This window comes from Chenopodium album, chromosome 3 (genome assembly GCF_948465745.1).
Source record: "Chenopodium album chromosome 3, dcCheAlbu1.1, whole genome shotgun sequence".
Taxonomy (NCBI): Eukaryota; Viridiplantae; Streptophyta; class Magnoliopsida; order Caryophyllales; family Amaranthaceae; genus Chenopodium; species Chenopodium album.
In genome coordinates, this window is record NC_137836.1 from 64,776,677 (window position 1) to 64,848,765 (window position 72,089).

General features: G+C 39.8%; 2 protein-coding genes, 1 non-coding gene and 1 pseudogene across 5 annotated transcripts; 3 read left to right on the top strand and 1 right to left on the bottom strand.

Moving 5' to 3' along the window:
* Positions 1-1,710: 1,710 nt before the first annotated feature.
* Positions 1,711-24,356, top strand: LOC145624043 (protein pleiotropic regulatory locus 1-like). The gene is made up of 17 exons (XM_081676973.1): positions 1,711-2,046; positions 6,934-7,260; positions 7,347-7,371; positions 7,489-7,585; positions 7,701-7,770; positions 8,062-8,121; positions 15,292-15,373; positions 16,930-17,022; positions 18,231-18,294; positions 18,392-18,477; positions 19,196-19,297; positions 19,431-19,514; positions 21,439-21,569; positions 21,724-21,801; positions 22,257-22,321; positions 23,636-23,713; positions 23,805-24,356. Exons 1-17 carry the CDS (start codon positions 2,009-2,011, stop codon positions 23,975-23,977), a joined length of 1,653 nt encoding a protein of 550 aa, XP_081533099.1. The 5' UTR covers positions 1,711-2,008; the 3' UTR covers positions 23,978-24,356.
* Positions 2,159-5,783, bottom strand: LOC145624044 (uncharacterized). 2 transcript variants are annotated; one of them, XM_081676975.1, is made up of 4 exons: positions 5,632-5,783; positions 3,901-5,173; positions 3,662-3,810; positions 2,159-3,538 (listed from the first exon to the last, which is right to left on the bottom strand). In XM_081676975.1, the coding sequence occupies exons 2-3, from the start codon at positions 4,330-4,332 to the stop codon at positions 3,691-3,693; spliced, it is 552 nt and encodes a 183-aa protein (XP_081533101.1). In that variant the 5' UTR covers positions 4,333-5,173; positions 5,632-5,783; the 3' UTR covers positions 2,159-3,538; positions 3,662-3,690. The 2 variants fall into 2 exon arrangements, with proteins under 2 accessions (XP_081533101.1, XP_081533100.1); XM_081676974.1 differs by having other exon boundaries at positions 2,159-3,810.
* A 7,666-nt stretch (positions 24,357-32,022) lies between the features above and the next one.
* On the top strand, positions 32,023-35,133 carry LOC145614769 (putative purine permease 5 pseudogene; annotated as a pseudogene). The gene is made up of 2 exons (XR_014107148.1): positions 32,023-32,159; positions 33,615-35,133. The product of XR_014107148.1 is annotated as a putative purine permease 5 pseudogene (transcript).
* A 32,684-nt stretch (positions 35,134-67,817) lies between these two features.
* Positions 67,818-67,924, top strand: LOC145625748 (small nucleolar RNA R71). The gene has a single exon (XR_014110654.1). It is a non-coding gene; the product is annotated as a small nucleolar RNA R71 (small nucleolar RNA).
* Positions 67,925-72,089: the final 4,165 nt, after the last annotated feature.

Here is a 72,089-nt window from a genome sequence, read left to right on the forward strand (position 1 = left end):
TTTGTGCGCTTTCTGACAGGGCTGCGCGGCCGTAAATTGGCTGCTCTGTTAGAGGTGATTGAGAACAGTGGCGCGGCTGGTGGTTTGGGTTGCTGTGAGTTGCGTGGATGATTGGAGGTGGTGCGAGCAGGTGTTGTTGATGTCGCAGCTGCTCGGACTTTGTGGTGGCTGCAATTGTTGTTGTGGTTTTGGTGGCTGACGGAGGTGGTTTTGGTGGCTGACGGAGGTAGATTGGAGGTGAGTTCGGGTGGTTGTTGCTGTTGCGTGAGGGTGAGAAGAGGAGAGGGAAATCAGGGGAGTGAAATTGGTGGAGTTGTGGGCTAGTGAGGAGGAGATGGTGGCAGCGGTGGTGTGCTGTGAGGATGCGGTGGCTGGTGGAGTCGGATTGCTGGGTGGTTGTTGACGGTGGTTTTCTGCTGTCAGTTGAGGGGTTTAATTGGTGAGTGGTTTGGTGGTGACTGATGGCTGGAGTACGTGAGGGAGCAGGGGATTGTGGTGGTGATTGCTGGCGGTTTTGGCGGTGGCTGGAAGGTGGGTTGACGCTGCTGGAGTTTGTGGTTGTGATGTGTGTTGTGGGGAGGATGACGACTGGTGGCTGATGGTGGTTGAGGAGAGGAATGAAGTTGGGTAGTTGCAGGAATTGGTGAGTGTGAATTGGAGCAGGGGAGCAGTAAAGTAGAGGGAGCAGGGGATTTTGGTGTTTTGGTGCGGTAGAGGTTAAGGTGAGGTGTGGTGAAGGGTAAGAGGGCAGCAAAAGGGGCAGCAGGTTGTTTGTGCAAGGAGTATTGTGCAATTGCCTCAAACCTCGGACCCCGAACACGAATATGACTTTGAAACCCGGAACACCTACAACCAAAATCACGAGGGTATTACCACGAGATAAAATAAAATAAGATAAAGATAAAATAAAATAAAATAACTTAAAAATAAAATCAAAAGAAATTAAATAAAATAAAATAAAGAAAACAAATATGAAAATAAAATAAAATAAGAAAATGAGAGAAACTAGGAATTATTAACTAAAAATACGAAAATAAACTAAAAACTATTAAAAACTACTAAAATACTCAAAATAAAGATAAAAGACGAGAATAAGCAAATAAAATAAATAAAGAACAAAATGGGCTAAATTATTGTAAAATAAGTCGGAAAGCGACTCAATAAACACCCTAAAAGTGACATAAAAGTCACTTATCATATAGCCCTTAGGGCTACATCTAACATTACCCCCATCTACTCTTGGAAATAGAAAAAAAATTAGGAATTCATGAACAAAACACTCGTAAATCAGTGTTATTAGTATTTATATTTTGATGATTTCTTAACTTTTTACTAGGTTAGGTCCCGTGCAATGCACGAAATATTTTAATTTTCATTATTAAATTAGCATTATTTTTAATAAAAAAAGAAAAATTTGCGAGAAACAACCTTTTAAGTTTAACATTTTGCGAGAAACTACCTTTTAAATTATTTTTTGTCGGAAACTACCAATTATAATTTTTTTTTGTGAAAGACTACCACTCAATATTTTCCGGCCATTGACTATCTATTCCGGCGTTGACTTGCACGTGCAAGTCACGTGACTAATAAAATCCCTATTTTACCCAATTTTATTAACGAATTCCCTCCCTTTTGTCACCCTTCATCAGCTCCAATTCCCCCAATTTTATTTTCCCCCACCCCCACTTGCTGCTTCTCTCCTCTCACTCCACTAAGCAACCTTCGTATGCGAGGATACCCCAAGCTCCAATTCCCCCAATTTTATTTTCCCCAACCGATTCAATTCAAGTAGATCGGGTTTTTTTCCCCCAAATTCTGAAATTTTACAGTTTTTTACCAAATATTCAGCTATCATGTCTCATGGGAACAAAATTAGATGCGGATGTGGAATTCCCGTTGCGAATAGGACACCATGTAGAAGATTTTTATCATGTAAATTATGCAATTTTGATGATGGTTTGGTGAGGAAACAATTGACAATTTTGAAGAAGATGCTCAGATAGAGAAGATGAGGTTGAAGATTCTAAATAAGAAATTGGTGCCAAGGTAAATGGACAAAACAATCTGAACTTGGAAGGGTTTTTTGTTAGTGTTGTTATATTAGTTGTTATTAGTGCTACTGTTATTAAAATCATGGCTTAGTGTGATGCTATCTTAGCTTAGCTATTGTAGTTGGTAGGAAAACAATTACCATGTGCTGTGATGAATTGGTATGTAATATCTATCAATTATTTGGGATAAATATATAAGTTAAGTTTATGTTTATGCTATGATTTTGGATGGTGTTCCTAATTTTTTTTTTTACTATTTTTTTTTCTTTCGGTTGGGCATAAGTATGTATAAAATGCAACAAATGAGAATATGCTCTGTAAGAAATACCAAAATATCTAAAATACATAACTTGTTTCATCAAAATAAATTCTACCAAGAAACATAGTGTTGGTTCCTTGAATAGTTTATTCAAAACCACAAAATTCAACACATATATGACTAATAATCTAAACTTGGCTATTGATGTCTGGAATGGCTTGGGAAATGCTAGATGGTTGAGAGGAATTAGCTTGTGAGGGATTTTGTTGATGCTGCAACTGGGTATGCTGAGAAGTTGATCTTGTAGGCTGATGAAAATTGGACGCCATAGGTTGTTGAGAATTAGATGCAGTAGACCTTGTCTTCCCTTTTTTTTAGCAGCAGGCCTTGTGTGACTTGTTGAAATATCTGGTGCTGATTTTGGCCTCCCACCCTTGTTTATAGGAGCTTCGGTTGGTGGCAACCTGCATTTTGTCTTGTTATGTCCTAGCCCTCCACAATTGCTACATCTATTCTGTTTCTTGGCCCTTTTCACCAATTGTTTTTCTTTGTTCTCACCAGGTTCTTTTACTCTCTTTTTTTTTTATGGCCTACCAGGCATGTTTTTGTGTGGGGGTGGCAAAGGTTGAGGCAAATGTACACTCTCCCACTTGTTTTGGCCAGGCATAGCATAGAAGTGAGGAGCATATGTTGCTGCATAAGTGGATACATGATAGGCCTGATGCACAAAGTCCTCATAATTAAGCCTTCTTTTAGCTATGCAAGCCAAAGCATGCCAACAAGGTATCCCCATGAGATTCCATCTGAAGCATCCACACGTCATTTGCTCTAAATTCACCACAAATGTATCACCATCCTGATCAACCTCAAACTCATGCAAGTCAGCTTGAGTAATTCTCATACTTCCTACTTTTTCCATGCCATTGTTGATCATTTTCACTACAGAGGGAATTATTAGCCCGTCAAAGTCTTTCAACCCTTCTCTTTTAGCACAAGACCTTTTCATTACATACCTCCTAATCCACTCCATTAGGGACAAAATAGGCTTAGCTCTTGCCTCTTTAAGGACATTGTTAAAACTTTCACAACAATTATTCAAAAGCATACCAGATTTAGATCTTGTGCTGAACCCATGTCTTGACCAATGACACACAGGGATATCAATAAGGTATTTATATGCATCTTCATTCAGTTTCCTAATCTCATGCATGAATTGTTCAAAATGATGCTGAGAAAAAAATAACATTCAATTAACAATTGCATCAACATTTAATTTTGTACTTCTTAGTAGGACAAAAGTAATAGAATAAAGTTACCTTTTCCTAAAATAAAAAAGAAAAAAAAATGTTACCTTAGTTGAAGCCCTAGCAGCCTTCCAATTCAAAAGCTTTCTCTATATACTTCACCGGGAAATTGCTTCTTGAAATTAGCCCATATGTGTCTGCAACAAAACCTGGTTTCTGCATTGGGAACCACTATCCTAAATGCATCCATCAAGCCCTTCAACAAAAATATGAACAAGACAATTTGTTATAATACAACAATTTGTGTTTGAAAGTAAAGCATTAAAGATTAAGTTAAGATATTTACTTTTTGCCTGTCACTCATGAAAGTTACATCAACCTCCTTCTCATGGAACCAGGTTACTGCTTGTGCCACAGATCCAATATCTTTCACCAAAAGCTCTAAGAACCATACCCATGTCTCTGAATTCTCTGTCTCCACCACAGCCCAAGCAACTGGAAAGATGTTATTATTGCCATCTTTTCCTACTGCAGTGAGTAATATACCAGGATATGGCCCCCTTAGATGGCACCCATCCACTCCTAAAATTGGTCTACACCCTGCCATGAAGCCTTCCGTACATGCTTGGAGACATATGTACATTCTCTGAAAATATGGTGGAGGATTCTCAATGCCATCTACCTTTACTACTGCTGTACTACCAGGGTTATACTTTCTGATTGTCTTTGCATAATCCCAAACCCTTTGGTACTCCAATGCTGCATCACCATGAATCATTCTTAATGCCCTTTGCCTAGCATACTAACACTTATAATATCCTACTTCTGATTGTACCTCCTTTCTTACTCTCTTCATAAAAGTACTAAGCTTGGTTGTTGGATCATCTCTCCAGTATTCTTAATATCTCTCAGCTAAATATTGAGAAGTTACCTTAGAGTTATTATGTTGATGTCCACACACATGATCTAAGCTAAGAGACTTCAGCTGAAAAGTTTCCTCGTCCTTCAGTTTCTTACAGTGCACCCTAAACCTACACTTTCTTCTTTGGTTGCAATGACACTTTAGAATCCTAGCTTTCTTCCATGGACATTCGCACCTTTTAGCACAATATGCAGTTACTCTCCTACTCCCATTATGGAGGAAGTAATAATCATAGCCATTCTCAATGGCATGGTGCCTTAAAGCCTTCCTAAATACCTTGTTCGAAGGGAATTTCAAACTTACAACAAGCTTGATGTTTTGCTTAAAGTCTACCTCTGGATTGAAAACAGGGTATTTATCACTTTCTTCATCATCAGATCCATCCATACTAATTAATTCTGCATCACTGTCATTCAAATCTTCATCACTATTCAAATGAATTTAATTGCACTCTTCCTCATGATTTTCTCTTATATCTCCTATGTCATCAACATTTCCTCCAACATTAAGCCCTCCTAAGATCCTAGTTACTCTCTCACTAATGTCATGATCTACATTTAAAGCAAATAGATCATCATCACTGTCATCTTCAAAATCACCCTCACTTAAGTAAACATCACTATCACCACTGTCAGAGTTCAAATTCATATTAATGGCCTCCTCCACCATTTTATACACTGGAAAGTCAATGTTTATCCTACAAATTAATACAAAAATATAAACCATTTTCAATTTCAATCAACCAATTAAACATGCCTTTTCCAATTAAAAAAATCAACAGGTTGCACAAGCAATTTTCAATACCTTTAATATAAAGTTCAACCATAAATTAAGGTAAAGCTAAAAGTAATGACTATAGTACAATAACATACTTAGTTTTTTAATTAGTTATAATTAATCTATTTTTCAATACAAATTAAAGTATTCAACTATAACCCTAACCCAATTATACAAAATTAGCGTGTGGTTCAAGATGTTTGTTATTACATGGTTTTTTGTATATAATAGTCCAATTGGTCCCCTTGATTAGATTACTAATTGTTGATGCTCTTTTTTTATTCTTCACCATGACAGAGAGAGAACGAGTGAATTTAAAGGGAAATTGGTATTTTTTTTGTAAATTAAATCATTCAAAGAAAAAGAGTATATATTTACCTCTCTGGATGATTATTAAAATCCATGCAATGCCTTCAATGCTTTAACCTGGAAGATTTGATTAATACTTTGCAGTTTCTTAATGGAGAGAGGGGTTGCGAGTGGGGGGTGGGGGACATCTGATGAAGGGTGACCACTGACAAAAGGGGGCAAATTCGTTAATAGAATTGGGGAAAATAGGGATTTTATTAGTCACGTAACTTGCACGTGCAAGTCAACGTCGGAATAGATAGTCAATGGCCGGAAAATATTGAGTGGTAGTCTTTCACAAAAAAAAAAAATTATAATTGGTAGTTTCTAACAAAAAATAATTTAAAAGGTAGTTTCTCGCAAAATGTTAAACTTAAAAGGTTGTTTCTCGCAAATTTTCCTAAAAAAAAAGTCTAAAATTATTGTGAATAAATTTTTACCAAAACATAGTTATTTTCTTATTGTCTCATGTCTTTACAAAAATTTAAATATTGAATATCTCGTGAAAGAGTTGTTTAGTACTTAAATCAAATGATTATTTTAAAATTATGTCGAATGATTGCTTTTTAAAACAATCGATAATTAGCGATTGATTATCATCTTAACGGTCGGTAAGTAGCGAATGTTTTCAAAATTATTTGCTAATATTTCATTTTACCGATTGATTTGACGCCCATCGTTAATATTGGTCGCTAAAAACGCGTTTTCTTGTAGTGATCTTTGATCGTATGGGTAATTTTAATTTTTCAAAGACAAATCGATGTATTCTTTTTATTTTTTACTATTAATCAAAGAATATTTTTTTTCCTAATTTAGTAATTATTATTGTCAAGTACATGAAGATTATATATTCTTACAAAATGATTCTTAAAGATTGCATATTTTAAAGTAATTATATGTTGCCAAAACGTCAAAACACATACTTATAGACTTATAGTAGTTGCATATACGTCCATTTATAGAATGTAAAAGATCTTTACTTATTTTATATAGTTATCGATGACAATTATTTTTGTACATAATGTAATTTTCTAAAATATTAAAGTTTTTTTTTTTTAAAAAAAAAAACTAAGGACACACCAGAAATTGACATGTGTCATAGCTGGTGTGTCTTTTAGTATATAGTTATTGAGTTATTGATATGTAGTCCTAAGGGCTATGTATAATATTTTCTATAAAGTGGAAGAGTATTTAAAAACAGAGGGAGTACAAAGGTAGTGTTAGACAGTTAGTCACTTAGTGATCAAAATTGTGCATTGACCTCCAATTAAATATATCGTTATATTATGATAAAGAGGGAGTATAAAGTAATACGGTGTACAATTGGTGCAGTGTCCTGACCTCATTCTCATTGCCCTTACCACCTCCGCATCCGCAGGCGCAACCCCTTTCGCGCGCCACTGACGCTGCATTCCAAGCACTCACTGCTGCTACTGCTACTGCTACTCATCCAATCCCTGTTAATCATCATCTCCTACAATTCCAAACCCTAATTCTCCTGCTTTGCTTTACAAATCCGCCATTAATGCCGGGTGTAATGGCATCCATGGAACCAGTCGAACGACAGTCATTGAAGAAGCTCACTTTCAAATCCCTTAAACGCGCTTTTGATGTCTTCGCTCCTCTTCATTCTCAATTCCCTCCTCCCGATTCCGAAAGGTTTGTTTTTTTTTTTTTTCTTTCTTTTTCTTGCTCAATACCCTAATTAATTTTTGATGGTTTTGTATATTGTTCTTCAATTGCAGTAAAAAAATGCGGTTGAACTATAAGGTTAGTCAATCATTGCCTGCTTGAATTTTATTTTATTTTATTTTTTTTAATTTTAATTGGTGGGTTTTGGTGATTATGTTGATTCTGATAATGGGTGATTTTCGAAAATGTTTGTAGATTAGTTTAGAATATGGAGGAATTAAACCTACATTAGCTCCGCCTCAGCCTGCTAAGCAAAAGTCGTCTGCTCCATCTGATCCCCTTGCTCTTCCTGGTAATTTTTGTGCCATAAAATGTACTTTATTATTTTGGTGATTTATTTATCTATTTTTTGAAGTTTTTTGATTTGTATATGAGTACCCATTTGACTTGTTTTTATGGTTAATTAGCTCCGGAAGATGGACAAAGAGGAGGTGCTCATAATGCTCTAGTAGTAGCTCCAGCTGCTCAGTCGAGACAGTACGTTCTCTTATTGGTTTTCTTTGAAATTAATTGTTGGGTTGGAATTGTAAGTGTTGGCAAATCCATTTCGGTGTCACAGGCCTCAAAGCAAACTTTTTAGCTGCAGTATTTTGAGTAGCAGATTGTTGATTCAATTCTAAGTATCATAAAACTATAATAAGATAACTTCTAGGTGTTTTTATCTGAATTAGAAAGATTGGAATTGCAATGTTTTCATCTACTTCATAGTTGTCAGTCTTGTTATAGTTCTGATGTATACTGTGTTTGGCTTCATTTTCTTGTTTCCAGGACTGAAGTTGGTCCTAGTAAAAGCAATGCACTTATCTCGACTCCCAGTTCTTCTGAAAGGTACGTAACTCTACCTTTTTCTATGTTGTTTTTTTATGTTATCTATCTTCTGTCTCTGAGTCTATGTTAGTTTAATTACTTTTTATTACTGAATTTTTGCTGTTTGGCTTTGCTTATAGTTCAAAGATTGAGGATGTGGTTTTTGTAGCGTTAGTGTTAGAATCCACACTCGGACTGTGAAACTTAAACCTTCAGCTAATGTAAGATGTTGCATGACAACAGATTTGGTTATAATGGTTATTTCTATCTATTTTGAGCATATAGGTTTAAGATATTTCTTGTATGGGTCATTAATTTTTTTTTTTTTTTTTTTTTTTTTTTTTTTTTTTTTTTTTTTTGGGGTAAGTAAGAGAGTATATTACTAACAAAAAACTGTACAAAATGTACAAATAATACAAGCCTGACAAGCAGGCATCTCCAAAACTACACAAGACCAAAAATGGTCACCCCCACCTCAAGCTTTAATCTCCTCAGTTGCCACCTTCTAGGAAGGGTTCAACTGATGGAGAAAAAAGCAACCTGAACAGAAGCAGCCTGCTGCCTTCTAGGAAGGACACAAACCACAATTGTAAAGGACTAACAAAACTGAAAAAAACAAAAACAACACAGCATCAAACCAAAAAAAAAAACTAATTTGGAATGCTGCTGCATAGTATCCATTTGCACTGCAATCTGCTCCAATTCTTGTTGACAAGCTGCTTGACTCTATCCATGCTCACCCTACCAATAGCCTTAGAGGACTTGGAAGGGTGAATACAGCTTTCTGCCAAAACGCTGTATTCCTAGCAAACCAAATGTGGTAAACAACAGCTGCCAGAACTCCAGAACAACCTTCTGCTACACAGTATCTTTTATTTCTCTGAGCCATTTCTTCCAAACTTCATCAATGCAAAAATTCTGAACTGGAATTTGGAGCCAATGAGCAACTCTCAGCACACACTCCTGGCTGTATCTGCAACTAAAAAACACTTATCTTCCGCACAAGCATTATATTTCCAAAGCTTTTCCCTTGTTCTGAGCCTATCATGCATAGCAAGCCAGAGAATAAAGGAATGCTTGGGAATATTGAACTTATTCCATACCCATTTACACCAATCCACCTTTGTGCCAGCACCCTGCGGCCATTTATAACAATCAGAGATTTTATAAGTGTCACTCAGCCAGCTATTTTGCTCAAAACCTTCTTTTAATTGGTCCTTAACTGCACACAGTCTCCTCCAAGCCCATCCTGCAGATCTCTTAGGACTATAAGCCCACCAGTCTTGTCCTTTAATGTACACATCATGAACCCATTTCACCCAAAGTGAATCCTCTTTTTTAGCTATTTTCCACACATACTTCCCCAATGCTCCCTGTTCCACATGCCACAGTCCCTAATCCCTAAACCACCATCAACTTTGCTCTTGCAAACCCAATCCCAAGCAAGGGGGGGTGCCTTGGACAAAACAACATCTCCACACCAAAGGAAAGCTCTGCAAAGCTGATTAATCCTCAAGATAACTGATTTAGGCAACAGCACACTGAGCCCATTAGTGTGCAAACTAATCAAAACAGGGTTCAGCACTACAGCATATGACAAATTTCTGCTAGACTAACAAGTTATTCTAGCCAGCATTTTATCTACAATAGCATCAAAGTCAGAAACTCTCAAATACTTAGCATTTAAAGGGATGCCAAGATATTTAAAAGGGGTTTCTCCTATTACAAACCCAAAATCAGTCACAATTCCTTGCTGCACTTCAGGCTGCACACTACCAAAATAGATAGCACCTGTAATCCACAACAACCCTCAAACGCTTTAAGAGCCCTTACTAAAAGGGAGACAGATTTCTTATCAGCATAGGAGAACAACATCAAATCATCAGCAAATATTAAGTGATTGATGAAATCTAAAACCTCTCTTTGCACCCACCTTTTTGAGCAACCTTGACAAATATTCCATCACAATTACAAACACCAAAGGTGACATAGGATCACCTTGTCTGATCCCTCTCTTACCCTTGAAAAAACCATTCAAACCACCATTAATCATAAGAGAGAAAGAAGGAGAAGTAACACACTCCATGACCCAAGAAATGAATCTATTTGGGAAATTCAAAGCCTGCAACATATCATGAATAAAAGACCAATACACAGAATCATAAGCTTTCCTCAAATCCACCTTGATAGTGCATCTAGGAGATCTTCTCTTATTATTGTACTCTTTTAACATATCCTGGCACACTAAAATGTTGTCTAAAATCGATCTTCCAGCAATAAATGCACTTTGATTCTCACTAATCAAACCAGGCAACACCTCTTTGAATCTCTCACATAACATCTTAGAAATAATCTTGTAGAGCACATTACAACAAGCAATTGGCCTAAACTGAGTAACCCTAGTAGCATTATCCAATTTAGGCACAGGATTTAGAGACCATGCTCAACGAACCCCACAACTGCCTTACACACCTCTTTTTTCACAACTCCCCAAGCATTCTCGAAGAACTTACTGGAAAATCCATCATGACCAGGAGCCTTATCATCCTCAATACTCCAAACAGCACTTCTCACATCCTCTTCTGTAAAGCCTCTGCAAAGACTCATATGTTGTTCATCATCCAAAACAGGACTTGCAGCTATAACAGCATGATGGATTTGTCTAGAAGGGGTCCCACCAGTGCCTAATAAGTCTTTATAGAATCCAATAAAAGCTTCTGCAATCTTGTCACCATTCTCAAGCTGGATTCTGTACACATTATTATGCATTCTTCTCTTCCTAATACAGGCATGAAAATAGGAAGAATTTACATTACCTTCTTTCATCCAATGCAGCTTAGCTTTCTGCTTCAGAAATTGCAATTTTGCAGTATGAGCAGGCATCACTTTCCATTTGAAACAAAGTCAAATTCTGAGGGTCATTATTCAGCTTACACTGCACCTTTGCTAACTCAACAGCAGCAATGACATCTGCACTCTCAACTGAGGAGAAGTTAGTTAGATTCAAATGCTTAAGAGCTTCCTTCACCTTTTGCAGCTTTTTCACCACAATAAACATATCAGTTCCTTTCACATCACAATTCCAAGCCTGTTTTACAGCTTCTTGGTAGCGTGGAGCATCAATCCACATATTAAAAAACCTAAAAGGTTTCTTAACATTCCCAGTACACCCAAATAATCTCATAATGCAAGGACAATGGTCCATTAGCCCCTCAGGTAAGAAATCAGCTCTAAACTCCTTACATTTTTCAGTCCAAAGATCATTTACCAAAATCCTATCAATCTTTGTGCACACTCTATCACTCCCTTGCTGCTTATTATTCCAAGTGTAAAATAAGCACCTCTCTCTCATCTGCAGTATTCAACCCATAGACTACAGTATACCAAAACACAAACCTAGAAGCCTTATGAACAACTTTCACATGAACTAATTAAGCTTCTACTCTATCAATCTCTACCTGAAAGACATCAGGCAGCCACACGATCCAAATTCTTCCTCCATGATGCTTACTATAATTCGCACTCACAGACCACTTGCCACCAAAACCAGTGAAGACCTTACCAAAATTACCAGCCTTCACTTTTGTCTCCAGGAGCCCGAACAAACCAATTCCTTGATTCTTCATAAACCAAAGAACATCACAAATTTTATTTAATTTGTTCAGGCCCCCTGACATTCCAAAAACCCCACTTATCCATGGAGAGTGTATGAACACTCCCCTGTCTCCCAATCACCAAACAGAACTCTCCCATTTGTTGTCCTGCACACTGAGCCCATATCACACTTACCACCACCCGCTATTTCAGAAACAATATCTGGATCAACTTCAACATCAAACTTATTCTTATCCACTCTAATGCCTTGGTTGCTCTATCTGTTGACTCTTTTGCTGCGCCTTTGGCTTCCAAACCTTCCTCACCTCAGGCTTCTTCTGCTGCTTTTGTTGCTGGTTCCGAACTGGTGGCTTCTGGTTCTTGACCCTATGATTAGGACAATCACTATCTCCATGCCCCATACCTCTACAGACATTACAAATGATAGGATTCCTTTTATATATCACTTTCTGCTTAACATCAACACCACACTCATCCTGGAACTCAATCTCATTTGGTAGCTCACCATTGATTTTCTCCTTGACCATTATCCTAGCATATTCAAGCATTTCCTTGGTAGCTGTGCATCTATCAGTCTTAACTGGCTCCCCAATTAACCAACCAGCTATCTTCATTAGAGAGGATTGACCCCAGATGGCACTCTAACCCAAGTGGGAACTTCAAACACCTTCTCATTCCCTAAATCCAAACCTGGTTCCCACCTCTTCATCATTATAGGTCTACCATCTAACATAATATGACCAAAACTCATCACATTTTCCCTCCCTACCATTGTCTTAAATCGAACAAGGAAAACCCCATTATTTATAGCAGAAATCCTATCAATTCCATATTTTCCCCAAATTCTTCGCACAAAACCACTCATTATGGACAATGAAGGTTTACCACAAAGAACATAACATACAATTGCAGATTTCCAAAAATCAATTTCAGGAAGTTAACTTTACTTTCACCTTTTGTCCTATTACCCACTGTGGATTACATTCAACTCCAACCTTACCAGCAAGATTTAGACCCTCATCAATCGTATTCTTGAACATACTACACCAGCTAATACCCCTCGATTCATTAGGAATGGCAGAAACAGGGGTTTCAAAAACTGGGTTTCGAAATTGGGGGTTCAAAAAATTGTTCTCCAAATTCACATGAAAATCATTCCCTAACCTATCAGACTCATTAATCATCAACAATGGAGTCGGATTAATAGACCCAGTACTAACATCAGAATCTACCGTTCCATAGAAATTCACAGGATTAGGGATTCGAATTACCTGCAACCATCGATTGAACTCTTCACTATGCAAAGCTTTATCCTCCTCCGTCACCACTTTCACCGGAATCTCCTCAATCGCCTCCCCATCAAGCCAGCTTTCAACCGAAACATCATCCATGGTCATACTCTGTTTTTGCTCTTCAAGGTTCCTCGTTCTTGGCTTTGTTTTGTTCTTCACTTTCGATTTAGAGCCCGAGGATTTCTTCCCCTTCCCTTTCCTCCTTTTTGCCATGGAAATCGGCTTGAGAAAAGCTGAAAAATCAAGATGAAAATGGCGGGTTACTTTCTCTCTCTAGAGTTTCTCTCTCCTACTTTCTCTCTCTAGAGTTTTAATTTTATTGTGTTTGTCATTAAAATTTAGAGTCTTGATAATGAATGAGTTAGTAGGGAAATATTTTTTAAATTTTAGGGAAGAGAAATTAGGTGAGAATATAGTGGGATTAAGGAAAGAGAAATTGTAGGGTGTGAAAGAAAGGTTTATTCAAGATATCTAGGAGATTTGATTGGCAAATTAAGGTTTTCTTCACTCTTGGTGGGAAGATAACTTTGATTCATTCATGTTCAATATGTCTATTTATTATCTCTCTGGCTCCTGCTTGGTGATGGAAAGTTTTGTGGTTAAGCTCTATCAGCTATAGGAAAGATCATCATTTGAGTTGGGACTTGGGAGGTAGGAAAATGACTATGTGCTATGCTTTGGGTTTAGTTGTGGTGTTTTTGTGTGATTTCAAGTCCCTTAACTCCCTTGGCATTAAGTCATCAGGAGCATAAATGGGTTGCCACAAATTGGGTGCATTCACAAGGGGTTCTTGGCTATACCTACTCTAGGTAAAATGGTTCATATTCATGTGATACCGACACAGGTGTGCCTTGGTTGGATCCTACTTGGTGACATTATGGGCTAAGACAGCAGGGATTATAAGCATCATCCATTTGTCCTCGTTTGCATGTATATTAGTTTCTCAGCTAACAACAATAGTACTGTTTTCTTTTGAAAAAATAAGTAGGTAAGGGCCTATTTATTTTAGGGATATCTCCTGAGGTACCCTTCAAGTTTGTCATAATTCTCCGAGGTAAGGGCATATTCATTTTAGGGATATCTCCTGAGGTACCCTTCAAGCTTGGGGGTTTGACGCATTGATCAAAATACTCTTACTATGGATGGAAAGTGAACGGTGTATATTTTTATTTTATATAAAAGTTCATGGAAATTCATTTTCCTTTGCTCTTCCTCCATCAAACCTTCTTCTCTCAGTCTCTCTCCTTAATTTTCACAGAAATGAAATGCTACACTCATTACTTTGCAAAGGCTATAGGTGATGATGATGATAATGAAAGATGAGAAAAATTTGAGTATTTGACTAATAATATAGGAAGAATTAGGGAAGTTGAGAGGTCAAATGTCAATCATGGATGATGATGATATTTTTAATTATATCATATGTTATATTTGTATAAAAATTTGTGAGTTTTGAATCATAATAGGATAATAAGAATGAGGAGGATTGAGAAGCGGATTATGAATTTTATTTGTCTAGGGGGTGGGGGGAGAGTTGAATCCATTAATCCAAGAAGCAATGTTCTAATGAGGAGAAAGAGAATAAGGTTTGATGGAGGAGAAAGAAGGAAACTAGATATTAAAAAACATTCAAAAAAAGTTAACGGTGACTTAAAAAAAAAAAATCAAAAAAACTAGATTTAAAAAAAAAAAAACATTCAAAAAAAACTTTAAGGGGTATTTGAGAAATTTTAAACAAAAGAGGAATTTTTATAATTATGCAAAATCTGAGGGGTCAGGATATTTTCCTATATTTTATAACTGCCCATACCAAAGAAGAAGTGGGGACTGGGGAGTCTATTTTGGATAGGCCATAATGGAAAAATCGGAAGACTATTAAGGCGCTGAGGGAGTGACTGATATTTGAAGTATACCAAAAAGGAAGTGCGGTCTGTTTACTTTAAAATTTATTCATATTAACCAGTAATCATGGTTAGTATCATGGTTAATGAATTTTGACTATTGTACAAGTGCTACATGTACAACTCGATGCATAATCTTTAGTTGATGAAGTAGTTAATGTGACAGACTTAATATGGACAAATACTTGTGTGTAACTGGACCTTATAAGTTATAACCCAGTCAACCTTGACATTTCCTGGCTGGTTAGCTCTTATATAATGCAAATATAAATTGCACTTAATGGAGGGGGGAATTGTTTCGTTATTGATTCTCAATGCAGGTCTTTTTAGATAATTCCTCTGCTTACCTATTTTGGATTTTACCATGTGTGCGGCAATTTAAGGTTTTCAACGTCTGCGCTTATGGAGAGAATTCCAAGTAGATGGCCAAGGCCTAAGTGGCGTGCTCCATGGAAGAACTACAGGGTGAGAAAAAATTTATTTTTGTGTTCTCTTTTATCTAGATTTGCAATATGCTGTAAGTTTCACAAGTTGATTTCAATTGCAGTCGCTATGAGTAAGGTCTGTTTAGCTTTGCCTTGTTCCTTTTTTTTTTTTTTTTTTTTTTTTTTTTTTGGTAGAAAGAGCTTTGCCTTGTTCATATCTTGGATTTATTCATTTAATTATTTTCTTGATCTGATTGCATTTGTTCAAATTGATGTATTATCTGCATCTTTCATTCACGTGTTTACTTCTCTGCTTTTAATTCCTTGCCTGTTTAAAAAAACAATACAGAACAAAAAAACACTAGTGCAGTATTTGGAGCTTCAAATACCTGATACTAGTATTTTCTGATTTCTTGCACATAGATTTTTAATATAAAGGTTACAACCAGAATTGCCTTTTACATTAAATAGAGGATTGTAAGTCAAGACTTAGAAAGTACAATGTAAAAGAGAGAAGAGGGGGGGGGGGGGGGGGTTCTGTGACCAGTTACCAGTATACAAGAGTCTTGTATATATTGCAAAGGAGAGGGCACACTTTCTTTCGAATTCATGGGGAACCATATTAGAAGCAAGGATGGGCTAAAGGGAGGGGGAAAGTACTGAAATTAGTATCACATATCAGTAGGGTATATTGGAGTAGGGTAAAGAGTTGTACAGATGATGGTTTGTTGACTAAGAACTATGGAGAAAAGGATAACTGGCGACGATAGTGCTGGTTGGTGGTGACAAAAGAAGTGGGTTAAAAGGTCGTCAATGGTTATATTTATGAACAAGCTCCCTATATTTTCTTCCATCAACCACAGTTATAAAGAAATCTAAGGCAGAGCAGATGCACAGAAGAAGAAATGTTTAATTAGTCTTAGTTTATTGGAGGTCAGACTTGGACCCTTGTTGATCGAATCCAACCATTAAAATGCCCCAGATTTTGGCCTTTATTAATTCATTTCTCTCTTTACATAAGTTATGAAGAGACAATCTGACGGAGGCATGCATGGTTTAGGAAGATTTAGGGGAGATAACTCCAGTGGAAAGGAAGAGTGGTGGGGTGAGGTTAATAGTGGTTAGGTTGGATAAGGAGGTGTGGTGGTGGGGGTTTTGGGGAGGGAGGGGGAGGCCCTACAGTTTTTGAGAAATTGGTAATAGGACTATGGAAGTGGTCTTGGGAGAGAGGGGCATGGTCAGGTAGGGAAGAGAAGGGTTGAGCTTTGGTATTTCGTATATGTATTTTAGTTCTTAGTGTTTTACTCCATGGAAAGGGTGGGGGTGTTTGATTGGTTGGTTATGTCAAGCCCATACATGTAATTGGGCTCCAGCGTCTTAAATTTTAAATCCTCACTTGTTACTCCTCTAGGACTTCAAACATAAGTACATGAGTAATTCCGTGGATGTATTTAAAATTTTTTTTATAAAAAAAACCTAGTATAATACTATAATCTTCTAAATTAGTGGCTCATTATCAAGGTGTAATAGTATAATTCAGCTTTCTATGTTATTTTTTGTAGCAACTAATAACGTATTCTCTTCTCATCTGTGCAGGTGATTAGTGGCCACTTGGGATGGGTGAGATCGGTTGCCTTTGATCCAAGTAACAGTTGGTTTTGCACGGGTTCAGCTGATCGTACTATTAAGGTTTAGTAAATTTTCTTCTGTCAAAAATATATTCTCTTATCATTTTGGAAAGGAATTCTATTATCTGGATGTGTTTTGAACTTTTGACTGATGTGGACTTTATGTTGTCTGCGAAACTCGGAAGAAAATAGTTTATAAATCCTGAAGCCATGTATTATTGCGAAACAAATATTGTCACAAGTTGTAATCTAATGGGGTGGTTAAATCTGAAAGATAAGTGTTAGCCATTCTATTAAAGAAAATTATGTGTAAAGAAATTGTGAGGATTGTGGTTTGGCTATTTCCGTTGTAGGCTGTCAAATTAAAATTTTTAAATGGGCGCTGAATGAGCAGTGCAAGGTGTACTATGTTGACCCTTAGAAGTGAAAAATTGGACTATGCTGGTTTAGATATACTCTAACATACATTAAACAGGATTAATAGTTTCGAGCGAACTAAGATTTGATTGCATAAAAGCTGTTGCTGTTCTATAATTGATTATTAATGTCAATGCACTTTCATCCCTAACTTTTCTGTTAAATTTTTTCTTTTGCAATATAAGTGATTTGTCACCTCAAACTAGGAGGATACACACACGCCACACACACACACACACACACACACACACACACACACAGAGGAAGTACACACCCCAACACTACATTCTGTATGATTACTGTGATGTAACAGAATGCCTTTAGTAAAGCGATTAAAAGATATATATTAGTGTATTACACATCATTATATGGGGTACAAGATTTTATGCTATTGTACTGAATTGTCTGAATATAATGAGTAAATATGAGTGCAAGCTGCTTATCCTTCTTACTAAAATGCTTATGTGCAAACTATCAGGATTAAGTACTCTGTAGCAGTTTGTGTTAAAATAAGAACAGTTGAATTATATATTGAATTGATGTGTGTATGTGTCTGTCGGGTGGACTAGTATCCAAGAGGGCTTGGCTGGTTCTGAATTACTGTGAGTGGTTTAAACACCCTCGACGTCCAAAGAAGGCTTGACTAAAGAAATAAGTCTCAAACAGCATGTATATCTTTGATACCAAAATTATCTTATAATCTTATATAGTCATACTGTGTGTTTCAAAACTGAAAGGATGGTCAAACTTATTGAAAACTGTGATAGATGGCAATTGGTGGTAGAATTGTGAGTATTCATTTGTAAACTAAAGTATAAGGTCATTGCTGACAAGCTTTCTTTATTGATTTAGATTTGGGATGTAGCAAGTGGGCGATTGAAACTTACTCTTACTGGACATATTGAACAAGTTAGAGGTTAGTATCATAGGAGTTAGATGGTAGAATTGAATTGCTACTGCATTTAATGTCTGTTATATAATTAATACATTTAATTATATACCTTTTCTTCCAGGGCTTGCTGTTAGCCAGAGGCATACCTATATGTTCTCTGCTGGTGATGATAAAATGGTGAAGTGCTGGGATCTTGAGCAGAATAAGGTAAAGCTGATATCTGATCCAATAGTTGGATCTGGTTTAGCCTCTATATGCTGTATATTTAGCTGTATATTAACCTCATTTCTTGTTTTCATGGGTTTCCCCCTTCTTTTTTCTAGTTTGATGTTAAATTTACATCTTCTACTGTTATGTTACTTATCACGGATGAAACCTATCTGATTCTTTTTAAAATAATAATAATTATAAAAAAAACTGCATGGTTTTGAGAGTAATGAATTTTTGGAGCAGGAATCTACTTGCTATATATGAGTTTATGTTATATTAAGGTGCCCCCGAGTAAGGTCACCTTCTATCTTGTAAAAGACCGAATGCTGGAAATATCCTTTGTTACAGAGTACTATACAGTTCTGATTGGTTATAATTAAATAAATAAATAATAATAAACCCTTTTAGACGCATTAGTACTCAGAGATTAGATTTCTTACTCTTTATTGTGGACACTATGTGTTGTGTATGAGAATAATATAAACTTTATATGCATAGATGCTAAACATATGGACCTTTTATTCATGCTACCTATAAACTTTCTACAAGGATATTAAACTTTATTTTCTGTACATAGAATGGTGTTGCCTGTTGGATAGGAATTGTGCTGTGGCTGCTGTTTAAACCCTACAATTGAGAAAAGAATATATTCTCTTAAAAACTATCATACTCTTGTTTTCTGGCAATTGTACCTTGCTAATGCTATTTCGTTCAGGTCATTCGCTCTTATCATGGCCACTTAAGTGGAGTTTACTGCTTGGCTCTTCATCCCACTCTTGATGTATTGCTTACCGGAGGCCGTGATTCAGTTTGCCGGGTATGTCTCTTTTTCTATTTTTTTTTTAAAAAATTTGTTTTTGTGTTTTTTGTAATGCAACTTCTAAGCTATGATTGTGGATAATGCTCCAAAGTTATATGTTTAAATGATTTTTATTCCTTCTAATTTTCAGGTTTGGGACATTCGTAGCAAAACACAAATCTTTGCTTTGTCAGGGCATGAAAACACTGTCTGTTCTGTGTTCACCCGACCAACGGTATGTTAGCTTCTTTGAATGAATAGTGGTTCACTCGTCTCTCCATTTCAGATGAAAATGCTGTACTTTGTACATTTTTGTTTAAGCTGTCTTGCACCTTAGGCACACTGTTCTGAATTCTGATATACTCTATCCCAATACTCCCATATTGGTTTTAACATTTAACATGGAAGATAGTTTTAGCCTTTTAGGTGATAAGCGTTGTTATTTTCTTAAAGAAATTAAATGTGGAAGGTCTTATGAGACAGTGAATTTTTTTTTTCCTCTCCTAAGGGACAGTGGGAGTAGCAATATCGATTTGACTTCTTTTCTTGCTAACAAATTTGCTTGAATTGGTAGTTTTATCACTTTCCTTGTCTCTATGCCCTGACCCTCTGTGTAAACCTGTATGGAAAAAACCTGGTTCCACTGTCCTAGTGCCTTCAATGTGTGAGTTTGGGTTATTTCCCTCTTATGCAACAGTGCACATGATGCAAGTGTTTGAGAGAGGTTCAAAGAGGACAGGGGGCAGAATAACAAGAAAAGCAAAATGAGATAAGGAATCTGTAAGCACAGCCTTCTGGCTTCTGATATATGTAAACTCTGTGTGCTTCATCTTCCTGGGTCTTTTAGCTGTGACTGAAATGAGTGAGATCCATATCAAGTGTTCTCATTGGTAGTAATTTTCCTGGCTAGACATCCCGCCTGTTTATTACTATTTTGATTCTCGAGGTTTCTGGTGAAGTTTAGGTATATCACTATCATCACACTACGAGTTCTACAAGTTGGACTTTACAGTTAGAAAAATGTGCTATGGCTTTATTATTGATGACTTAGGTTTTGTGGACAATGTTGAGTTTATGGGGACGTGAAGGAAGTCCCGTATCATGAAAGTCTCTGAAATGCTTAATTCACCCTTACAGTCAATACTTGTAGAATTAATTTTTTTTTACTCCCTCCGTCTCCGAAAGAACAACCCGTTTGGGTTTATTTTGCGGGTATTAAGAAACTTAATTTGCAAGTATAAATGTATGGGAAAACACAAGTCAGCAATAATTTGCAAGTACAAATGTATGGGAAAACACAAGAAAAATTAATGGTGGCAGGAGAGAGAAAGAAAAGTTTATAATTTTAGAGAGGAGATGGCACAAAGATCTGAAAAAATACAAGGGTAAAATAGGGAGAAGGAGCTACATGACATAAATATTTGAGGATATATTGGTAATTTTGTGATTTTAATAGATGTTGGGAAAAACAAATGGGTCATTCTTTTTGGGACTAAAATTAGGCCAAATGGGTCGTTCTTTCGGGGACGGAGGGAGTATTATTTTTTTAATTTTTTAATAATATAATCTAGGTAGTGATACTTTGGAACAAGTGAGCAACAATGCAGGTAATAGCATAATATTTTTTTTTTTTGGCAACTTAGTCCGACAAAAGAATACTCAGCTCCAGGAATGTCCAAACCAACCCTGAAACTCTACATTTCACAATTCATCAAACTTAGCCTGACAATTGCGATAAGTTAGGCTGTTAGCCAATAATTGGCAACCTATCAAATTTTTACCAGACCCTTGACTCATTTTTATTATAAATAATTCTGCTCATTGTTGATCTTGTAACTGGGATTTAGTTAACAGACAAAACTTAAGTTTAAGCTATTCCCCTACTGGCATAGGAAAAGGAAGGGAAAAAAAATGGAGGGATACATTTTCCTAAACCAAATCCCTCCATTATTGGAGATTGGAAGGAAAATGAAAGGTCACTCTCTCCCTTCCCTCCCCTCACCTCCCTTTCTCTTCCCTCTTTTTCCTTCCCCTCCTTTTCCCTTTCACTATGGTCATCCAAGCATAGTGTAAGTTTCCCCCTTTGGTTGTTATATTCCCTTCAGATTTTTTAAGGCTTATATTGCTATTCAATCTTGTTAAGAAGTTCTTTTTGCTAGGATCCTCAAGTGGTGACAGGTTCGCATGATTCAACCATAAAATTCTGGGACTTGAGACATGCAGGAAAAACAATGACAACACTCACGCATCATAAGAAGTCTGTACGAGCAATGGCGTTGCATCCTAAAGAGTGCGTTGCTAATATTTGTTTCATTACTACCCTCTTAAAGTATCTATTTCTTTTTGCTGTAATGCTTGGGTCTTCATTATCTCGTGGATAATTGAACATGATTTTCTGTTTTTTGTTTACTTCTTTAACCTTGCTATGCTCTGTGGCATTGCAGGAATATGTTTGCATCTGCCTCTGCTGACAACATAAAGAAGTTTACCCTCCCAAAAGGAGAGTTTATGCATAACATGCTGTAAGTCCTGGAACTTCTATGCTATGTTTGGATAACAAATTAGAAGGGAAATGGAAGGGAGGGAAATAGGAGGAAGGGGAAGGAAGGGAAAGTGGAGGAAATGATGAGCTCCATTTTCCCTCCAAATCTCTCCAATTTTGAAGGGATGGTCTTTATTAAAGGAGGAGGGAAAATGGATCCCTCCCTCCCCCTCCCCTTCCCTCCCCCAACATATTATCCAAACAAGGAACTTTGTCTCCCTCCCTTTCCTTCCATTTTTTGTTATCCAAACATAGCCCTAGAATGCATACCCTGAAATTATGATATTTGTATTGTCCCTATCTTGTCATTTCAAACTTGGCATAAAGTGTATGGCTGTAATCATTTTGGCCAGAATTTGGTAATTGGGTGGCTGTATTTGTGAGAAGTCTGTCATCTAATAATACGTTATGTATTTTTCCATCTCTTTTGGACAGGTCTCAGCAAAAAACAATTATCAATGCAATGGCTGTCAACGAGGAAGGAGTCTTGGCTACAGCAGGTTTGTTTTTCACTTTGTTCAAAAATTGCTTCAAATTTCCCTGATTGATCCTTAGCCACGTGTTTGATCAAATATGATGGTCATTAATTGAGTTAATGTTGTCTCTCTGCTTTAAATCCTATGTGATGTCTGTATTGTATGGTTTATAAAGCATAGGATCACTTTCATGATTCAAAAGTAAAGGAATGCATTACATTAGGTTGTAGGCTACATAATTATGTAATTATGTTTACGAGTTTATGTGTTTATGTATGGAAATATTTCGAGTTCTTCAAGAACTACTGTTTTTCGGGAAATGCAAACCCATAATGTTTATAATCTTTGGGTTTTAATATATAAAAGCTTTTCCCTTAGTTTCTTTTTTTTGGGAAATGTTAAACATATCCCTTAGGACAATGTTCTAGTATTTTATCAAGTGAAATGTGTAAACATATAAATATGTAGAAGCATGTGATTTTGTCATTAAATTCCAACATGATAGTCCCTTGAGTTTTGAGTTACTTAGTAACTAAAGCCTCTAGAAAGGGACAACCTTAGTGTGTATCACTTTTAGGGACGAGAGAGATAGATAGTGAGGGATTGATTTAAATTAAAGAAAAGGGTTTACGCAAGGTGAGGCAGGAAATGATAAAAAGTTTATAGAAGGTTGCCAAAAAAGAAATAAAGTAATAATGAATAGAACTAAGAATTTAGATGAAAGGGTAAATTGAGTACATGAAAAAGGAGGGAGGGCCATTTTGGTCAATGTATTTAATGCTTACACTTAGTCCTTTGGGGCTTGTGGTTATGAATAACCAATCCCTTCTCTAAAATGATAAGGATTTTTAGCCAAATTTTATGTTTCAACCCTGACTCTATTGTACCAATGTAACATTAAATGTTTTACATTATATCAACAGAAGATTAAATGTTATATATTATCATGAATACAATGTTTGTATCTCAACATACAGTACCAATGCAATTTTAACAAAATATGATCTGAAATTTTAATATGCACAAAAGTGTTCAGCATGCCTTGTACTCGTAAAAATGAACAGAGGCAGTAGTCGCAGTACAGCAGTACTACAATTAGGAAACTGTGAACCTTAAAGAATTATCACAGGGGGCTATAAAACTTGAATTCACAGAAGATTTGTGAGTTGAATAATAATTTGTGAATTGGAACATGTGAGAATACTGTGTATTTCTAAAACGTAAATGGCTCTTTGTCCTTTTGCACTGATTGCTTAATTGTTTATCTCTGTTGCATGAGATCATTTGCAAACAACTCTTTTTTATATTAACTGCTACGGTTTTTTTGTTTTATTTTAGGTGATAATGGTAGCCTTTGGTTTTGGGACTGGACAAGTGGTCATAACTTTCAGCAAGCTCAAACTATTGTGCAACCTGGTATGTTATAGTATCTGTATTTGCCTTTTGTTGTGGTATTGAGCTCGTAAATTAAGGACTTAGATCTAAGCATGTGTTTCTGCTGCTGCAGGTTCACTGGACAGCGAGGCTGGTATCTATGCACTCTCCTATGATCTCACTGGTTCAAGGATGGTAACTTGTGAAGCTGACAAGACTATCAAAATGTGGAAAGAGGATGAGACTGCTACCCCTGAAACCCATCCTCTCAACTTCAAGCCACCTAAAGACATTAGACGATTCTGATTGCAGTTACTGCTATATACTCAAACTTGAATCATTAGGACATCTGTAAGTTTTATACTTCATAGCTTATTGTGGATGATTGTTGAAGTTATTGTTAGATGGGTAAGGGAAGCCAATATGCCAAATAGGGTAGGTTGGAGGGGAATTATTTTTGTGAGTTCCTTTTACATCAAAAGCTGAATTGACGGTAATATGCAAGTTTCATGCTTTCTAGAATTTTCTCACCTTGTAGAATCAGGAGAGATGAGATACTTAGATATTTGCCGACATTTATATATTTTCCTGCTTCTCTTTAGCCGGTTTTTACCTGTGTAATACAAGATGCAACGTATGACTTCATTGATAATTATGAATAGCTAGTACATAGATTATCCCTCCAGTAATGCAATATGTTCTCTAATTAGTGATCTTTCTGATTTAGTACATGTACTGAAGAAGGAATATGATGTTCAATCTTGATCTCACACACCCGGCAGACAGATGTAAATTTAAACCACTTGTTATTGGATTTGGTTATTCTTCCATGCATTTGTTAACCCGTTGAATGACTTTGAAGCTTAAGGTAGATCAACTCATGTAATTGACATAAATCATCAATCTGCACCACCCCGGGACTTGGCTAATCATGCATGCATGTTTTTTGATCGGAGTATTGATTGGATTGAAGTGTGAGATCAGCCCGAAGGACTTGTATTCGTATTATGGGTTTTATTTCATATGCAAAGTCTTTAAGGTACATGCATACACACAACATACTGAAGCGCTGCTATGTAATCATAGTACAGAAATATGCCACACGAAAGCTTCAGTAAACTGTTGCTTACTCTTTCAAATAAAGCAATTATGAGTATACTACACGATATGTCTGGTCTTCTTGTAAAATCTACAAACCATTTTTATAATATGTTTTTTTTTTTTTTTTTTTTAAATTTTTAATTTTTAGACAATGTTTTAAATATGATTATACTACACGATATGTCCGGTCTTCTTGTAAAATCTATACCCTTCTTAAAAATGCACCTAAAAGTAAATACTTTACCCGTCTCAAATACTACCACCGGTCCAAATTACTCGCAACTTTGGGGTATTATTTGTGAGATATAAAATGTTCTAAAGTTGCGAGTAATTTGGACCGGAGGTAGTAAATTGTTCATTTTTTTATAATTTGTAAGTCATTTCGAATAGGTTGCAAAAATATCATTTTTGGTTACACTCATTTGTCTCATTTTCATTGTTAATTGAGTGTTAGCAAAGGCTAGGGGTGTCAATTCGGTTAAACAATTCGGGTTTGGGTTGGGTTTATCAGTTTCGGGTTATAACGGGTCAGTTTATAACGGGTTGAAATAATAAGCGGGTCAGTTTGGGTCGGTTTTGAAAATTAACGGGTCAGTTCGGTTTGGTTTTTTTAATTGCAGTTTCTATTCGGACCGGGTCCTTATCGGGTCGGGTTCTAGTCGGTTCGAGTCATAATCAATTTGGGTTGAAGCGGGTTGGTTTGAAAACAGTTCAGGTCTTAATCAGGACGGGTCGTAATAGGTTCGGGTCATAATCAGTTTGGGTTTAACTGGGTCAGTTCGAAAATGGGTTTCGGTTCAAAACAGATTGGGTGAAATCGGGTCCAATCATTATCGATTTATCGTTTCAGGTTATAATCGATTTAGATTGAACTTGGTTGGTTTGAAAACGAATTTACCCAATTTGAAGCGGGTTTCTAATCAAATCATATCGGTTTAAATTGAGTCGGATTATCGGGTCGAATTAGTCAGATAACGGGTAGGAACGAGTCATGTTATAATCAAGTCAAGTCATGAATGAGTTGGGTTTATCGAGTAGTGGGTTGAAACAGATTAGATCATAAACATATTGGGTAACACGTTGTAAATGACTCAGTCATAACGGGTTACGGGTTTTAAACGGGTTACGGTTGATAAACGGTTCAGTCACAACGGGTTACGGATTATAACCGGTTCGGTCACAACAGCTTACGGGTTGGAACGATTTAGGTTTATTGGATTTTTATCGGGTTTTAACGGTTTTCGGTTTATAAACAGGTCGGGTTTCTATCGGGTTTTAACGTAATCGGTTTGGGTTGCTTTCAGTTCCGGTTGTAACGGTTTGGCTTGATTACGGGTCGGGTTAGTAACGGTTTGCACAAATTCGGTTCAATTCAGTTTCGGGTTGGAAAAAATTAGGTCGGGTCAGTTTTCGGTTTCCAAAAAACGGGTTTTAAACAGTTCAGTTCTTTTTCGGATTGGTTCGAAACAGTCGGGTCTAACGGTTCGGGTCAGAAACTGACAGCTCTAGCAAAGGCTATTTTCATTGAGCAAAGTTTGTATATAGGCGAAAAAGGACAAACACCAGCAACTTAACAAATCTATCTAATACGAGTAATAAATACGAGGTACTTTTTGTCAAAAAAAAAAAATAAAAATAAATACGAGGTACTGTATTAAAATTGTGGCTAATAAGGCTTAATTTGTAAGGACACTACTTCTCCAACAGACTATTTAGATAGAGAGCACATTCTACCTCCAATCTCCAACTATCCCACATAATTTTCAAGCAAAGTTACTTGCAATTTTATTAAAAAGGGATTTGTCTTTGACTTTTACTCCATCCGTTTTTAAATACTTGCTCCACTTTTCTTTTTCAACCGTTTATAAATACTTGTTCCTGTAGGGAATATTTCAAGCATTACCCTAGTTTGAACACTACTGTGATCATACACTTAAGTACGGTGGCGTCCAAAGGGAAAGAAGAAAGAGCAAAACAGTCGCCAACAAGTTTTAGGAACTTGTAAACCGTTCACAGGGTTAGGTTACACCCCTTAACGATCCTGAGGATCGTTAACTCCAATAGGTCTGGAACCATGACTGGTAGTTCGGGGATGAAGGTACAAATCCAACCTAAAAGAGATTGAACCTGCCCTAATAATAGGCCTCTACTTTATTCTGATCGTATTTATGTGCGCTTTCTAACTAACATACAATCTTTAGGTTAACCCTAAACATGCTTATCTATGTTGGTTGAACATTAATGCACAAATAAAACTATTATTGGCGATCACTTGAATTATAATCAAATTAGCCCTAAACAAGATTATAAATTATCTTATTAAGCGTGATTACAAGTACTACTTCCCTTTAAAATGCATAAAAGGTGTGATCAAGCAATAAAAATAAATATATATCAAGCAACATAATAATCATAATAACAATTATCATAACAATTATAATCATAATAATAATCACAATCATAATCATGTTAAAACATAATAATAGCAAGATCTTAGGCATGATACTAACAAGATTAATAACAAGGAAAATTTGTCAATTACTACCGCAAGTTAATACCACTTTGTAAATTACTACCGCAAATTAAAAAAGTTGTGAATTACTATCGCAAAAAATTTTAAGATGTTGCGATTACTACCAAACTCCCATTACACCCAACTAAGACGTCATTATATCACTTTCACCCATGGTTAAAGCTCTTAACCATGGTCAAACATGGGTTAAATCCCTTAACCATGACGTCATTATATCCCTAACCCATTTTTTTTTTTGGGCTGGTTAAAGCCTTAACCATGGTCAAACATGGGTTAAAGGGATATAATGACGTCATAGTTGGGTTTAATGGGGGTTTGGTCGTAATCGCAACATCTTAAAATTTTTTGCGGTAGTAATTCACAACTTTTTTAATTTGCGGTAGTAATTTACAAAGTGGTATTAATTTGCGGTAGTAATTGACAAATTATCCTAATAACAAACCCTAGCATGTCACTAAACAATAAAAATTAAAACTTTAACCCTAACATGATACTAACAAAAATATTAGGAAGAGAATAGGAAGCATCACAATAATCATAATTATCATATTTGATATTAGAAATTATAGTTATTACCCTAAACATGATACTAGGAAGATCAAAACGTCCTAACATGACATTAGGAATCATAATAACAACCTAGCATGATTTCTAAATCATAATATCAATAAAAATCAATTAAAGCACTTACTTGGATGCCTCGTTTATCTTTCTAATAACAAAATACACACGTTAGTAACTTCAAGAAAAATAATAAACAAAACAATTAAATTAAATAATTGAAAGAGAGATTTGGACCAAACCCCTCTGAAATATCAAACCTTTCACGTCTAGGGCGAAGGCAACTTCGAACTTGACTAGGTGTTTCTAGTGCTTATGTATGAGAAATTGTGTTTGTAAAAAGGGTTGCTTTAGAAAGAGAGAGAGAATCAAGAAATTCTTGATGAGAGTTGATGAGAATTGGAAGAATTAGAAAGAATAAGAATTGATGAGAATTGATGATATTTGATAGAGAGAATTGATGATTGAAAACAGAATTTTAAGAGGCTATTTATAGAGAAAATCGGTCGGATGGATCAAAAAACGAATCAGAGTTTCGACGAGAATAAAACTCGATTAGCGCCAGACGCTGGTCATTAGCAACAGGCGCTGAAGGTTAGCGCCAGACGCTAATGCTTGTCGTCAGACGCTAATAATCATTTTCACGCGTTTTTGTTTTTATCATATCTTTTGATCCAGAACTCTAAATAAGGAAAATAATATGTCGTTGGAAAGCTGTTAAAGTCTACTTTCCAACCCAATTAGAATAAGATTAAAATATTTTGTAAATAAAAAGATATGGACAAAATAGTGGAAGAGTGTCAGTTTTGGATAGAGTTTCATATCTCATTCATATCTTTTTCGTTATAACTTGGATTTAATATTATAATATATCATTGGAAAGATAATTTCAAGATCTATCCAACCATATAAAATTTGGATAAAGATTATGAGGCACGAAAATAAAATTTGAATATATTCCACTTCGTACAAAACAAGGATTCTAAAAAGGAGTAGTTTTATTCAATTTCAAACTCTTTAAAACATAATTATCAATCCTAACTCCATTAGGATTTAAAAGAACCTTCTAGAGTATTCTAGAAAACTATAATCAATCCTAATAGTTTTAGGAATGATAATTAATAATAGGCCCTCCTCTAGATCACTGGGCCGCATATAAAAACCAAACCGGGCCCAGTTTAGTATTTTGGCCATAACTTCCTCATTATTCATCGGAATTGGGCTTATAATATATCGTTGGAAAGGTATTTTCAAACCCCATCCAAATACACTATTATTGGACCCTTATAATGGACCAAACTAAACTGGAATGCACGTTTTTCATAAATAAGATAAGAAATGAAATATTTTCAAAAACAGAAAGAAGTGATATTTTAATAAAAACATCCTCATCACTAGACTTTTCACACTTTCGCTTTGTTCGATAATCAAATGACATAAAAGGTATTCATCACTGGGTTTGGTTTTGGGGAGACACAAATGGGCGTCTACAGTTCCATTTTCTTATTTGGAAAACTTTGACAATGTTAAATTAATTTTCTCAAGCCTAGTATGTGGACCCACAATGATCATATTGTATTATTTTCATATTCTCTCTCCTCCAATTCTCCACACTACTTTTGCATTTTTACATTTTTTATTGTTCACCTACCCCACTACTACTTTTTTCAATATTTCTTAAAACTCGGCACATGGAGAAATGGAGCAAGTATTTAAAAATGGAAGGAGTACAAAAGAGAATTTCAGTTTCACAATAATACTTGTAGTAACTTTGTATGTTAAGTTGGGTCTGTTCATCTAAATTACGCCATACTAATATTCTAAAATAATATGTTCTCATAGAAAAATGATCAAATAAAAAAATAATATTATCTCCGTTTCATAATAACTAAGGGTTGTTCACTTCAGCTTAATTTCAATTCAGTTCAGTTCACTTCAACTCAAATGAGTTCAGTTCAATTTAGCTTCAATCAGTACAATTCAGCTCAGTTCAGTTTCCTTCTCTCGTAAAATATTCATTTCAGTTCAGCTCCAATCAGTATACTATATAGTTCAGTTCCAATCAGTACAACTCAGTTTAGCTCCTAATTTCCTTCTCTCATAAAGTATTCATTTCAGCTCAGTTCAGTTTAATTTAGGTCCTAATTTCCTTCTCTCATAAAATATTCATTTCAGCTTTATTCAGTTCAACTCAATTCAATTCAGCTCCAATTAGTTCAGTTCAGTTCAGTTCAGTATAGCTCCAATCAGTTCAGTTCATTAAATGTAAACAAGCCCTAAGTATATTTATTATAACCTTTTATACTTCTTAATGCTAAGATGTACAGTATATAACTACAAATATTATAATGGTCAAAGTTGTATATTGAGTATTGACAGTGTTGCGATTATTATTTCAGCTTTATCCAATTCAACTCAATTCAATTCAGCTCCAATTAGTTCAGTTCAGTTTAGCTCCAATCAGTTCAGTTCATTAAATGTAAACAAGCCCTAAGTATATTTATTATAACCTTTTATACTCCTTAATGCTAAGATGTACAGTATATAACTACAAATATTATAATGGTCAAAGTTGTATATTGAGTATTGACAGTGTTGCGATTATTATGAAACGAAAGGAGTATCTGGCCCGACCCTTAGGGTGTACAGGGTGAGCAACTGCAAAGGGCCCAAAAGTTAATAGGGCCTCATATCAATTTCATAATATAACAAATAAACTAGCATTATTATTAAGAATCTCCGTAGGTAGCTCAAAGGTCAGATGTTGGAGAATATTTACAAGCGGTTCAAGGTTCGTGAATGACACTCTATCAAATAAAACACTACATAACAATGTAACATACTACATCCGTTAATTGTTATGTGCAACTTTGAAATATTTTATATCTCACAAATAATACCCAAAAGTTGCACATAACATTTAACGGAGGTAGTATATGAAATAAGTACTCCGTATTAAAAGATGTGGCATATTTTTATATGGATTGTCGGATTAAAAATAACTTTATAGCAAGAAAAACGTGGTGAGTTGAGTAAAAAGGCAATACTTTCTGTTAAAACTTAAACATCAAATTTTATTTTATTTTTTTACTTCCTCCGTTACACATTATGTGCAACAAACCTTGTTGCACGTTTCCCAAGACAAAATTTGTTAATAGGTGATTAACAAAGTAAAGACTTTGTGATTAAGGGTAGGAGAGATAAAGGGGGAAAATTAATTAACCACCACTACCACCCGCCAGCAGCAACATCCACCACGCCCACCACCCACATCTACCCACACCCCAAAACCACCACCACCTTATCCCGTAGTCACCATCACACCACCACCAGTCCACTACCCCATCCCGTCTAATCACCATAAGCACCCAAAATCCACTCCAGATAACTCGCATCAACCACGAAATTGCAAAATCCACCACCCGATCGAAATCGCGGAACCCCACCACTTGAGCAAAATCGCGAAAACCCACCACCAGAGCGAAATCGTGGAACCCCACCACCACCCTCACCTATCTTACCCACCACGATCTTTCACAATCGATCCATCCTTCACCAAAATTGCTTTAGATCTGAGATTTCAAGCTTACTCAAATTCTCCTTTTTCCTAATCAATTACCCATCACGCACGCTCCTTTTTTCTGAGCGACTTTGAGAAGGGTAGAAAAGGTCGCAGCGGCTCTGACGAGGGGAGGAGAAAGCGGCGACTCTGTTGAGAGGAGGAGAAAGTGGCGGTGAACTTTCCGGGGAAAAGGGGCGGCGATCAAATAGAGTGGTGCATGGTTGTGGTGTGGTGGGTGTGAGATCCAAAAGAAGAGAGAGAAAAGTGGTGGTGGTGGTGGTGGTGGTGGCTGAGAGGGAGGAGAGAGACAGCGTGGTGGTGGTGTTGGTGGTAGATGTGGTTGTGAGAGGAGAGAGAATGTGGGTTAGGCTTGAATTAACTAATTTAGATTATTAGATTAATAACATGTGATTTGATGTGTTTATTGAAGCTAAATAAGGGTAAATTGGTAATTATGCATAAAAAATTTACTAAAAGAGAAAAGTTTTAGTTTGTTGCACATAATATGTAGCATCAATTTTTGGAAATTGTTGCAAAGGAAGTATATTTATTTGTCAAAACAGTTAAATATCAACTTCGTAATAATGCCCTCAAAAATGAATAAAAAAACCTCGTACGGTACACCACACACAAATAATACTTGCCACAATCTTTTTCTCTCTTCTCTGTTGACTGCTGAGTGCTGACTTCTAGGATCTTCTGCAAATTGATGCTGCAATTTCATAATCTAGGTAAATTCTACTTAATTCTCTTTTTTTAGGGAAATTCTACTTAATTCTCTATTAATGTACGAATTTGTTATTTATTTAAATTGAATTATTATTATTTTTTTTTATTGTGCTTTGAGCTTGTTCTTTGTTGTCTGAGGATTCTAATTAGGTTTTATTCCTCGAAATTTCAATATAATATTGGGTCATTTTTGGGGGACCGGAATTAAATATAGGAACCATGAAAAGAAATTTTGCATTTAAGTTTTACTCCGTATTAGATATGTTCAATTTAATTTGGTATTTTTCTTTTTTTTTTTTTTTTTTTTTTTTTTTTTTTTTTTTTTTTGGGTTATGATATATACTGATTTTAGGGCTGCATATAATGACATAAACATTAGATACATTTCTTTTTAAAGTGATATAAGTTAGGAAGTTTTTGACAAAATCATACTGTAAAGTGATATAAATTAGTACATCAATTGTGTTATTAATTCTTAACTATTCTTGGCCTCAAAAAAAAAAAATTCTTAACTATTCTTAATCTTTTCTTTTTAATTTACCATTATCACATTATTTAGGCCTAATTAATAAGGTTTTGGTAAAAAAACTAAAGATTCATGAAAAGCTTATTCCCCACCAAGTTTCATTGAGATTTTGTAGTTTCCAATTTTTGGAAATGGCCTGGGGCGATCTTCACGAGACTTTTCATGCTTAATAACAATTTTGTACTTACTTCTGTGGTCTAGTTATATAATCAATGGTTGTGTAATTGTGTGTGTATGAGGGGAACCTTAATGTCTTTAAAATCGTTTTGGCTAACTTAGGTGACATTTTTTTAAGATTTAAACTCGAGGAAAAGAATTTGAGATGATGCTTTAGCCAAGGGGCAGTTGACAATGAAGTGAAGGTAGTGAATTAAGGGGTTTCATTCGTGTTCATGGCGGGGACTGGTGAGGTTTTAACCCCCTTTAATCAACTGAGTAGATAAGCTAATTTTGTTAGTTACAAATGTAAAGTGAGAGGAGGAAAAGATAATAGTTGTTTCTGATCTTTCAACTCAATGGAAAATATAGAAGGATATAGAAACTCATAGCTAAAGATTTATGTCATGCCATTATTAACTGTCTAGTCATGAATGACGATGACCAATTATTTGTGCTTAGTATTTTTTATCTAGTGTTTTGTGAGCATGAATCATGCATGCATGCATTGCTGATTCATATGCTAAAATATGTAGCAAGCATTTATAAGATAATCCAAAAATCTGAGTTTTGTTGCGGCTACATGATCTTGCTAATGTATATAGCATGCTTTGCGTTTATGATTGGTTGAAACTTGAACGTCTTGAAACCACGACTGATGGGGTAATATTGATTGGTTATAGAATTTGTTTGTTTTCTTGTTACTTTTGTAAGTAGTTAGTTTATGAAATAGTTTGAGTATTTGCAAATATACTTAATTATTGATGTTATGCAGGAGACATCCTTGTGATCAGATGACAAACCAGGAAGCATTAGCTAGACAAGAAGATTCGCTGAGGGTCTCCATATTAGGGGATAGAGCAATGGAGTCAAACTCGACCTCATCCAATACACTAAGGCATCACATGTCTAACTTAAAGAAGATATTTTGGGAGTTATACAAAGGAAAACCCTTCTCATATTGGATTCTTATACTTCTAAGTGGAGGAGCCATGCTTATTGCATTCCCTGCTTCCAGTCTTTTGTCGCGTGTCTATTATTCCAACGGGGGTAAAAGCAAATGGATTATATCGTGGGTAGCAGTTGCAGGATGGCCATTAACGGTTTTCGCCTTAATTCCTACCTACTTCTTTTGCAACACATTTCCTACGCGGTTGAACTTGAAACTCACTCTTTGTTATGCAGTTGTGGGTTTCTTAAGCGCGGCTGATAACCTGTTGTATGCATATGCATATGCCTACCTTCCAGCATCAACTGCTTCTCTTCTGGCATCTTCATCCCTCATCTTTTCTGCATTATTTGGTTATCTTCTTGTTGGAAACAGGGTAAATGCTTCAATTATAAATTCTGTTGTCATGATTACTGCTGCTTTGACCATTATTGCATTAGATTCAGACTCAGATTTATACGGTAATGTGAGTAAAACCCAGTACACTATGGGATTTATATGGGATATATTGGGATCTGCTCTCCATGGACTCATATTCGCACTTTCTGAGCTATTATTTGTGAAGCTGTTGGGAAGAATCTCGTTCCACGTGGTGCTTGAGCAGCAGGTCATGGTTTCTTTATTTGCATTTATATTTACAACCGCAGGTCTTGTTGTGGATAGCAGTTTCCAAGGAATGGAAGAAGAGGCCAGAAATTTCAAAGGTGGTAAAAGTTCGTATTGCATGGTTCTTGTTTGGGGTGCGATAACATTTCAATTAGGAGTGTTGGGTGCCACAGCAGTGCTGTTTTTAGCATCAACTATGCTTGCAGGGGTTCTAAATGCTGTCAGAGTGCCACTCACAAGCATTGCAGCAGTCATACTGCTAAGTGATCCAATGAGTGGTTTCAAAATACTTTCTTTGGTTGTTACTTTCTGGGGATTTTGCTCTTATATATATGGGAGTAGACCTCCTAAGAAAGATAATCCTGCAGCTCCAATGGACGATGCTGCATCTGGTCTATGATTATTTCATAGACATGTTAATGAAAAACGAGTAATTGACACATGTTTCCGGTGCGTTTACGTTGATAGTGCTATTCTGGTCGGAACATTTAATATCAGAAGTTTAATGATCTACATTTTCACCAATCTTCACAGCAAACTCCTATTCGAGCTTCCTATGTCATAAGTTTGGCTCCTTTATTGCACAATTGCAATTTAGATTGTTTTTCATGCCTTATGGAAAATGTAATTAGGTTGTATATGCTTGCATATTTCTGTTGTATCACAATAATTATGCCTCCCCTATGATAATTTATGATAGCCGATCCCAAAATCATTTTGAGAGTAAGGCTTTGTTGTTTGTCGTTATTGTTGTAAACTTGTATATTAAAGTGGACACAACTTTCTTGTTTTTTCAATGTGGGACAACACTCTCACATGTGGGTTTGTTTATGGGTTTAAGTCCCTTAGCCTTATAAAGTATACACAACAACATTTTCACCCTATGAGTTTCTTCATGGATTCAACACTTTCCTTTACATGTGAGTTGTCCATTATATAGCCCAGTTCACAACTAAACACAACCTGGCTCTGATACCATACTAAAACTTTTGGTTGAGTTGATCCTTTAACACAATCTACTTTAAGTGTTATTGCATTAGATACAAACTTAGATTTAAATGGTAATGTTAGTGAATCCGAATGCACCATGGGATTCATATGCGATATCTTGGGATCTGCTCTACATGGACTTATATATGCTCTTTCCAAGCTAGTGTTTGTGAAGTTCTTAGGAAGAGTGTCATTCCATGTGGTGCTCGAGCAGCAAGTCATGGTTTCAGTATTTTCATTTATGTTTATTGTTTAGGGTATTTTTACCCTGCCACCTGGCCCAATCAGAGGGTGACACGTGTCAGCCTCAGATTGGTCCAAAATGGACCAATCCCTGCTTGACACGTGTCATTCCAGAAATAAAGGGGAAAAGGCGGCCTTGAGGCCCAAATCCCGAGAACGCCGGAAAACGGCGCAGCCCACCAATGATTAGGGTTCAGTGACCTAATCAGGGGCAATTCTCAATGACCCTATAAATAGGGAGATGTCCCTCATTTCGAGGGCACTTTTTACCATTTATTACATTTGCATTCTCTCACATCAGAGAAACACCTGAGCTTGGAATCCGAGCAGATATCCACCTAAATTTCCGTCCTCTTTATTCCTTTTCAAGTTACTAACTTGACCGTCGGAGGCGGAGCTCCAATCACCCGGAGTCTGCGTTATTTTGCAGGTACAGCTCGGCCGGATCATACTTCGTGTTGTAACTCTCCCGAGAGACAAAAACACCCAAAACATTTGGCGCCGTCTGTAGGGAGAGTACCTCGAAGATGGTTCAAGAGTTTGTGCCACCTAACCGTCTGGGTGAAGACCCAGAAGTTTTTACAGACCATGAGGAGGATGAGGATCCTCAGGTCGAAACCTCTACAGCCGAGGATGGCTCTCTCAGAGTCAAGCGCATCCGGCCCAGAGAGACTCTGGAGCGGGGCGCCTCCCAGGCGGGTCCGAGCAGACCCACTGGGCAGCCGGAAGGGGCAACCCAAACGGCAGCTGGATCAGCCCCTGTCACCCGAGACGAACTCATGAGGTTCATGATTAGTTTCAAGGGTGAAATTACAGAGCTGATCACAAAAAGCCGGGCTGGCCCAAGTAAAGGCCAGTCGGCTAAGAAGACTCCTCCAGAGAAGGGGAAGTCAGTCAGAAACCGGCAGCCCACTCCTCATCCAAAGGAGAAGGCAGCCGGGACCATTGATTGGTCGAAGATTCTCCTTCCTGGGAGGAACACCAATAACACTCGCCGGCCCCAACAGCCGGTGAGAAGTAAAAAACCAACTTCTGATGCCCGGGAAATTATTAACCGGAAGAGAAATCAATCGCTGTCTGAGTCGGCTTCAACGTCGAACTTTCCAGACAGCTTCAACAACGTTTCTGCAGGGAGTGCACCCTCCTTGCATGAGAGTCAGACAGGCGGTAATACCGTCCATTCTGGCCCTCATATGATTGGAGCTGTCCCGTATGTGCCTTCTCCGGCTTACGGGCAGTATCCTCCTCACTTCATGCAGCCGACCTTCTTTGGGGGTTAGGCGACATATCCAAATGTCCAGCCATTGGACTGGCAGCTTCGTCTGCTTCGCCTGGGTGAACAACCTTCTGCGTTCACCCGGGAGATAACCGAGGCGGCATAGCCAGCCAAGGTTAAGAATGTGTTGGTTGGTACCTATGATGGCACCACCAATCCGGAAGATCACCTCATGGCTTACACCAACCTCATGTATCTGCAGGGGTTGGACGATGCCGCTTGGTGTCGATGCTTCCCGGCTACATTGAAGGGCATTGCCCAACAATGGTTTGGCAACCTGCCAGCCGGGTCCATAGACAGCTTCAGGAAGCTTGCCTTCCTGTTTGCTTCCAACTTCTCAATGAACATCCCTCCTAAGAAAACAAGCCTTGATTTGAGCACTGTTAAGCAGGGAGAGAGAAGGGCTGCGCTCATATGTCAGGCGGTTCAATCTGATAAGAATTCAGATTCAAGGATTGTCTGACGAGGTAGCTTTTACAGACTTTTTCAAGGGTCTGAGAGACGGGTCGACCTTTAAGTTCGACCTCGTCAGAAAAGGAGCTTTCACCTTACAGGCGGCCATGAGGGAGGCGGAAAGCTACATCCAAGCTACCGACCTCTGCTCGCCTGGTAGCCAGTCGGACTCTAAGAAGTCCGACAAACAGAAAGTCAGCCGGTCAGATCAGCCGGTCAAAAACAAAGAAGAGAGCAAGAAAAGAAAAGAAGTCTGGGCGGTTACTGACTCTGACCAGCCGTCCCAGAAGAAAAAGAAAGAGTTTAAACCGTACGTCCCCAAGTACGAGTTTAACAAAGACTGCAACTCCATCCTCATGGAGGTAAAGGATCGGCTGTCCATTGAGAAGCCGAATCCTATGAAGAGTTCCGTCCAGTCACGGAACAAGAATAAATTCTGTCAGTTCCATGAGGAGGTCGGCCATGACACCAACGACTGCTTCAGTCTTCAGCGTGCGTTGGACCGTCTGGCTGACAAAGGGCTGTTGAAGTCCTACATTTCTAAGTCCCCAGCCGGGGCAAAAAAGAAAAACAAGGGTCAGTCCTCCAAGACTACCCCCAGCCTGCTAGTAGCTCGGATACCGACAAGGAGCCGGTCTACACTATAGCAGGCGGGTTCTCATGTGGTGGCCCTACCATCCGAGGCACCAAGAGCCATCTTCGAAAGATGGATAAAGATGATGATGAGCAGGCGGAAGCCAGCTCCTCCTTCCCAGACGTCTTGATCACTGAGAAGGACAGGGGCAGCGTCCGCCGCCCGCATGATGACCCGGTGGTCATTGAATGTAAGGTTGCCAACCAGCTGGTTGGACGGATCCTTATAGACACCGGCAGCTCATCAGACATCATCAGCCTCCGGTGCCTGCAAAAGCTGAAATACAACGTCGGCAGCATGCATCCGGTCACCCACCCCTTGGTTGGTTTTGGGGGTGGGATGGTCTACCCAGCCGGGAGAATTGACTTACCTATCCGGCTGGGAGAGAAAGGCCAGGGACGACATATGGTCGTCAGATTCTTGGTCGTTGAGGAATTGACCGCCTATAACATCATCCTTGGCAGGCCAACCCTCAACGTAGCCAAGGCCGTAATCATCCCGTCTCTCATGCTCATCAAATATGAGAGGGATGACGGCTCTGTTGGTTCCTTGAATGGGGATCAGAAGACGGCCCGAGAGTGTTATCTCTCAGCCGTCCGAGATACAACGACCCCAGGCGGCCAGGAACCAATAGACCTTGACAACGTCAAGGATGCCGACCCAGTTCCCGCCCCATCAGCAGCCGGGAAGAAAAGAAAGGCTCCCCTGCCGGTGGAGGTGAAGAAAGAGAAAAAATAGCAATCACTGACCGGTGAACGGTCAGACGAGCTCCGTCCCCAACCGGCTGGTGAAAGCATTGATCTCGTTCTGGACGACAGCCATCCAGAACGTACTGTTAAGGTTGGGACGGTAGCTCATGCTACCTTGGGTGCAAGTTTGCACCTTCTGCTGAAAGAATTCAAAGACATTTTTGCCTTTGAAGTGGAAGAGATGTCAGGCGTCAGCCCGAATCTTGCTGTCCACAAGCTCGCCATGGACCCCAAAAAGAAGCCCATCCGGCAAAAGAAAAGAAACCACGGCGAGGAAAGAAGTCAGGCGGCAGCTGCTGAAGTCAAAAAGCTGCTAGACGCCAGGTTCATCCGGCCTTGTAATTTCCCTGACTGGGTGGCCAATGTGGTCCTTGTTAAGAAACCGAATGGGACCTGGCGCATGTGTGTTGACTACACAGACCTCAACAAGGCGTGTCCAAAGGACAGTTACCCGCTTCCAAAGATCGACAGTCTGGTCGATTCAACAGCCGGTCACGCCTTGATGAGCTTTATGGATGCCTACTCCGGCTTCCATCAGATACCCCTGTGGAAGAAAGATCAAGAGAAGACGGCCTTCGTCACTGATCAGGGGCTATTTTGTTATACTGTGATGCCGTTTGGCTTGAAAAATGCGCCTGCCACTTTCCAACGGATGATTAATACGGTCTTCATTAATCAGATTGGGAGGAATGTGGAGGCGTACATTGATGACATGATAGTCAAATCCAAGCTACAGACGGATCACCTTGCTGATCTCCGAGAAACATTCACCACCCTCAGGCGGCATAAGGTTATGTTAAATCCTAAGAAATGCGTCTTTGGTGTTGAGTCTGGGAAGTTTCTCGGATTCCTGATTGATTAAAGGGGGATAGAGGCTAACCCTGAAAAGATACAGGCGGTGATAGACATGAAGTCACCCCGTTCTGTCAAGGAAGTCCAGAGACTCACCGGTTGCCTGGCCGCCTTGGGGAGGTTCCTCAGCCGGTCAGGCGACAAATGCCTCTATTTCTTCCAAGCAATCAGGAAGAAGACCAGATTTGAGTGGGGGGATGATGCTGAGGCGGCGTTCCAGAGGTTGAAAGATCATTTGCACTCTCTGCCTAGGTTGGTCAGTCCTTTGCCTAGAGAGACGTTGTATATGTACCTAGCCGTCTTAGACCATGCCCTCAGTGCCGTTCTCCTTACTGAGAGAGACGGCGTGCAGCTCCCGGTTTACTTCATTAGTCATGTTCTTAAAAACGCTGAACTCCGGTACCCCATGGTTGAGAAATTTGGCCTTGCTTTGTATATGGAATTCAAGAAATTGAAGCCTTACTTTTTGGCACATCCGGTGGTGATCTACACGGACCAGCCACTCAAGCGGCCGATGTCTACCTTGGACTCATCCGGGAGAATGTTGAAATGGGCTATTGAAATGCAAAGTCTTGAAATCACTTACGAACCAAGAAAGGCAGTGAAAGGTCAGGCGTTTGCCGACTTCATTGTAGAAATGACTCGTCCGGTGGCTCCGGATAATCTTGATCAGGTTTGGAAAGTGTATGTAGACGGGAGCTCTACAAAGAACGGCTGTGGTGCAGGCGTAATTTATGAGTCTCCTGAAGGAGACAAATTTGAATATGCACTACGCTTCAAGTTTCAGGCCTCTAACAATGAGGCGGAATATGAAGCCCTGCTAGCCGGCATACGCATGTGTAAGGCGGCAGGGGCCATGAAAATTGACGCCTACTCTGATTCTCAATTGGTCGTTAGCCAGTATGAGGGAAGTTATGAGGCTACCCATCCGGCTATGATCAAATATCTTCAAGCAGTCAAAGAAGAGGCCGGGGCACTTGAGGAATTCCGACTGAATCAGGTGCCTAGGTCTGAAAACAACCAGGCGGATGCATTGTCAAAGCTGGCATCTTCCGCCTGCCATGATACGCCTCGGTCAGTCTTCTGGGAAGTTCTTGAAAAGAGAAGCATCTATGAGGATCCCGTTGGAATTCTGGACCGAAGCTCTACCTGGATGGATGGCATCCGGGCCTATCTTTTAGACGGCACACTTCCTGATTCGCCACAGGAAGCAGCCGTCCTGAAAAAGCAAGCTGCAAGATTCGAGTTGAAAAATGGAGAACTCTTCAAGGAGGGGTTTCTGAAGCCTTTGTTGAAGTGTGTCACCCCAGAAAAGGGGAAAGAAGTTCTCGAAGACTTGCACTCAGGATTCTGCGCCTCTCACATAGGCGGCAGGTCCCTAGCCGTCAGAGCCAGACGACATTACTTTTGGCCCACTCTTGAGGCAGACGCCAAGGAATTGGTGAAAAAATGCGACAAGTGCCAAAAGTTTGGAAAACTTATTCACCGACCGGCTACTGATCTGACGGCCATCCACAGTCCAATCCCGTTTGCAAAGTGGGGCATGGACATTCTAGGTCCTTACACGCCTGCTCCAGGCGGAAAGCGCTATATCTTAGTGGCTGTGGATTATTTCACCAAGTGGGTTGAGGCTGAGGCGGTTAAAAACATCAAGACCTCAGACGTCATTTCCTTCATCTGGAAGAATGTTATCACCCGGTACGGGGTACCCATGTCTATGGTGTTTGATAATGGTCCTCAGTTTGAGACGCCTCAGCTAAAAACTTGGTTGGGAGATCAGGGGATCTCAAGTTATTTTGCATCTGTTGGTCGGCCCCAAGCAAACGGCCAAGTTGAAGCTTTCAACAAAATCATCTCAGACGGCATCAAAAAGAAAATAGAAAGAGCCGGTGGCTTATGGGCAGAAGAATTAATCCATGTCCTATGGGCCATCCGGACAACAGCGAAAGGGGCAACCGGTGAAACCCCATTTCTCATGGTTTACGGTGCTGAAGACGTCTTGCCCATCGAACATTACGAGCTGACTCTCAGAATCATGCTGTATGATGAAGAGGCAAATTGGGAAGCAATGCGCCTGGCATTGGATTCACTCCCAGAACGCCGGGGCAATGCCGCCTTGCGTCATGAGATTTACCGTCTGAGAATGACTAGAGCCTACAACAAAAAAGTACACAAGCGTCCTTTGAAAGTTGACGACTTAGTGTTACGAAAAATGGAGGCAACCGGTAGGGCCAATGAGCTGGGGAAGCTAACCCCAAATTGGGAAGGCCCCTACCGAATCTATGAAGAAGTAAGGGATGGTACCTACCGCCTGGAAACTCCAGACGGCAGGCGTCTGCCTAGAACTTGGAATGTAGACAATCTAAAAAAGTACTACCTCTGAGATTGTAAAATTTTTGTAAACAATGAGTCAATTAATGAAGATTCAGACTTTGTTTGCAAAATTGAGTTATTGTTTGATTATCCATCCGGGTCATACCCAGGCGGATTCCCCATCTACCTGACTAAGTTCGATACTTAGTGAAGGTTACATTTGTTTATCCGCCTGGGTAATGCTCAGATCCCTTGTTTACTTAAGTTGGATACTTTGTTTATTCAACTGCTTAACCATCCGCCTGGGTAATACTCAGACGGATTCTCCATTTTTCTAAACTAAGTTTGATACTTAGCATGATCCGCCTGGGTAATACCTAGACAGACTCGTTTGATTAAAAAACTAAGTTCGATACTTAGTGTAAATTCAACACTGATTAAGAAACTAAGCACAAAAACGTTTAGTGGCTACACAACCGGTCTCAAACAAGACCAGAGGCTAAAATGGCCGGATGGTTGCTCTTTTTATAAAATCGCATGTCCCAACATGGACAAAGGCGTCCGGCGACACCCCTCCAGGTGCAATCGTCGCAGAGAACAGATTATCTGTCGGTTCTTCGTATCCATGCAGACGGCAAAAATTGAACGACCTAATTGGTCAACTCATAGCCGTCTGACCGAAATAACCTACGAAGAAAGAATAAGTCCCTAAATACCGGATGCCCATAGGCATCAGTCGGTCACCGGCTGAAGTTCTCACTTAGGTTATCCATTCCAAAAATTGCACCTCACCCCAATTGGGGCAAGAGTTTAATGGCTATGAAATCTCTACCAAGACGGGCGTAACCCGTCTGGGTAGTGACCGAAACGCCTGTGGGTGTACGGTTGTGCACTTGGTTTGGGGCAATCACTACTGTGATTGATTGACTTACAAACATATCATGCTCTTTGCAGCATCAGACGTTTTCAAGTCAATCAACCAGCTCCAACTGAAACCAATCACACAGCCGTCCAGGGGCAAGGACAGCCAGACTATTGACTAGTTAGGAAAAGAATCGCCGCATGCTTTTCATAAGATAGGCAAAAATTAAAAATTCAAATGCAAAATAATCAAAACCGACTTAGTCGGTGCAATTCATAAAAGTCCATCCAACCAAACGGTTGTAATGGATCAAATGTTAACCGGACCTCGTCCGGGAGAAAGAAATTGTTAATTAACACGGCTCCACAGCCGGTAAATACAAGAATACTCGGCACGCAGGCCGGAAAAAGCAAGTTTTGGCATACAGCCGCTGAATAAGAGAAAGACAAAAGCAAAGATTGGCATACTGCCGCTGAAAAGTCACTTCTGGCCTGCAGACGGAGCCTCCTGGTTTTCCCCCTTCTCCTCATCATCTGAGAGAATTTGGTGCGCTTCGCTGGGACCAGGAAGCTCAGGCGCGGACGGCTCATTGTTGACGAGCCAGGCTTCAAAGGAGGCAGGCTCTGGCTCACCTTGCTCTCTCAAGTACACCACGTACTCGGCATAGCTGTGTGCCATTGTCCAGATGCTATAATCAGCGTCTGGATACAAGGCAACCCAAGCAATCTTCATACGGACGTCGTTGTCAGCATCACTCTCAGCAACAAGGCGGTTTTGATCCGCCTCCAGGGTTGCTGCAAAGTTTTTCTGAGCTTGAGCAGCATCCTTCTCCAGCCTCTCAACCTTGGATTTCAGTTTGCCAAGGTCCGCCTGGGTCTTCTTGAGCGCCTCTTCAGCCTGTTTGGCGCTCTCGTCTGCTTTCTTCTAGGCCTCCTCCGCCCCCTTCTTGGCCGTCTCAGCATCCGTTACCCGCTGGTCGGCCGCCTTCAGATCTAGCTCCAGCTGCTGGATTTTAGACGCCTGTGTCATAATTATTGCTTTAGTTTCAAGTTCATTTACGATAGTTGAGTGGAAAGCAATATTATCAGCGTCTATGGCAGACTTCTTGGCCCTTTTTACCTCTTCCCGTTTGCGGGAATAAGGACATTTGAGCCCGTCCACCCGCAGCATGGCCTGCAAAAAAGCAGGCGGTATAAGAATTACAGGCGGGGTAATTACTTGGAAAAAATAACATGGAATTGACAAGTTTCTTACCTCAGCCAGAAGGGATAGAATGCGTTCAAGATTGAACGTCTCTATCACAGGGATATTGTCCTTATCCCTCTTCCAGACGGCGTCCAGCATGGCCTTGGCGTGCTTCTGGACGTCTGGCCAGCGGGGAGATTGATCTGCACCACAATCAATACGTGATGAGTGCGAAACTAAGGCAGCACCTATTTGTTGCCGACCGTCTGAGGATGACGTTTGTTGGGAGTGGGATTTCACCCGTAAAGGCCACCCCATCTCAAGCGGGGATTCAAAAGGGTTCTTACCTTCAGAGCCGGCCAAGCGGGAAACGCTTGCAGGCGTGGTGAACCCCGCGGCTGATGAGGGGTTGACAAGATCAAGGCACAGGCTGCCGCCTACCTTCTCGAGTCGCCCCGCTATCCGCATCGTCTTAGCCCCGGCTGAGGCGCCAGGAGTTGACGTAGAGGCAGACATTTTTATTTCATTGAGAACGGCTGGGGCCTCCTCTCTAGCCCGTTTGAGATTCTTCTCAAACGATTTCCCAACTTCTCCCCCCTGTGAAAATGAACAAGTAAAGGTTAGTATCCGGGCAAGATAGTTTATAAAATAAACTTAAGAAAGGGTCAGGCGCTCAATACCTTAGCCCTGACCTCGACCGCAGCTTTCTCCGCAAGCTCTTTGCGGATGGCCGCAGAAGACCGCTTGGGAGTTTTCTCCGTCTGCAGCATGTTCAATGCTTCTTCTGCAAAAAGAAAGAAATTGGTCAACATCATAAATCAATACCGATAGAAAAATACTACAGACGGTATGAACTCAGGTGCATACGTTTATTAAACATGTGCCCTAGCCCGCAGGCGGCTAAGAAACATTCATCCCTGAACCAGGCGCTCTTGGGAATCCAGTTCTTAGGGACTTTTATTGTTTCCCTGGTTGACAGATTTGCGTCTGTGAGGCCGAAAAAGTCTGCCTCAATTATTTTGTCAAAGTCTTCCTCTGGGATCCGGGGAAGAGCGCACTTCCTTCACAACAAGTCAGGCTTCTTATTGTACAGACGGAATTCATAATTCTCCCGTCTGGTTGGGGCTGACATCAGGTAGAACCTGTGCTTCCAGCCATCGAACTTGGAGACCTTGTCCAAGGTCATCATATATTGCGGCTGCGTGGTTAGAGTATACCACGCTCTCCAGCCGCCTGGGCTCCTGCTGAGGTAATGCATGCTTGCAAAAGCCTCCCAGCCGGGGTTAAGCCCTTGGAACTCGTAGGCGGCAACATACCCCAGAATGTTGGTCCAGGAGTTGGGGGTAAGTTGCCAGAGCCCCAGGCCGTAGCCTCTCAAAATTGCTTTCACCGCCTGGTGAAGGGGGAAGCGAAGGCCGGCTTTGAACGCCGCCTCATAACAGCCAAAATAGCTGTTGGCGTTCTCTTGATCATCCCCCCAAGCGATGGTGCCCAGCTCAGGCAGCACCCGGATCTTATACCCGTCTCCAAGCGGGTGCATTTTCTTAAAGTTCTCTAAGTTCTCCCCCATTTGGATCCGGTCTTTGGAGGAGACGTGGATGCTGAAGGGATCGTCCTTCTCACTCCATTTTTTCCTTTCTTCCTCCTCGCTATCCGGAAGAGGGGGCAAGTCATCGCTGCTCTCAGAGGTAGAGGCGGAGCTGTCACTCTCCGTCTCCCCCTCACTTTGGTCCATGGGGGCAGAGGCGGCATCGTCGCCGCCTTGGTCACACTCTTCCAAGAAAGAGTCAGCAGGGGTTGAAGGGGCGCGCGGAGGGGATCTCTCCAGAGCCGTCTGGTCTCCCTGACCAGACGTTTCTCCCTCAGGCGTTTGGCCGCCTGAGCCTTCGCTTCTGTAATTTGGATCATTGGCCGTCTGCATTGTCCGAGCCATGGTGTCCTGCACAGACACATAACTGGTCGGAATCCATGGCAAAGGGTGGTCCCAACACCCCGAGCCGACACTCCCAGTCCTTGACTCAGCCGTCCCTGGTGACCGGCTGGACTCTAACCTAGGCTGTGCCGTGTGTGTTGGTGATGCATCCATTTATTGCAAGAAATATGTACAAGCGGTGAACAAAGAAAAGAGCTGAGAGAGACAGAGACGGTACCTTTGGATTTGGTATCTGAAGGAAGGCGGGTCCGGCTGGGTTGCGGAAGAACAAAGTTTCTTGCTTGCGCCTGACTCAAACGGATGACTTTTGCTCTCTCAAAGTTTTTCTCTCTAGAAAATTTTTGTAAAACGTACAAAATTATGAGGGTAAAACGGCTATATATAGAGGGTAAATACGGGGGCATTTCCGTAATTTACCTGAAAGGTGAACGGTTACTCTGTAACGGTAAAATTACCGCCAACCGGAGCATGACATGTGTCACAGATGCCACGTGGCATGCCACGTCACATCTGTGAGGGGCAAATGTTTAGGGTATTTTTACCCTGCCACCTGGCCCAATCAGAGGGTGACACGTGTCAGCCTCAGATTGGTCCAAAATGGACCAATCCCTGCTTGACACGTGTCATTCCAGAAATAAAGGGGAAAAGGCGGCCTTCAGGCCCAAATCCCGAGAACGCCGGAAAACGGCGCAGCCCACCAATGATTAGGGTTCAGTGACCTAATCAGGGGCAATTCTCAATGACCCTATAAATAGGGAGATGTCCCTCATTTCGAGGGCACTTTTTACCATTTATTACATTCGCATTCTCTCACATCAGAGAAACACCTAAGCTTGGAATCCGAGCAGATACCCACCTAAATTTCCGTCCTCTTTATTCCTTTTCAAGTTACTAACTTGACCGTCGGAGGCGGAGCTCCAATCACCCGGAGTCTCCGTTATTTTGCAGGTACAGCTTGGTCGGATCATACTTCGTGTTGTAACTCTCCCGAGGGACAAAAACACCCAAAACATTTACGACATTAGGCCTTCTTGTGGGTAGTAGTTTCCAAGAGATAGAAGAAGAAGCAAGATATTTCAAGGGCAGAAAAAGAACATATTGAAGGTGTTGGGTGCGACATTAGTTCTGTTTTTAACATCAACTATGCTTGCAAAATGCTGTCAGAGTACCGATCACAAGCATTGCTGCTGTCATATGGCTAAATGACCCGATTACTTTATGATCATTCTGCAACTTCTAACTGATTCAGCAATTGACCTATGATCGTTTCATACTTGTTATCAAAATGCGAGTAACAGACTAACAGACATGTGCCGAGGATTTTCCCTGTAGTACTATAATTATTCTGCCTCCATAAATCAAAGTATCGAACACATCAAGAATAACCTTTTTTAGTTATTGAACAATTTGTTGGAAATTTCCGTTTACTACGTGTTATACAAACTTTTGAATATACTTTGCCTTGGTAAGTTTACCAGTCGAAGTTTTTGCCAATTGTCGTATTGATGTTTGATAAGCAAAGCTGAATTAGAATTCAATTTGTATATTAAAGCTCTACAAGTCGATGGCTATGGGATGATCATTTCCACATTTCGTTTCGAACATCTGAGAGATGTAATTCATGGTTGGCCTTGATTGTGGATTAATGTTGAGGCATAAAGTTGCTATCTGTAACACAAATTCCAGCTGCTGTATAAGCTCTTGCCCTGTAGGACATGCAAGACGACGGTCTAAGACATCTTTGGATTTTACTTTCAGTTGGTCATCTGACATGCTTGCTGATAGGCTCAAAATCTGATCTTGTGGGTGTGCTCTCATAAGAACCTCGAGTGCAAGAACGCCAAAGCTATATACATCACACTTTTCTGTTACGAACATGGTGAAAGCTAGCTCTCCAACACAACAACATGCTTAATAATCTCGACTTAATGTGCTTATTTTATCTTTTTATATTGATAGAGTATATATAAACCGATCCTAGGCTTCAACCATCAGCTCAGGATTGGTTTATATACTTTATCAAATATCAAACTTCATACCTGGGGCAAGGTAGCCATATGTTCCAGCAAGTGTAGTCCAGTTAGAAGAATCTGGATTCAGGAACTTTGCGGTGCCAAAGTCTGAGACATGAGGTTTCAGTTGAGAGCACAATAAAACATTTTTACTTGAAATGTCGCGATGGACAACAGGTGGTGTGCAGCCATGGTGCATGTATGCCAAGGCATCAGCAACTCCCTTGATGATTCTGACCCGCTTGTTCCATTCCAGCTCCTTTGCTCCATCGACATTGCCTAAAACATCAGCCAAGCTTCCTCTTTCGATAAACTTGTATACCAAGAATATTATGCTCTCGTGTAGACAAAACCCATAAAACCTCACAACATTCCTATGCCGAATCTCTATCAGGGCTGTCACCTCATTCACGAAACTCCTTGCTGCTACCGCCGCTTTCTCTAAGGTGCTAGCGTTGAGCTTTTTGACCGCTGTTTGGGCCTAGTCCATTGTCCTAAGCCTAGTGACCTGGAATTACGAAAATACCCCTCCATGATCCAGCCCATCATTAGTCAGAGCAAAGTACGGATTTACCCCTAATCTGTCCAATTAAGTACAACTTCTGCCACCGGAAAGTACATCTATAAATAGCTCTCCAATCATTGATGATGGTAACTTTTTCCTAATCCTCTAATCTTCTCTCTCTACTTTCTCTCTCTAGAAAGTACATTCGCTGACTTAAGCATCGGAGGGGCTTTACCGGGTCACACCCCCGGGGCAGTTAACCTTCTTTCTCTTTTGCAGGCCTAGCTCTCGGACAGCAAGGCATAGCTGAAGGACATTCGGACAATCATTGGACATAGATCTAGGACATCTTGATTACCCTTATTACCCTAAGACTCCCAGGAGCATTATGTTTCCAGAAACAGGTGGCGCCGTTTGTGGGGATTGCTAACAAAAAGTCATGGTGAACACTAGGCGTCCCCGCAACACATATCAAGATGCTACTAGAGAAGCTCCGAATCTCTCAGCTTGGAATAAGCATGAAGTTGAGGAAAATATTAGAAGCAAACCCTTATACAAGCTAAGCTCTCATCATTTTACAACTCACTCAAATGAAATGAACAATTCAAGAATCATGGGCAAGCCGAGCCCCCAGCGAGTCTACATTAGGCTCTCGGCATGCCCCACCGAACATCAAGGCCCTCGGCTTGCCTGGCTACCCCCTAGGCATGTCAACATACCCCCTCGGCTTGCCTGGCTACCCCCTCGGCCTGCCAGCATACCCCCTCGGCCTGCCTGACTACCCCCTGGGCATATCAGCATACCCTCTCGGCCTGCCTGGCTACCCCCTCGGCCTGCTAGCATACCCCCTAGGCCTGCTTGGCTACCCCCTCGGCCTGCCAGCATATCCCCTCGGCTTGCCTGGCTACTCCCTTAGCATACCTAGCCGAAGGCCATGCTTCTATCAACCGCCTCGGCATACCTAGCCGAGGGCTATGCCTCTAGCTATCATCTCCTCGATATGCCTAGTCGGGGGATATGCTTCTATTAACCATCTCGGCATGCCCAGTTGAGGGTTATGCTTCTATCGTCTCCTCGGCTTTCTCGGCATGCCTAGCCGAGGGCTATGCCTCTACCATCTCCTCGGCATGTCTAGCCTAGGGATATGCTTCTTTCAACCGCCATTGAAGGCTAGGTTTCCATTATCTCCTCAGCATGCTTAGCCGGGGGCTATTCTTCTATCAACCTCCTCAGCATGCCTCGTCGAGGGCTATGCCTCTATCGTCTCCTTGGCATGCCTAGCCGAGGGCTATGCTTCTATCATCCCCTCGACATGCCTAGCCGAGGGATATGCTTCTATAAAGCCCTCAGCATGCCAAGCCGACTTAACATGCCTAGCTAAGGGTAATGCTAAGGTGCAAGCATCCCTCTTGAAGATGAACTTTACAAGATCAAGGAGGTCATTCACTCGAGGGTCTTCCACTCACAAGTTCCAAATAGAAAGGTCCTCAGCTATCCTTCCCCATCTATCATGAATATCTACAACTCTACAAGGTGGAGCCTACAACCGATATTCTTGGAATGCGGACTTAAGACGTTGTGTCCGAGCAACTTCTCAAATGACAATGATGCCCTAGGGGCAATAAGAGCTTATACTAGAAGATATTTCTTTTTATAGTCCATCATTTTCATTTTTCGAGTTGGTTATCTACATAGCTGCCTAAAGCTCTAAAATCTCAGGAATTCATTATCTTCTCAAAAAGCACCGGGTCTTCCTTCATACAAGACACCCCAGGTCGCTAACTAACGTTATCAATAACAAGTTTGTTCCAACGTTTGGGGCAAGATGCTAGCTTATACTCAATGTTTGAGATAGTGTCCTGGCGAATCGCTTAAATAACAAATGGCTCGTTTAGCCCTCGGCCTATCCTAAAAGATGGGATACCCCAACTCTCATACATCTTTAACTTTGGGCTCCATTAGCCCCTCATCCTATCCAAAAAGTTGGGATAGCCTACCTCTTATACATCTAAAACTTAAGGTTCGTTCAACCCTTGGCCTATCCCAAAAGTTGGGATAACCTACATCTCATACATATAAAACAAGGGGCTCGTTTAGCCCTCAAACTATCTCAAGATTTGGGATAACGTACTTCTCCTCGGCCTATCCTAAAAGTTGGGATAGCCTAGCTCTTATACATATATAACAAGGGGCTCGTTTAGCCCTCAATCTATCTCAAGATTTGGGATAACGTACTTCTCCTCGGCCTATCCCAAAAGTTGGGATAGCCTAGCTCTCGTACATATATAACAAGGGGCTCGTTTAGCCCTTAACCTATCTCAAGATTGGGGATAACGTAGTTCTCCCCAGCCTATCCCTATGATGGGAATAGCATACCTCTCATCTATTTTTTTTAGGAATCTTACTTCGACCGGAAGATCTCTTCAATGCAAGTCAAGCGCACCCCGGGGACTAGCTTCTACAACATCAACAAAATTCAAAAGTAAGAAATAATCATCAAGTTTTAATTAGGAGAAAAATAATTATCTTGGGTTTGTGACAAAACTCAAAAACAAGGCATACCCTAGGCTCTCAGCGTCGCTATCTAAGGCTCAGCTCCCGGCTTATCTATGTCACCCCTCAACCTTGGGTAATTTTCAGCAAAGATAATGCATGCCAAGATCTTGGCCAATAGACCCAGCTCGAGCATGCTCTTGGCGCTTGAATCCAAGTCCTCGGCCTAGAGGTGGCCTCAACATGACAAGTCAAGCCAATCGGCATCTCTCAGCCTAAAGTTGGCTCTTTACTCCCTCCACTCGGCCTATTGATTTATTCTCTCATCTAGCCCTCAATTCGCTCGACCTATTCAATCACTGTCTCAGCTTGGCCTCCCTCCACTTGGCCTATTCAATCACTCTCTCAGTATCACCTCCCTCCGCCCAAGGTATATAGTTCTTGGGGTTATTTTGAAAGTGTACCTCAGCTCGGGGTATAAAGCTTCTTGATTTATTTCTCAAAATACTCCCGCCTGGGGGTGTAAGTTACTTGTTTCATTTCTAAAAGTACTCACTTGATTTATTTCTCAAAGTACTTCCGCCTGGGGGTATAAGTCACTTGGTTTATTTCTCAAGGTACCTTCGCCTAGGGGTATAAAGTTTCTTGGGGTTTTCATTCTCAAAGTACTTCCGCTCGGGGTATAAAGCTTCTTGGATTTTTATTCTCAAGGTATCGACCTCCGCCTAGGGGTATAAAATTTCTTGGGTTTTTATTCTTAAAGTACCTCCGCCCGAGGTATAAAAGCTTTCGGCCATCTCTCTTCTTACCCTCAAAAACTCCAAACTTAATTAAAAACCGGAGTAATGGTACTCTAGGGGTCTCCCTCGCTCTCATACCCTTTCGGCACAACACCTCGATACTCCTAGCATGGCCCAAGACTTCAATAAGTAAAATCACTCTAAACCGAAAACCCGAGAGCTGGGCATACGCTTGTATCCTTCGATTACATGCCTCAGCTGCGCATCAACCCCCTCAGCAAGCCAGGGGTCTTGACACACAAACCCTTCAGCAGTCACTCGATACGTCACACACCCCCTCGGTGCGCTAACTACCCCCTTGGCGCGTCGGGCACCCTCTCGGCTGCCCTCGGTTAAAAAAAAAAAAAAGGGCTTAAGGGTCAGGGCCGAGAGCTAGGGGTAGCATCTCAACCCCCTCGGCATGCGGATGGCACCTCGGGGTAAAATTCTAAATCCCCTCGGCTTGTGGCTAGCTCTCTTACCCCCCGGGTTACCTTCCTCACCCCGGGGTAGCATACCTCACTCTTCCTCTCATTCACTCCTCCCTCGCCTAGGGGTAACAATCAAACTACCTTAACACCCCGGAGAGCATGCCCTCTTCTCACTCTCACTCAATACTCCCTCACCCCGGGGTATAGCTCCCTCACCTCGGGGTATAGCTCTCCCTCACCCCGGGGTATAGCTCCCTCACCCTGGGGTATAACTCTCCCTCTCACTCAATACTCCTTCACCCCGGGGTATAGCTCCCGGGGGTAGCTCTCCCTCTCACTCAATACTCCCTCACCCTGGGGTATACCTCCCTCACCCCGGGGTATATCTCTCCCTCTCACTCAATATTGCCTCACCCCGGGGTAACACCCAGCTAAGCCGAAGTAAAACCCGAGAAACCTCTCCTTGCCTCAAATTGGGTAGTTTTATGCTCACAAGAACTAAAAATTCCCAAGTAAACCCCGAAAAACCCTCGGCTTGCGTCTTTCAGACAACCCAAAACTACCAGCAACCCCTCGGTATTCTCAATTTATTTTACAAATAAAAAATGGATTGATTTCCCAAAAAATCCGAGAGCTCAACTGAGCCTAACACAATAACCAAATGCTTTCTCGGTGGGCCCTCGGTGGGATATGCATACGGTGTGCCTTGGAAGCTAAAATCCAAAGTTTGATCTCTAATAATTTGCAAGTGGTTAGTCAAGGGTGAGGGGCCCATATGAAGACCAAAAGAAATGTTACTCACGTAGGATTCGGATAAATGGGCTCAATGTTCCTTAGGCCCAATCTAATTAAGCCGAAGATCAAGACGAGTCATGCTCTTAGCTAGGCATGAAGCTTACCTAAGGCTTACCTCTTTGAAGATTATCAAGATTTGTCATACTTTCAGTCATCATCTATTATCAAGCCTATCTCTCGGACTATTTTACAACAAGTTAGCTCTTGCAATTAAAGTATTTCCAATGCAGTCTTCACCCTTGCAAGTCGCTTTGGGGCTCTTTTTAGCCCCCGGGAACACTTGGGGCTCATTTTAGCCCTCGAGTATGCCTAAAAAGTCATTTCGACTGATATGACAACTTCAATTATGCTCATTTCGCGTGACATCCGAACTTCATGCGATCTCGTTCCCACATCACGCGTGGGGCTAAATGTTTGGGCCTAGTCCATTGTCCTAAGCCTAGTGACCTGGAATTACGAAAATACCCCTCCATGATCCAGCCCATCATTAGTCAGAGCAAAGTACGGATTTACCCCTAATCTGTCCAATTAAGTACAACTTCTGCCACCGGAAAGTACATCTATAAATAGCTCTCCAATCATTGATGATGGTAACTTTTTCCTAATCCTCTAATCTTCTCTCTACTTTATCTCTCTACTTTCTCTCTCTAGAAAGTACATTCGCTGACTTAAGCATCGGAGGGGCTTTCCCGGGTCACACCCCCGGGGCAGTTAACCTTCTTTCTCTTTTGCAGGCCTAGCTCTCGGACAGCAAGGCATAGCTGAAGGACATTCGGACAATCATTGGACATAGATCTAGGACATCTTGATTACCCTTATTACCCTAAGACTCCCAGGAGCATTCTGTTTCCAGAAACAACCGCTAACACTTGACCACTTGGAATCTCTGCTTTATACACCTCCCCAGTTGCTCCACTTCCAATGCAGTACAAACTGTTAAAGTCCTCTGTGGCTTCAACTATGTCATTGTAGACTAAGTTGCCATCAAAGTTCAGTACAGTGAACACGTTTTTGCATTTGTCACTCACATCCTGTTGTTTGCATTTTGCGAGTCTGCGCTTTCTACAGAGTAATATGCTGCAGGCAACAACAAGAAGAAAAGACAGCACGCTTGCAAAAGCAACAACTGCGAGTCTTAAGAAATGGCTTTGTTTCTTTCTTGTTGGAGACATAACATTGCAAGGTTTCATGCCCCGTATTTTACCACACAGGTCTTTATTGCCAGAAAATGATCTCAAAGGAAATGAAGAGAAGATATTACTGTCAGGTAATGGACCCTCTAGTTCATTATACGAGAAATCAACACTTACTAAGCTCGCAATGGTGGCTATAGATGTAGGGATAATGCCTTTTAGATGGTTATGTGAAAGGTTCAATGTTTCAAGGCGTTGTAGCTTTCCTAGATTCAGTGGTATGTCCGCGGTTAAAAAATTATAACTCAAATCCAATAACATCTACAGCTGAGTTAGCTGCCCGATCTCATCTGGAATTGGGCCATTCAGATGGTTGTTGCTCAAGTTCAAGCTCATCAGATTTGAGCAACTCCCAATTTCAGATGGGATTTGCCCGGTTAGACTGTTGTTCGAGAGGTCCATTTGGTTCAGTTCTTGTAGGGCTCCTACCTGCACAGGCACTCGACCTGAGAGCATATTATTCTGAAAGGATAATTGGAACAATTTTGAGCTTTGTCCAATTTCTGGGGGTATGTTTCCTTGTAACCTATTAGATGAGAGGTCTAATTTTTGTAAATTTGGCAAACTGAAAATTTCTTTTGGTATTTCACCACTAATCGAGTTACCAGCTATCAGTAGAGCAGTTAAGTTTTCAGACTTACCCAACTCTGGTGAGAGTTCACCTCCTAGACGATTGAAGCTTAAGTCGATGTAAACCAAGCTAGGATACACTCCTAAGGCCTGATCAAGGTCACCAGTAAGTTGGTTGTTTTTGAGGTAAACTCTATTCAATTTGGGACAATTTTTTAGGCTTACTGGTATTGGGCCTGCAAAATTGTTGCTAAAAGCTGAGAAGTAGACAAGGTTACCGCCCTTACACAATTGTGGGGGTATTAATCCTGTAAAATTGTTCCTAGACAACTGCAGGTTGGTGATGGATAGGTTTCCGATCTCTTGAGGTACGCAACCAGACAATTGGTTATCAAACAAGCGAAGGTCAGTTAACTTGCTGAGTCTACCAACAGAGGTTGGTATTGGTCCGGTTAAATAATTTTGGTACAAAAATAGGGTATTTAGCTCACTCAAGTTGCCCACTGACTCCGGTATAGGACCTGAAAATCGATTATTGTCAAGAGCAATGAAAGAAAGGTTCTTGCAGTTACCTATGGTAGAAGGAATTGGACCATCTAAAAAATTCCTTTCAATGATTATGACTTCAATACTAATCAGACCAGAATTTGCATGCTTTGTTGCACTTGGGAACAAACTCGGGTCTATTCGGCCAGTAAGATTGTTTCGAGACAAGCAAAGCTGCTCAACTAATGTCAGGTTGGCAAGGGAAAGAGGTAAGGTACCATTCAACATATTAACTAAGAGATCAAGGTATTTAAGTTTAGAAATCATGCCTAAACTAGAAGGTATTATGCCACTGATATAGTTCTGACTGAGGTCAAGGTAACTTAAATGTGGGAATGAAGAGAAATCTAAGGCATCAAGTGTACCTTGCAATTCTAACTGAGGCAGGGTAATGTTGGTGACTCTTCCATGGTTGTCGCAAGAAATTCCTTGCCAACGACATGGGCTATTGATGGAGGAAGAATAACTTTGTTTTTGTGGTAAGACCCAAGAAGTAAAGGCAGATTGGTTTTGGAAGCTTTGTTTCCATATAATAAACGCCTCGGCTTCTGTTTGTCCTGGATGATATGCTTCTGTTTCAGAGCATAAGAACTAGGGATGGCAACGGGTCGAACTCGGAGCGAATTATGCTAAATCCGACTCCGACCCGATAGAAAGTCGGAGGTTAAATCCGACATCCGACTCCGACTCCGACATCCGACTCCGACTCCGACTCCAATATCCGACCTCCGACTCCGACTTCGATCCGACTCGACTCCGAGTTTTTTTTTTCATTGTTCAATATACTTTGAGATGTTGGGCTATTTGGGCCTTTACAACCCACACCCAATGCCACCATAACCCACACAAAAATCCACTATCTATTGGAGTCGGAGTCGGATAATCCGTTAAAGTCGGACATTTGTCGGAGTCGGATTTTTTTCTCGGATTTTTTTTAGGATCCGACTCCGACCCTCCTCCGACTCGGAGTCGGATTATTTTAACATAGTCGAACTCGGATTACTTTTTTCTCGGACTCGGAGCGGATATTTTACCTCGGATCGGGGCGGAGTAGGGTCGGATCCGGACTAGATTTCCATCCCTAATAAGAACATATATCCTAGACTGATTGCAAACAGAAGTTTGATGATGCTAAAGGCGTTATTATACGTTGTGTTTTTTTTTTTTTTTTTTTTTTTTTTTGTTATTTTCTTATAACAGACTAATAAGTAGTGTGTGTATATATATATAGGAACCATAATCCCCACAATTTACGCTAGTATGTATGGCCATTTTTTTGACCATTGGGAGTCTAATACAATAAATCAATCTTTATAGTCTTAATAATTACCAGAAGTCTTAAATCAACAATTACAAGGAGTCTTAAATTAATTATTTAGACTAGTACTACCACTACTACGTATGTTTTACTCCATTACTCCTATTGTTTTAGAATACCTTTATTTCACTTTTGCATTAGTCAAAATGCTATACATAGCCCTTAGGGCTATATATAAGCATTGAATTTACTCTTGAAAAATGTATATAGTTAGGAATTCATGACAAAAACACGCTCAGATCGGTGTAATTAGTGTGTTTTTGTCATGATTTTCTAAATTTAAACAATTTTCAAGAGTAAATTAAATGCTTATATGTAGCCCTTAGGGCTATGCATAGCATTTTCCTTAATAAAACAAGGAAAATTTTTAAGAAAACCACATTTCAGAACACCTTTTTACTTGAAAAAACACTTTATAAAATTTCTTGTGAAAGCACACCTAAAATCACTTGTTTTTCTTGCGAAATAACACCTTAACCCGCTTTCCGGTGTTTGACTTGGTTTTCCGATATTGACTTTGCACGTGTAGGTCACGTGATCTCATAGAAACACCTTCCTTTATATTTTTCCTCTTTCCCTCACCAACACCACCACCCCACCACCACCATCACCTCACTACTACCACCACCAACGCCACCTCACCGCCACCCTTACCAACACCATCTCACTAAATAAATCTACTCCCATTAAAATTCCAGCCTTATTAGTTCACCCCCATCCACCCAAAAACCCCACCCCACCTCCTCACTCCCTTCCTCCATTGAAACCCAATATTGCAAGCACATACAAAAGAGAGAGAGAGAGAGAGAGAGAGAGAGAGAGAGAGAGAGAGAGAGAGAGAGAGAGAGAGAGAGGGAGAATTGAATCAATGACTACATTATTGGGCATACTAAACACATTGACCCTCAAAATTACTGCTAATTCCATCCTAATTACATTGGTGGGAATAAATCAATCCCAATATAGTAAATCTAACTTCCAATTACAAACCCTAATTTATGAAATTTGAAACCCAACAAATTTAATATCAATTTCATCCATTAAAACAACTTAATAGCCTCGAAATTAGGTTATATGAAACCCAACAAATTTAATATCAATTTCATAAATTAAAACAACTTACTAGCCTCGAAATTAGGTTAATTGCAGCAATTTGAGCTCAACAATGGAGTTTCCTTCTTCAATTGTGAGTAATTGAGGTTTGGCTAGAAGAATAAAGGAGAGTGAAATTTTAATTGGAGGGAAAAGGGGAAAAAAAATAAGAAAGAGGGTTTTTGACCGGATCACGTGTGATTCACGTGAGGGTCAATGCCTGAAGATCAAGTCAAACACCGGAAACTAGGTTAACGTGTTACTTCGCAAAATAATAATAATAATAATAATAATAATAATAATAATAATAATAATAATAATAATAATAATAATAATAATAATAATAATAAGTGGATTTAAGTGTGCTTTCACATGAAAATTTTTATAAGGTGTTTTTTTCACCAAAAAGGTGTTATAAAAAGTGGTTTCTGGTAAAGGAATGATCGGTAGTTGGACAATCACCCTAAAACCAATCAATATTTCTACCTAAACCAACCTAAGACAAGTCTAGGGTAAGTAAAGGATCGTATCAACAGGGAATGGGTAAGTATACCAAGAGTATGAAACGATTGCAATCTAGTTCGGTCACAAATTGGGGATTTTGATTAGATAACTACTATGGAGACAAACACTAGGGGGAGATGGGAATCGACACCAACCAAACAAACGGATCAAACCAATAGGCAAACATGAACACAAATTGGGTGATAGAGAGGGCACTCAACATTGCCTTCTTTCGAAGCCACAACACTAAGCATTCCTAAACTAAACTCAACTAACAAGATAGGCCAACCAAGTCTTAACAACGGGAAGTAGACTACTAACTCGGGTTTGTCTTTTGATCGGTCCGAGATAGTACTACGGCACAAACAATTGGGATTTGTCACCTAATTGTTGCAACTAAGACTACTACATCATTCAAACAAGGAACCGTAATCAAGAAGAATTTAGCATAATCATATAACAAAAGGCTCACAACTAGACTCCATCTCTCAATGCAAGCATAGAAGTGAATACATGAGTAATAAGTGGCCATCCAATTACACATGCAATTAACCAATTCTTTAACAATCAATCATCAACCCAAAATGAACATGCAAGCGCAAACATCAATCAACCCATGGCTTGGTTGGGTCTTCACCCAACCCCTAGCTAATTAACTACTCACTAAACATGGTGAAGGACATCATAACAACAAGTTCTAATTCTAGCATTAAGTTAACAAGTTGAGAGAAGTAGTAGGAATGAGGTAGATTGGACATGCAATAACAATTAAACAAGATCAAGAGAGAAATTAACAATTCAAAATAAATAAAAACTGAAATTAAAGAGTAAGAGATAGAGGAAAGAGATTACTTAAAATGCTTCAAAGTTGAGAAATTGTTGAATTCAAGAGAATAATCTTCAATTAATCTACTACAATGATTGAGTTTGAGAAGAGCTAAGCTAATTAATGAGGGTTTAGAGAAACTAAAGGCCTAAGAAAACTAAAAGAAAAGAAGATCCCCAAAAACTGAAGTCAAGCGTCCTATTTATATGCCCTAAAATTATATTGTAAAATCTGTCAAAATCGGGCATCAGAACAGGAGGAGCGCCCGCTCCATTAAGTAGGATCCCCACTCCTCTATATGGAGCGCCCGCTCCTGGCTTCTTTGCGCGCCCGCTCCTCGTGGTACAAGAGATGGCAGAGTGCTGGGAGGCAGGGAAGAGCGCCCACTCCTTCGGGGGTGCGCGCCCGCTCCTTCAGGGGTGCGCGCCCGCTCCTTCCTGGTGCAAGCTCCCTTAAGAAGGTCTTCAAGCTTGAGCCAACTAGCCACATTCTCATTGCACCTACAAACACAAGCACACACATAAAAAGAAACTGGGATGCCAAAAGATGCAAATCGCCATAAAAGGAGTTAGGAAAAGGGATTATAGTAGGGGAAAGAATACAAAATCGTGTTTAAAATGCCATGATAAGTGGACAAATACAACACTTATCGAATCCCCCCAAGCTAGCCAATTGCTTGTCCCTAAGAAATTCACATGACGCAAAACAAACCAATAGATTAGTCCGCTCAAAGAAAAGCACATGTAAAGATAAAAGAATTCTTAAGCAATAAAACTCGAGCATGAGGCATATGCCTAAGATCAACAACGGTCATGACTAGCCAAGGCCTAGCTAACCTTCTCGAATGTACTCAACTTTGGTCCATTCAACTTATCTTACCGCGTCCCCAACACAAAGTTCAAATTCCCCCTAATGGTAGTGTCTCATAACTCCTCGAAGGAGCCGGAAGAAATATAGACAAAAGAAGGTTTTAGAACACTCGACATCTCAATGATAAGTACCCTCTCCATATGCTTGTGAACCAACTCCCTTCATCGACAATGGCTTCAACTACTCTACTAATATTACAAAATTCAAGGATTACGACACAAGGTTAAGGCATAGAGAAAACTAGAAGTGCATTGTAATTAAAGCCAATATAAGATGTATATACTAAAAACAAACCCACATGGGTTTCAAACTTTGACCCAAATTACAAACCATGAATAAACTTGAGACAAAACCGCACCCCCAAGCTTATTTAATTGCTAGGGTGGTGGATATTCATCACTTCTTTTCTTTTTCTCTTCATCATTTTTTTTTTTGAAACTTGGATATTTACACCATAAACTACTAATTACAATTAATTAAAGATTGAACTAAGAAAACAAGATTGGTATGCCTTAACCCCTTTTTTTTTTGTGAATAAATAATACATAACAACCTTAATCAATCACTAAGAGTAGTTTAGGCCACGATCTTTGGAGTTGGGACTCAATTTCTCGATCTAGGTACTAAATCAAAGAGGATCCTTGCCACTCATTTAAAATGTAGTAGGCTTGAAAAATATTAAAACCTCACTTTTGGAAACAGTGTGGGATCAAATACTACCTTTCGGGGTTCAAATTCCTTTGATATGGGCGACACCTTCTTACCACAATCCTAGACCTTAAGTCTCGTACATTCGGTAAGGTTATTCTCACACTAGCCTAAACTAGCCAATTCTATGTTCAACCAAGGGCATCTAAACCATGCTCGAAATTTTATTACCAAAAGAAAGCAAATATCCATCACATGCAATCCAATATCATCATTGAGGACTAGTCTAAAAGTAAAAGTTTTTTTTTTTTTTTTTTTTTTTTTTTGGAGAAATATAAACAAGAATAGGAGGAAAGGAGCTACCATTGACCTTGATGTAGTATCTTTTATGTATACAAGATGATAAGAGAATAGTGATTAGTAGCAAAGCAAATAAAGATAGAATATCATGAGTGGATCATGCACATAAGAGTTTAACAATCATTCCACAATTCATAAATAAACCGTCATTTGCAAAACTAAGGCAATTATATCACAAGCTCACTTGAATTCGTTTTACCATCAACGACACTAATCAAAACATCAAGTCAAATGACTACAAGAAAAGACAATATATACAACGTCTAATCTAATTAAAGAAAACATTTTTTTTATTTATTTTTAGAATTAAGAGGGGGGGAACAAGGCACTAGCTAAAGAATTTGGATTATGGGAAGAAGAACTAGCTAAAGGAGAGGAGAAAAGAAGGAGAGGAGAAGCTAATTAAAGAATTTGGATTTAGGAATTTGGATATTTTGGGTTTTGGATTTTGGATTTTTGGGAAGGAGAAGAAGCTCATTAACAAATATCATCACCAATTGGGACTCACATAAACCAAACCAAGCTCATTAGAATGCGGACATTCAACCAATAATTAACCAACCAAGATAGGCGGAGCATAATCATATTAAGCACAAAACTAGCAACATCAAATCCCAACTAAACACAAGGCCTAAATACTCCCCCAAGATAGACATTTAGTTATCGCTTCAATGAAATAAAATAGGCAATGAAGTAACCTCCCCCAAGCTTGGGATTGGCACCGTCCTCGGTGTCCCAAGAAGTGAAAGGGGCATTGAAACGGTAACTAGAATGTCTAGATTATTTATGGCGCCCCGGCAAATAGTGATAATTGTAGTTGAAATCTACATCACTAGCTAGAACCGGTCGGGTCGTCTACATAAGGAGGTAGATCATAGTTGGGGAAAGAGCGGTAGTGATCATAATCCGGCATACCTTGCTCACCCCAACCACCATCATAGCCGGGTGGGAACCCGTAATGTCCCCTTGGGGGGGATCAAGCACCTCCGAAGAAGAACTAGCACCACCAACCTCGGGGACGTAGTAATAGCCAGGGTTGCCCCTATAATCACATCCCCCGGGTTGTGAGTAGTCATAAGGGGGATAGGAGCGAAGCTCATCAATTGAATAGCGCGGGCCTTGCCAATAAGGGTAGGTGGGTTTACCATTGTGCCAACCCGGAATCGACCCTTGTTGAACGGGTAGGTTGGGATAGTTGAGGTAAGGGGGAAAGTCTCCCCTCTCAACTTGATGTTGGTAGCTTCTTTCCGCTACAAAACTTTGATATTCATTTTGCTCAAGGAGTCTTTGGTTGGTTATATTCAATTGGTTGAAAGCATATTCTACATCAAAGAGGGAAGAGGAGGAGGAAGAACCATATACCCTAGATCGGGGGATGGAGGATGTACTCGCACGATGGGGTATAGGTACATCCTTGTCATTACCGGCCATACCACGTTGGGGTTGCTCACGTGGCACTTGCCATGTGGTCCCCATCGAGCTATTAACCGCCGGATTTGGGAGAGTGCAATAATGCTTCCCATTGACTTTCCAACTATAGCGAATATTACGGCCCCCAATTTCAGTAAGGAACTTCATATCATTAAGTGCCTTAATGCCAAGCAAAGTGGGGCCATGAATCGAGGTCATTTGGTCTAGCTTAGACCCAAACCCTAGTTTCCTTGCTATAATTGAAATCATCCCCCCACATCTAATCTCACCACTAGGGGTGTTCAAAAAAACCCGACCCGATTGTTCTGACCCGATTTCCCGATGACTCGGTAGATACCTGATGGGAATTTTAGGAGAAAAAACTATTTTTTCGGGTCGGGTACCCGACCCGGGAAAACTGCCTTCTATCCGAGTCGGGACATGGGCCGCATTTTTTTTATTATCGGGTACCCGATTACCCGTTAATAATTAAAAATTAAAAAAAAAATCGCCCTCAAAAGTCAGAAAGGCTCAAACTAGGGTTCTCATTCACGGTTTCACATTTTCTCAATTGCCTCTCTCTCCGCCGCTCTCTCTCTTCCTCCCTCTCTCTCTCTCTTCATGTTCTCTCTTCACGAAATTAGAGCTCAAATTCACGGATCTGCCTTCCTTCTTCTTTGAGTTCCTTCACGGATCTGCTCTCCTTCATCTCTCTCTCTGTTCGTCCTCCATCCCTTCCATCTCTCTATCCTTCGTCTCACTCACACCGTCACACAGTTGTCGGCCTTCATCAACCCAGAAAAGTCGAAGCACCACAAGATCTCACGTCGTCCACCGCAACGGCAACCGCAAGACAAGATCTAGCCATCGTAAACAACATGATGGGTCTGATTTCATACTTGATTTTGAATGAAGATGTTCATTTGTACGAAGTGTATGTGATATGTTAATGGTGGTTGCCTACTTTAAGGTATGATAGAAGCATTACAACTTTGCTAGTATTCTTTTATTTATACATTAGACTAGCGTGAAATCGTGAATGCGTGATAGTTGATAATTGTGGAGTAGTATTCTGCTTGTATTTTTTTTCATTATTAATTTTTTTTCTTTTGGTACAACTGGGTCATGTTCTTTTCATATATAAAAAGCATAAAACATGATTTTTTGTTCGTTACATAGCAATTATATCTATCATAGGATGATATGATAGATTGGCAGACATGTCTTTTTAAATTATGTTGTTTCAATTGCTTGTAATTTAATAAAACTCACATAAAATTGATAAAACTCAAAAAACAAGAAGTTTTAAAGAAAGAAAAATTGACAAGTTATTAGATCCGGGTACCCTATGTCTCAACCCAAATATCTCGGGTACCCGAATACTCGGGTACCCGAATTTGAACACCCCTACTCTCCACTCTCCCTTATTTCCTCGCATCTTCTAATGAACATGTATCCCATGTTCACATACCCTTCCTCATTTTTCCTTCGAATCTTGAAGATAGGAAGAGGCATTTGATCTCCTCTTTAGTTAGCTTCCCTAAGTCTAGTTTAGAGAAACAAGCATAGCTCATGATTCTCAAAAATATTCGAAGGACGGGGTGGATGATGTGGCTAGCATGGCTAGACTGGGTTGTGAAATTGGGATACCCCGCAATGGTATTCCACCAAACTTGATCCTCATAGCTTGAGAAGTAAGTACCAATGGGGTCATAGACTTGGTTAAAGACGGGCCATTCAAAAATTTCGTTCAATCTCGTTAAGGTTAGGGTCTTCTCGATATTGAACATTTGAAATTTAATCTCACACTCTAATGGCTCCCCCTCTAGGTTTATGTGCTTCATAGAGAGCGTTGATAGGAATTCAAGAGTTAGGGACTTGTAAGTCTCCTCCCTATTGTTTAAGAAGTTTAGCCAATCGAATTTTTCGGCTACCCTCCTAATTCCATCATCGACCCCTAGAAGCCGCATTGAATCTTGATGATAAAAACGGGTTGGGGTGATTTTTCTTTTTGAGAGTTCATTGAAAGCCTTTTTGTACTTTTCCTTGAGTTTAAGAGGTTGAATTGGATTAGGATTTTCTTGTTGTGAAGGGGAAGAGGATGTTTGAGGTTCACTAGTCTTTCTTTTCTTAATCCCTCTGATGAATTTCTTCATTTTTTGTTTAGAAAAGGCTATTTAGGAATATCACTCAACAACAAACAACTCCACACCACCCTTAACTTCAAAACCCATTAAAATCCAAGTGTACCTGTTTCACAATACAACCAAAATATATCCCAACACACAATTTTTCAAGAACAATGCACTTCACAATTTCACAAAAATCAAAATCACAAATTCCCAAAGTCTAAGAAATTTTCAATTATAAATTCAACTATATATTCTAAAAGTCATTCACAAAATTTTTCTAACAACTCTCCATTGACAACAATACTTGCTTAAATTCACCTAATCATGCAACTAGTCACACAAACTAAATGAAAATAGCAAGAATTAAGAAATTTTAAAGAAGGAAGTTGAGTAGAGTAATGGATTATACCAAATAGAGTATGAAAATACTCTAAAATACTCCAAAACCACTTCAAATTTTGCTCCTCCTTCCTCAAGCTTTCACCTTTTGCTCTTGTTCTTCAATGGAGAAATTGGGGGTATTTGAAATTTTGCTCAATTTTGTGAAATTTTGTGATTTTTAGAAAGAGAATTGGAAGGAGAGTAAGGAATTGTGATTTTTTAGTGAAGAAAGTGAAGGATTGATGATGATTTTGATGAGAGAATGTATAGAAAATGTGGTTTTTAGAGTGAGAAAAAGGTGGGTAAAGATGAGAGAGAATATGAGTGAGATGAAATGAGAGGTGAGAAGTGAAAGAGGGTAAAAAGGGACAAGGGGGAAATCCCTTTTTTTTTTTACCCGTATTGATGAGGAGCGGGCGTGCAGGGGTAGAGGAGCGCCCGATCCTCTCTTTGAAATCCATTTCTGATCTCTCTTCGTCAGTAGGAGCGGGCGTGCAAGGGTATCGGAGCGCCCGCTCCTACAGTTTGTTATGTTACTGATTAGTTTTCAACATTAGGAGCGGGCGTGCTGTTATTTTGGAGCGCCCGCTCCTAGCTGTATTTCCGGTTTCTGATTCCTTTTCAAACCATTAAATTTTTTTTTGAACTGATGAGTGGAGCGGGCGTGAAGGGGTCGAGGAGCGCCTGCTCCTATGCTTGCTGGAAGTTCCTGCCTCAATTGAAGGGCTTAGGAGCGGGCGTGCTGTTGACTTGGAGCGCCCGCTCCTAACTTGGTTTGAATTTCCTACTTCTCTTGACGTACATTGGAGCGGGCGCGCTAGCTTCAAGGAGCGCCCGCTCTTTACTTGATGGCCGAAGTTGCCTTTTTTTTATCTCCCTTAGAAAATTACCTACAACAAAAGCAAATCACCAAACAAACACTCAAATTTGTTAAAGTGTTAGTTCGAGCTCTCTCATCTCTCATTTTTTTTAATTATTTTTTAGAGTAAAAGCAAAAATACTCGGGTTGCCTCCCGGGAGCACTTCTTTAACGTCACTAGCTTGACGCAAATTCAAAAAATATCCTCAAGGTGGGATAAAGTTCGAAACCAAACTGTCATCATTATTTTCATTGTTACAACTTGCCATCTTGGGCAAAATCAAATTGGCTTGACTAACACCTACAACAAATTTATTTTCATCAATTTTCTTTGAATCCTTATTCTTTCTTTTTCTCTTTGATTTTCCCTTCCTCTTCTTCTTAGAAGCCTTGATGCCATCCTCTTTATCCTTGTGAGCAGCGGACTCACCTTATTTAAGCATTGTCTTAAGGCAAGAAAGCATGGCAATCACCTCATCAAACCTATTCAAACATTGCTTTGACTCATGGACATTGAAAAGAGGATTAGTAGCACAAAGCATTCTCAACATATATATGCAAATCATTCTCACTAATAACATCTAAGGTCATGAAATCTTTTATGGGGGAAGGACATCCTCTCTTGGGGTCAATAGTAAGACAAAATTCATCATCACCCACATTTAATGTGAGTTTTCCTTCCCTTACATCAATGATTGAACCACCCGTTGCTAAGAAAGGTTGACCTAGGACAATAGGGGTGAGGGCATCTTCTGTCATTCCTTGCACAATAAAATCAATCGGAATGGTGAAATCACCTACCTTGAGAGGGACATCCTCTACCTTACCTTTAAGGAATTTGGTGGATCCATCGGCAAGTTGAAGAGTGACATTAGTGGGTACCAAACCACCTATACCAAGCTTCTCATAAACCAAAAAAGGCATCAAACTTACACTATCTCCTAAATCACATAGGGCATTTTCAAAGGAAATGTTCTTAATAGAGCAAGGAATAGAGAAACTTTCGGGATCTTTTAGTTTAGTGGGAGAGTGGTTTTTGATAATTGCAGTACAATTTTCGGTTAAGCTCACCGTGGTGGACTCACTCATGCCAACCATCTCATCCTCACTTGACTTAGACACCTCACATTGTTTTTCTTCTCTAACCTCCTCATTCTCACTCTCTTTTTGCAAGCTCATGGGTGGAGTTTCATCTATGCTAGTCCCACATCTAGTAATGATTTCCTTACAATGTTCTTCTTGACTAGGCAAAGAGGTGCTAGCATTGTTGCTTTTAAGTGCATTAACTAGTTGAGTTAATTGAGTTTCTAGCATCTTATTGTGGACTTGCACTTGCTTGATAGTCTCCTATAAGTCATTGGTTTTCTTGGTTTGAGCATTAACAAATTTTTCCATTGTTATTTCTAGGCTTGACTTAGGAGGGGGAGCTTGAAGTTGGAGAGGAGGTTGAGGGATAGGAGCAAGGGTAGGTTTATTTCCTCCATTAAAACCGGGTGGTTTGTTGTTGGACGAATATTGACCTCTTTGGTGATACCTATTGTCATTTTGTTGATTTACTTGGTTGTTTAACACATAGTTACCACTACCTTCGTTCCTATAATTTCCTTGATTATTTTTTTGAACATTCCTTTGGCCACTATATTGACCTTGACCATTTCCTTGGGTTTGGCCCCCTTTCCAACCAAAGTTTGGGTGATGTTTCCACCCCTCATTATAGGTGTTGAAATAAGGGTCATACCTAGGATTGGTTTGACCATTGTTAATTGCATTTACTTGTTCCATGGAAGTGGAAGGGGAGCATGAATCATTATACAAATAGCACTCCGAAGTAACATGATCATCACTTCCACAAGCATCACAAGACATCATTTGTATTAACATGTTATCATTTAATGAACTAGATGCATGTGAATTTTGACGCTGGGAAGGGGATAGAGAAGAGGATTGCAATTGATCAAACTTAGAAGATAAAGCATCTAATTTTGAATTAATCATGTTGATAGCATTTACCTCGTACTTTCCTCCTTTCTTGGAAGTGCTTCTCTCATTGGGGCTCCAATCGGTGTAGTTTTGAACTACATCCTCTATGATCTTTAGTGCCTCCGTGGGTGGCTTGTTCATGATAGGTCCTCCCGATGCTCCATCTAAGAGTATTCGGTCCGCTCTCAAAATACCTCTATAAAACCCATGGAGCAAGAGCCAATTCTCCATGCCATGGTGGGGGAATTGTTGTTGGTAGCTCTTGAATCTCTCCAAAGCAACATAGAGAGACTCATCGGGCTCTTGTTGAAAGTTCGAAATCTTGGACCTTAACTCCGCCGCTTTCCCAAGAGGAATGAACCTCCCAAGGAATGCCGAAGTCACCTCATTCCATGTGTTCAATGAGTTCGGAGGCAACCTATCAAGCCAATCACTTGCACTCCCCGTGAGAGAAAATTTGAACATACTTAGAAGGATGTACTCCGGAGTCACCTCATTAGCCTTCACGGTGCTACAATACCGTGTAAATTTCTTAAGATGTGCAATGGGATCCTCATGCTTGGCCCCGGAGAATTGATGCCCCTTGATCAAGGTGATAAGGGCGGACCTTATCTAAAAATTGTTTACCTCGGTGGTGGGAGTAACAATTCCACTCGCTTCTTGGTATGGTGGAGGGACACCAAACTCTCTCAAAGTTTTATTCGGTTGGGCCATGTCGAATTGGCGGATGGGTGGAGAAGTTGGAGAATTTGTCCTTGGTGATTCTAATGGAATGATGCCTCCACTAGATTCACTAGAACTAGAATGATTGGACTCAACCTCAACTTGCGGCTCACTTGAAGTAGCACCGCTAGCTATCGCCCTCTTTTCTCTTCGATTTTCCCTCACGAATTTTTCAAGCTCGAGGTTCAAAGGCACAAGAGGAAGTGTCCTATTGCTGCGTTTGTGCATAAACAAAGAAGACTAGATGGGAGATTAGTAGGTTAGTCAAAGAAAACAAAGAAAAATAAAGCTATTCAGATGAACTAGGCTCACATATCTCATAAGTAACTCAATGCTTAACGCCATTCCCTGGCAACGGTGCCATTTTGGTAAAGGAATGATCGGTCGTTGGACAATCATCCTAAAACCAAACAATATTTCTACCTAAACTAATCTAAGACAAGTCTAGGGTAAGTAAAGGATCGTAACCACAGGGAATGGGTAAGTACACCGATAGTATGAAACGATTGCAATCTAGTTCGGTCACAAATTGGGGGTTTTGATTAGATAACTACTATGGAGACAAACACTAGGGGAAGATGGGAATCGACACCAACCAAACAAACGGATCAAACCAATAGGCAAACATGAACACAAATTAGGTGATAGAGAGGGCACTCAACATTGCCTTCTTTCGAAGCCACAACACTAAGCATTCCTAAACTAAACTCAACTAACAAGATAGGCCAACCAAGTCTTAACAACGGGAAGTAGACTACTAACTCGGGTTTGTCTTTCGATCGGTCCGAGATAGTACTAAGGCACAAACAATTGGGATTTCTCACCCAATTGTTGAAACTAAGACTACTACATCATTCAAACAAGGAACTGTAGACACTCATTTGTGTCTCCCCAAAACCAAACCCGGTGATGAGTACCTTTCGCGTCGAATCATAATCGAATGAAGTGAAAGTGTGGAAAGTTTAGTGATGCGGATAGTTTTAATTTCTTTTATCTTCTCTTTGTTTTTGAAAACTTATTTTAAGAAAACAGCCAATCCAGTTTGGTTGGTCCATGATATGGGTCCAATAGTAGTGTATTTGGATGGGGCTTGACAAGAGCTTTCCAACGATATATTATAAGCCCAATTTCGATGAATATTGAGGAACTTATGGCCAATTTACTAAACTGGGCCCGGTTTGAGCCTTATATGCGGCCCAATGATCTAGGGGAGGGCCTAATATAGATTTATCATTCCTAATGCAATTAGGAATGGTTTTAGTCTTCTAGATTCTTCTAGAAGGTTCTTCTCATTCCTAATTCAATTAGCATTGATAAATTGACTTTTTTTTACTTTTCAGAGTTTTAATTAAAATCAAAGAACATATTTTGAGGAAAAATACGATTTTATCCTCCTGTACGGCAATTTCTATCTGATTTTAAGAAAACGCGTAAATTTCTGAATCAGCGCCAAGCGCCAGCTGTAGCGCCTGGCGCTACGCTTGGCGCCTGGCGCTACGCTTGGCGCCTGGCGCTAATGTTGGCGTATGGCGCCAATAGCTAGCGTTGGCGCTAATCAGATTTTATCTACGCCAGAAATCTGTTTTTGATATTTTATCTTTTTGGCTGATTTTCTTTATAAATAACGTCGTAAAAACTCCGTTTTGGGGGATTCATCCACATTCACCTACAATCATCGATTCTCTCTATTTTCACCAACACTCATCAAGATTCTCTTGATCTCTCTCTCTCTCTCTTTTTCTAAACTAGCTTCTCTCAAATATAAAAATTCCGCATTCATTAGATCTAGATACACCTAGCCATATTCGAAGTTGCCTTCGCCCTAGACGTGAAAGGTTTAATTTCTGAGGGTTTGGTCCCAAATCTCTCTTTCCATTATTTGATTTAATTGTTTGTTTATTATTTTCCTTGAATTTACTAATGCGTGTATTTTGTTATTAGAAAGAGGTACGAGGCATCAAAGTAAGTATTTTAATGGTTTTTATTGATGTTATGATATAGAGTTCATGCTTAGATTGTTATTTTGATTCCTAGTATCATGTCTAGGGTAACTTTAATATCAAGTATGATGCCTTTTATGTTCTTCCTAATATTTATGATTGTTAGTATCATGTTAGGGTTAAAGCTTTGATTTTTATTATTTAGTGACATGCTAGGTTTGTTATTAATTTTGTTAGTATCATGCCCAGGATCTTGCTATTATTATGCTTTAACATGATTATTATTATAATTTTATGATTATAATGTTATGATCATTATTATTATGATGATTATTATTATGTTGCTTGATATATATATTTTTATTGCTTGATCACGCCTTTTATGCATGTTTAAAGGGAATTTGCACTTGTAATCATGCTTAATAAGATAATTAATAATCTTGTTTAGGGTTAATTTGATTATAATTCAAGTGATCGCCAATAGTAGTTTTATTTGTGCATTATACTCAACCAACATAGATAAACAGGTTTAGGGTTAACCTATTGTGCATGTTAGTCAGAAAGCGCACATGAATACGATTAGAATAAAGTAGAGGCCTATTATTAGGGCATGTTCAATCTCTTTTAGGTTGGATTTGTACCTTCATCCCCGAACCCTATTTGGTTCAAGACCTTATAGAGTTGACGATCTCTTGGATCGTTAAGGGGTGTAACCTTCACCTCGTAAACGGTTTACAAGTTCCTAAAACTTGTTGGCGACTCTTTTGCTCTATCTTCTTTCCCTTTGGACGCCACCGTACTTTAGTGTATGATCACAGTGGGGTTCAAGCTAGGGGATTAACGCTTGAAATATTCCCCACAGGAACCGTAATCAAGAAGAATTTAGCATAATCATATAACAAAAGGCTCACAACTAAACTCCATCTCTCAATGCAAGCATAGAAGTGAATACATGAGCAATAAGTGGCCATCCAATTACACATGCAATTAACCAATTCTTTAATAATCAATCATCAACCCAAAATGAACATGCAAGCACAAACATCAATCAACCCATGGCTTGGTTAGGTCTTTACCCAACCCCTAGCTAATTAACTACTCACTAAACATGGTGAAGGACATCATAACAACAAGTTCTAATTCTAGCATTAAGTTAACAAGTTGAGAGAAGTAGTAGGAATGAGGTAGATTGGACATGCAACAACAATTAAATAAGATCAAGAGAGAAATTAATAATTCAAAGTAAATAAAAACTGAAATTAAAGAGTAAGAGATAGAGGAAAGAGATTACTTAAAATGCTTCAAAGTTGAGAAATTGTTGAATTCAAGAGAACAATCTTCAATTAATCTACTACAATGATTGAGTTTGAGAAGATCTAAGCTAATTAATGAGGGTTTAGAGAAACTAAGGGCCTTAGAAAACTAAAAGGAAAGAAGATCCCCAAAAACTGAAGTCAAGCGTCCTATTTATATGCCCCAAAATTGAAAGGAATGGTGTCCTTCGAACAAGTGTACTATTCCGTTAGTGGGTTCAGAATTATTGAAAGCTAATATATTCAGTGAGGTCAAGTGATCGGAATGCCTGGGTGGAGGCCGCTTCCGATCAGTAATATTAATGAATAATTAATATTACAGCTTAATCTTGACTGAACCCTTCGGGTCACACCCAATCATTTAACAAACCGAAACGACGAATTAATTCGGAAGGAATTAATGAGTCGACCGAGAAATATTTATTTAGACGTCGGAAATTCGAGCTTAGAGCGTCGAAACCGAGCATCGGAAGTCGAGTCGAAAAATAGTGAAAGACGAGACGAGAAATAGTAATAAATCAACAA

What these genes read in the sequence shown, in the direction of transcription:
- LOC145624043 (XM_081676973.1), top strand. Translation starts at nt 2,009, where the DNA reads ATGAGGTTGAAGATTCTAAATAAGAAATTGGTGCCAAG. An exon ending in GGGATCTTGAGCAGAATAAG is followed by an intron (nt 18,478 to 19,195) that starts GTAAAGCTGATA and finishes TATTTCGTTCAG; the next exon opens with GTCATTCGCTCTTATCATGG. An exon ending in CTGTGTTCACCCGACCAACG is followed by an intron (nt 19,515 to 21,438) that starts GTATGTTAGCTT and finishes TCTTTTTGCTAG; the next exon opens with GATCCTCAAGTGGTGACAGG.
- LOC145624044 (XM_081676975.1), bottom strand. Translation starts at nt 4,332, where the DNA reads ATGATTCATGGTGATGCAGCATTGGAGTACCAAAGGGTTTGGGATTAT. An exon ending in TCATGAGTGACAGGCAAAAA is followed by an intron (nt 3,811 to 3,900) that starts GTAAATATCTTA and finishes TTTTTGTTGAAG; the next exon opens with GGCTTGATGGATGCATTTAG.